The following is a 72089-nucleotide window of genomic DNA, read 5'->3' as shown; positions in this document are numbered from 1 at the left end:
TATGGTACTATGAATGTACAAGCGGGTCACATAAGCTATGTGTATAAAGCAGGTAATGTTAAAATCAAAGTTTACAATGAAAGTTTTAGCAGAATTAATCTGCTAATGATTAGCCAAAATTTGTTCACTGTCAATTTCATTAAATATAAAACAAAGCTATAAATTAAAATAACATTCAAATTGGATAAGGCAGCTATCACAATTCTGCCCAGAGTCTATAGTGAAGCAGCCTGGGAAGTCTCACACAAATATTCCCTTTAACAGTTTTAATCCTTTGATGTTGTAATTGCTTTTGGTAATATTGTAAAACACTCACAATTTTACTTAACTCTCTCATCTCACACAAGTAACAGTATTTTTCCCTTTAACCTAGATTGCAATTTATTTACAATAACAATTGTTAAGAAGGGTGCCCAACTTTTAGAGTTAATCCAAAATACTTAGAAAACATCTATGCTTGCATTCTACATATTCATTGACATCATTGTCTCCTGTCTGACACTTTTTTTAAAAACCAATCTACAGTGCAAGGGAAACATTTTCTTATAGATGGATAGATATACTTTATTAATCCCGAGGGAAATTTGGTTTCGGGCTCCTACTAGAGTAGTTGAAGGTACATTTAAATCAACATTTCACCTATCCCCTCTGTATCCCTCCACCTCCTGTCTCCTGTAGTGCTATTGGAAACTGCAGTCTGTGGCAGAGCACCATCTGACACCAGCCTCACTGAATACTCAAGAAGTGTCACATGGCACGGAACTCGTTGAAACCATGTCTGGGGAAGGCAGAGGTAGAACATCTAGTTCATCCTCAGACTCTGGTGCTAATTGTTTCTGTTCAAACACCGAAGTAGACACTATTATCCTTTGCCTGTTCTTTCCATGTCGTTTCCTTCTTGAACTTTTACTCCATTTTCCTGCTAGTTACAGGATTCATCTAGCAGTTTTTCAATTTTACATCTATATTAAACGATCGCAGACCACCCTACAGTCTGCTGATATTTTCCTTTCTCGAACAATGTGTCCACAGACATTCAATTATTCCATTCCACATATACAACATATTTAACATACCTTCTGGTTGATAATATAGAAACATGCATATTACTGAAGCCTTTTAGAGATCCAGTACAGGACAGACACACACACACACACACACACACACACACAGATTTCAGAATTCCTTTGTTTAAAAACACACTTACGGAATTTTACTGAGCTTAGTGTGGGACCTGATCAGGATCACGGCAGCTTCATATGAGACACGATCTGCACCACGGCAGCTCCATGCAGGACGCAACGTGGACCACAGCATCCTTTTATTTAATGTTGCAACTTTCCTGAGTTGGTGACTGAGGAGTTGGCATTACTTGACTACTGAACACAGGTGGAAATTTGCATTCTAGGAGAGCATATTCAGTTCTTTGCTCAAATATGAGCACCCTAGGATTTAGGACCGGTTGGCTGCTGAATTCTTCTCCCCCTTATAATGAAGCCAAGGGTTAGTTGTCTTCGTGGAACCTTCAAGTAACTGTGGTCGTTGATAGTACAATAAAATAACTAAAATAACTGGGCCCAGAACACACGCACTCTTATTTCTATTTTCTTGTGCACAGGGACAACAGCATGGCCCCTGTCACCCACACTATCCTGAAGTCTGAACAGGAAACTGCTATAAGTCAACAGAATTGACTTATCAGTTATGGATATTGAACATTTGCTAAATTATATATACTTGAATTCCTTACTTGCAAGATAGATGGATAGATAGATAGATACTTTATTGATCCCAAAGGAAATTACAGTCAATTGCCATTCTCAGTAGAGATGTAAAAAGTCAATAGGAACAAGCTGACAATGATGACACTTTGAAGTTAGTAAAACAATATTGTCTCTTAATTGTTGGGTGTATTTCCTATTCTTCCATTATGTATTTCTATCTCATCAGTCTCTGGCACTCCCTACAGTGTAAAGGGAAGCTATGTTTTTCTAGGTTGATTAGGCATTGGCATAGTCATTCTTACTTATCTATCTGTGGTAAGCAAGATTGTCTCCGGTGGTCTCTCTTCAAAGGACTCCCTTATCTGGGTTTGACTACACACAGCTGCAGTCATCCTCACCTGGATGTTGTCTTTAACCCTTGCCTTGTAAGGGTTACTCACCTTCCACAGAACGCCTTGACCAACTGTTTTCATTGTCTGTTTTCCTAACGTAAATGCACTCTTGTGATTCTCTTCATTGGTTTCTAGAAAAAGCTATTTCATTCCGAAGCAGGGGTATTGTCAGTAAATTATGTACATAGAGCCCTAGATTGGATGAATATTAATTGCTGTAAATGTAAAAATTTTCCCCAGAAAATGAAATAGTATAATGAGTGCAAACATGAGGAAATCTGCAGATGCTGGAATTTCAAGCAACACACATAAAAATTACTATCTCTTCTTTCAGTTGTTCCTGACGAAGGGTCTCGGCAAGAAATGTCAACTGTACCTCTTCCGATAGATGCTGCCTGGCCTGCTACGTTCACCAGCAATTTTTATGTGTGTTGCTAGTATAATGACTGAATGTTCCTGTCATGATGAAAGTACTAAATATGAAAGTACTAAATATAAAATAGAATGTAAAATTAAAATAACATACACCTTCTGAATGATTTGTGAAAGGTAAACAACTTTTATTGGAGAACATTTCTTATTATTACTTGTGAACGCAGCAGGCCAAGCAGCATCTATAGGAAGAGGCGCAGTCGACGTTTCAGGCCGAGACCCTTCGTCAGGACTAACTGAAGGAAGAGTGAGTAAGGGATTTGAAAGCTGGAGGGGGAGGGGGAGATGCAAAATGATAGGAGAAGACAGGAGGGGGAGGGATAGAGCCAAGAGCTGGACAGGTGATAGGCAAAAGGGGATACGAGAGGATCATGGGACAGGAGGTCCGGGAAGAAAGACGGGGGGGGGGTGACCCAGAGGATGGGCGAGAGGTATATTCAGAGGGACAGAGGGAGAAAAAGGAGAGTGAGAGAAAGAATGTGTGCATAAAAATGAGTAACAGATGGGGTACGAGGGGGAGGTGGGGCCTAGCGGAAGTTAGAGAAGTCAATGTTCATGCCATTAGGTTGGAGGCTACCCAGACGGAATATAAGGTGTTGTTCCTCCAACCTGAGTGTGGCTTCATCTTTACAGTAGAGGAGGCCGTGGATAGACATGTCAGAATGGGAATGGGATGTGGAATTAAAATGTGTGGCCACTGGGAGATCCTGCTTTCTCTGGCGGACAGAGCGTAGATGTTCAGCAAAGCGGTCTCCCAGTCTGCGTCGGGTCTCACCAATATATAAAAGGCCACATCGGGAGCACCGGACGCAGTATATCACCCCAGTCGACTCACAGGTGAAGTGATGCCTCACCTGGAAGGACTGTTTGGGGCCCTGAATGGTGGTAAGGGAGGAAGTGTAAGGGCATGTGTAGCACTTGTTCCGCTTACACGGATAAGTGCCAGGAGGGAGATCAGTGGGGAGGGATGGGGGGGACGAATGGACAAGGGAGTTGTGTAGGGACCGATCCCTGCGGAATGCAGAGAGAGGGGGGGAGGGAAAGATGTGCTTAGTGGTTGGATCCCGTTGGAGGTGGCGGAAGTTACGGAGAATAATATGTTGGACCCGGAGGCTGGTGGGGTGGTAGGTGAGGACCAGGGGAACCCTATTCCTAGTGGGGTGGTGGGAGGATGGAGTGAGAGCAGACGTACGTGAAATGGGGGAGATGCGTTTAAGAGCAGAGTTGATAGTGGAGGAAGGGAAGCCCCTTTCTTTAAAAAATGAAGACATCTCCCTCGTCCTAGAATGAAAAGCCTCATCCTGAGAGCAGATGCGGCGGAGACGGAGGAATTGCGAGAAGGGGATGGCGTTTTTGCAAGAGACAGGGTGAGAAGAGGAATAGTCCAGATAGCTGTGAGAGTCAGTAGGCTTATAGTAGACATCAGTGGATAAGTTGTCTCCAGAGACAGAGACAGAAAGATCTAGAAAGGGGAGGGAGGTGTCGGAAATGGACCAGGTAAACTTGAGGGCAGGGTGAAAGTTGGAGGCAAAGTTAATAAAGTCAACGAGTTCTGCATGCGTGCAGGAAGCAGCGCCAATGCAGTCGTCGATGTAGCGAAAGAAAAGTGGGGGACAGATACCGGAATAGGCACGGAACATAGATTGTTCCACAAACCCAACAAAAAGGCAGGCATACCTAGGACCCATACGGGTGCCCATAGCTACACCTTTAGTTTGGAGGAAATGGGAGGAGCAAAAGGAGAAATTATTAAGAGTAAGGACTAATTCCGCTAGACGAGCAGAGTGGTGGTAGAGGGGAACTGATTAGGTCTGGAATCCAAAAAGAAGCGTAGAGCTTTGAGACCTTCCTGATGGGGGATGGAAGTATATAAGGACTGGACATCCATGGTGAAAATAAAGCGGTGGGGGCCAGGGAACTTAAAATCATCGAAAAGTTTAAGAGCGTGAGAAGTGTCACGAACATAGGTCGGAAGGGATTGAACAAGGGGTGATAAAACAGTGTCGAGGTATGCAGAAACGAGTTCGGTGGGGCAGGAGCAAGCTGAGACAATAGGTCGGCCAGGACAGGCAGGTTCGTGGATCTTGCCCATCCTCTGGGTCACCCCCCCCACCCGTCTTTCTTCCCGGACCTCCTGTCCCATGATCCTCTCGTATCCCCTTTTGCCTATCACCTGTCCAGCTCTCGGCTCTATCCCTCCCCCTCCTGTCTTCTCCTATCATTTTGCATCTCCCCCTCCCCCTCCAGCTTTCAAATCTCTTACTCACTCTTCCTTCAGTTAGTCCTGACGAAGGGTCTCGGCCTGAAACGTCGACTGCGCCTCTTCCTATAGATGCTGCTTGGCCTGCTGCGTTCACCAGCAACTTTGATGTGTGTTGCTTGAATTTCCAGCATCTGCAGAATTCCTGTTGTTCTTATTATTACTTAACAGACTGAATGGATATCCACTCAAACAAAAGTGTGACGTTACATCTGAGTGATTTTACAAATTTTACTTGTTTTAAGTGATGTTTGTGTTTGAAAACAAGTCTTGAACTTTGTGTTTATTCATCTCCTTTGCAATATATTGCAACTTTCTCTGATTGGCCGATATAAACAATCTTGAGGTTGCTGGTCACATTACAAAAGCCAAAATTATCATAATGAACAGAACACTGTCCATATTTTTGAGTCCATGTGAAAAACAGATTTAAAATCAAATTTTCTCCTGATCATTTGGCTTCATTTTTATCCTATTTGATTGTTTTATCCCTTTGGAAGATGTTTGGCTGTTCCAGAAATACAACCAACTCTAAAGCTCTTTACTAATAATCATAATGTACAGTACAGTAATGTGAAACCCATTGAGAGATAATATGTGAAAATTTTAAGGGTTTTGATTTTTAGTTGATTAATGGCTCCTCCATTTCACAAGAAAAATCTTCTCTCTGCTTAATGTTTCCATGTATAGCAGGTCTCAGAGACAGCCAAATTGAATGAGCAGCTGAACCTGCTTTTTCATACGCCACAGCATTTCTAGTGCACAGAGTTACTTTAAGTTCAAATATTTCTTTCGCATGTTATCTGGCTGAAACTTATTATCTCATTAAAGTGCTAAATCTGATTTAAAGCATTTTAATTGAATTTTATCATATCAATAAAATCTTTTCAGGCCAAGTTCCTACTTAATGAGGATTATTGGAGAGAATATCCCATCTGTTTAGCCAACAAACGTTTATTTAGCATAGGTATCCTGCAATTGCTAGATTTAAATCTGTGAATTTACCATATGGTATCCCTGTTCTCAGGCAGGCTGTTGAAAAAGGTGTCAAATATAGATGAAGCGCTTCCAGAACAAGGAGTCACAGCAGGAAACAAGGCAATATAACTGTTTGTTCTACCTTAATACTTCATAGTCATAGAGCGGTAGAACACTAGCCGTTTCGTCTATCTAGTCTGTGCCGAACTATTAATCTGTCTGGTCCATTGACCTGAACCAAGACCATAGCCCTCCAAGTCTCGCCCATCCATTTATTTAATCAAATTTTCTCTTAAATGATGAAATCAATCCCGAATCCACCACTTCCACTGGCAGCTCATTCCACAATCTCACCACCCACTGAGTGAAGAGGTTCCCTCTCATGTTCCACTTAAACATTTCACCCACGGCCCCTAGTTCTAACCTCACCCAACCTCAGTGGAAAAAGCCTATTTGTAGTTACCTTATCTATACCCGTCATAATTTTGTATACTTCTATCAAATCTCCCCTCATTCTTGTACACTCCAGGGAATAAAGTCCCTACCTCTTCAACATTTCCCTATAACTCAGATCCTCAAAATTCTTGTAAAATTTATTTGCACTCTTTCAATCTTATTGATAACTTTCCTGTAGGTAGGTGACCAAAACTGTATACAATACTCCAAATGTAGGTCTTATACAACTAGTATCTTATACAACTTCAACATGACATCTCAACTCCTGTGCTCAATACTTTGATTTATGAAGGCCAATGTGTTAAAAGCTTTCTTTATGACCCTATTTATCTGTCGCGCTACTTTCAAGGTCTTGTGGATCTGTATTCCTAGATCTCTCTGTTCTACCATACTCCTCAATGCCTTACTGCTCACTGTGATGGTCCTATCCTGGTTTATCCTCCCAATGTGTAACAGCTCACACTTGTCCACATTAAATCCCAACTGCCATTTTTCAGCCCATTTATCCAACTGGTCCAGATCCCATTGTAAACTTTGATAGTCTTCCTCTCTATCCACTGCACCCTCAATCTTGGTGTCATCTGCAAATTTGCTGATCCAATTTACTACATGATCCTCCAGATCATTGATATAGATGACAAACAACAATGGACCCAGCACCAATCCCTGAGGCACACCACTTGTCACAGGCCTCCAGTCAGACAGGCAGCTATCTACTACCATTCTCTAGCTTCTCCCACAAAGCCAATGTCTAATCCAATTTACTACCAAGCAAATATACCTTCCTGACCAACCTCACAAGCTGGACCTTGCTAAAATGCATGCAGACAACATCTACTGCCTTGGCTTCATCAACATTCCTGGTAACCTCTTTGAAATAATTTTGACTTTGAACTGTTCTTGGAACTAGTGTACGTTGGTTTTAAGTGAAAAAGAAGTGATTCTGCACAATTCTTGTCAATGCAAATTACTAACCTTTGTGCTCAGATCTAATTAGTTTTTGACACACTATGCAAGATGACATCAACACTGAGGAAATTCCAAGGCCATGAATGGACTATGATGTACTCAGTCCAGAGGTGAGACTTTGAGACAAGTGCACATATTCAGTCTAAATGTTGGACGCATGAACCATTTTGATGCAATAGAACTGGGCTGAAGTGAATGCAGATATTCATGTTTGCTGATGGAGTGAGAATCTTATTAAACATGCCTGGTTTTCATAGCCGCAGGAAAATGATTGAGAGCTTGTGTCCATTTCATTCTTACAATGCCATGTTTAATGAGGCTTTAAGGAAAAAAATGTTCTTTCTCTAAATCTAAATATTGGTAAAGTAAAAATTAATGACAGAAGTAAAATTTTTCACACGTTATAATGAAGTCAGAGATAAGGTGCACAATGCTGATTTTTATTTCCAATAATTCATGAATCCAAATCTGCAAGAAATTATTAAATTGCATGCACAAAATGCTGGAGGAACTCAGCGGGTCAGAGAGCATCTAAGGAGAGAAATCATCAGTTGATGCTTCAGGCTGAGACCCTTCATCATGACTGGAAAGGAAAGGGGGAAGAAGCCAGAATATGAAGGTGGGGGGAGAGAAAGGAGTACAAGCTGGCCGATGATAGGTGAAGTCAGGTGAGGGGGAAGGTAGGTAGCTGAGGGTGGGGTAGGATGGTGAGAAGCTGAGAGGTGATAGGTGGAAAAGGTCAAGGGCTAAAGTAGAAGGAATCTGATCGGAAAGGAGAGTGCACCATGGAATAAAGGAAAGCAGGAGAAGCACCATACGGGGCTGGGGGGCGGGGTGCGCGGAGATAGGGAGGTGAGGAGAAGGGAACAGGGGAGCCAGAATGGGGAATGGAAAAAGAGAGAAGGGGCAAAATTACTGTCAGAGAAATCATGATGACATGAAATTATTGACTTAATAATTTCATGAAACAGCTAGTAGCCTCTGGTTACCTAGAAATATCCTTTTAGTAACTAATCATAGTATAACTGGTAATAGCTTTGGACTGTGGTATGTGATAACTAGAGCTATTCTGAACAAGTACTATCTTATTCAATTTTCTATCATTCTGGCGAGTGATTAAACCATTGCCCTTTAGCTTTTCAAAATGAGAGCAAGAAATTCTCCCAATGGTCTTGCTAAAACTTAACCCAGATTATATAGAAATCCTCAATCATATAGAAATACCAATGTAGAAAAGGAGACTGATTGGTCAATTGAATCCAATCAAACCCACCTCATTCTGCTGCTCCACATCCTGTGGTTCTGCATATGATGTTCCTACTTCTAAGTTTCTGGAGGTTCAGAGCTTAGAGGAGATCTTTGAGGAGAATCGAATAAGACTGGAAAAGGGTATGAACAGGTTAAACGAATGCCAGATGGAATAGAATGAGATAATGTGAACTTATTTGTTTTGATAGGAAGAACAACAAAACAATTATTGTTTGTGGTTCTATTTCAGGGGAAGAGATTGAAAGGAGAATGCTCAATATAGATGTCTAGATTTCAAAAGCAGATCCAAGTAGAAATAGTTCTCTGGGTTCTAATTATAGTGCATATCTTTCCAATTGTAAGGCATTAAGCATCCACCCTAAATGCTGGTGTCTAGCTGATGCTCTCCGGTGTTCTCTCATTCCTGTCTTCCTCTTCTTCTCCTCTACTTCCAGTTAAGGCTGCTGAGTTTAATCTGCTTTTGTAGTTCACCAGATTATTCATTCCTGGTGGCTGATGACAGCTCAGCTGGTGCTGGGGATTACTTACAAGAGTCATGAACCATGACATCAGGAGGGTGCAGTTCCTGTGCTCCCTTCAAACTTCCCTAGTTCAATGAAAAAATAGACGTAATAGTGTATAACGTGCAAAAATGTGGAATTGATGTGTGCTGCAGTACTGATGAAAAATAACGTATGATATTCCAGAAAATCTGCCAGTCTTTCATCACCAGAGTTCTGTGCAGAGGTCTGTTGGAGAATTATTAATGTTACAGCAGGATATTTAGAAAAAAAATCAAGGTAACCAGGCAAAGCTAACATGAAGAGAGCATGTATGACCAATTTATTTGTGTCCTTTGTAACATAAACTGCAGATAAGGGGAAACCAGTGGACATACTTTATTTAAATTTATAGAGAGCATTTGATAAAGTGTTTATCAAAGGTTATTGCAGAAGCTAAAAGCTCATGGTTTACAACATAACGTAGTGCTGGGATAGAAAAAATAATGTCTACTAAGAGGCAGCACAATTTGATCTTTGTCTGGTTGGCAAGATGAAAATAAATCATGTGTGCTTAGATAAATGACATGGACGAAGGCACCTCAGGTATCTTTGCTAAATATGCTGAGAACAGAAAGACAGGTGGGAAAGTAAATTGTGGGGTACTATGGAGGGAAACAGATAGGTTAAGTGAGTTAGTATGAGGGGTGATTGATAAGTTTGTGGCCTAAGGTAAAAAGAATTGATTTTAGAAAACCCAGCACATTTATTTTTCAACATAGTCCTCTCCTACATGTACACACTTAGTCCAGCAGTCGTGGGGCATATGGATCGCTTCTTTGTAGAAGTGGTCCACAGCAGGGGTGATTGATAAGTTCATGGCCTAAGGTAGACGGAGATGAATTATTAACATCAAACTTTCTGCATTATCACTCAAAGAGTTGAACTGCACATGCATGTAACAAAAGCATCTTGGACCTCCAGGTGGTCCATAGCAGGGGCGATTGATAAGTTCATGGCCTAAGGTAGTAGGAGATGAGTTATATCGCTCTCGTTACATGTACGTGCAGTTCAACTCTTTGAGTGAAAATGCAGAAAGTTTGAAGTTAATAACTCATCTCCTTCTACCTTTGGCCACAAACTTATCAATCATCCCTCGTATACCTGTGGTAAGTGGAGTATAGTATGGGAAATATTGGCATTTCTCATTTTGATAGGGAAATGCAGTAGAAATACAGCAAAACCCCTCCCTTTTTAAAAGCAGAGAATGGAAAATAGTGCAGCTATAGAGTTTCTGCCTCAGATTTCCTGCCTCAGCTGGCTGCTGATGCTGTCTGTGTGAAGTTTACATGTCCTCCTTATAATTCCATGGGTTTTCACTTAAGATAAGGGGGGTGCTGCAGTAATCTGGCATACTGACTTCTACCTTGCTGAGGCCCAGAGACAACTGTTAGACACCTCCTCTTATTTGCCCCTCGAACAGGACTCCACTAAGGAGCACCAGGAGTCAATGCCCATTATCTCCCACACCATCACCGACTTTATTAGTTCTGGGGATCTTCCATCCACTGCCAATAATCTCATAGTTTCTGCACTCCACAACTCCCATTTCTACCTCCTTCCCAAGATCCACAAACTCACCTGTCTAGGTAGACCCATTGTTTCAACTTGTTCCTGCCCCACTGAACTCATACATGCATACCTCGAGTCTGTTTCATTCCCACTAGTTCAGTCCTACCTACATCTGTGACACATCACACACTCTGGATCTTTTCAATGATTTCAAGTTCCCTGGCCCCCATCATCTTATTTTCACAATGGATGTCCAGTCCCTATACACCTCCAACTCCCACCAGGAAGGTCTCAAAGCTCTCCATTTCTTTCTGGACACTGGACTTAACCATTTCCCCTCCACCACCACTCTCTTCCATCTAGCGGAACTTGTTCTCACGATTAATAATTTCTTCTTTGGCTCCTCTCACTTCCTTCAAACAAAAGGAATAGCCATTGGTGCTCCCATGGGTCCCAGCTATGCCTGCCTTTTTGTTGGCTCCATGGAATAGTCTATGTTCCAAGCTTCCACTGGTGCTTGTCCCCCAGTTTTCCTACTCTGCGACTCTGTTGGTGCTGCTTCCTGCCCCCATGCTGGGCTTGTCGACTTCGTTAACCTTCCGTCCAACTTCCACCCTGCACTCAAATTTACCTGGTCCATTTCCAACAACTCCCTCCCCTTTCTCGATCTCTCTGTCGTTACCTCTCCCCACTGATCTCCCGCCTGGCACTTACCCTTGCCAGCGGAACAAGTGCTACACCTGCCCCTACACCTACAATTAAGGGCCCCAAACAGTCCTTCCAGGTGAGGCGCCACTTCACCTGTGAGTCTATTAGTGTCATATACTGTGTCCGGTACCATTGGTGTGGCCTCCTGTATATTGCTGAGACCCGACGTAGATTGGGAGACCACGTCGCCGAGCACACATGCTCCATCCACCAGAGAAAGTGGGTTCTCCCAGTAACCACCTATTTTAATTCCATTTCCCATTCCCATTCTGATGTGTCTATCCATGGCCTCCTCTTTTTGATGAGGCCACACTCAGGTTGGAGGAGCAACATCTTATATTCTATCTGGGTAGCCTCTAACCTGATGACATGAGCATTGATTTCTCGAACTTCTGGTAATGAGCCCTGTCCCTCCACCATTCCCCAGCCTCTTTCCCCTCACTCAACTTATCCTTGCCTGCCCATCGCCTCCCTCTGGTGCTCCTCCCCCTTTTTCTTTCTTCCATGCCTTCTGTCCTCTCTTATTAGAGTCCTCTTCTGCAGCCCAGTATCTCTTTCACCAATTGACTTCCCAGCTCTCTACTTCATACCTCTCCTCTCCGATTTTATCTATCATCTTGTATTTCTACCTCCCCTACCCCCAACATTTAACTCTGACTCCTTCACTTTTTTTCTCCAGTCCTGATAAAAGGTCTCAGCCCGAAACGTCGACTGTACCCTTTCGCATAGGTGCTACCTGGCCTGCTGACTTCCTCCAGCATTTTGTGTGTGTGGCTTGAATTTCCAGCATCTGGAGATTTTCTCTTGTCTGTGATTGGTTTCCCCTTCTCCAGTGTCCTCCCACATCCCTATATAGTGTGGGTTGAGGGGCCACTGTGAATTATCCAAGTGTGAAGCATGTGATAGAATCTGGGGGAGCTGTTTGGAACATGGGGAGAATGAAGTGGGATTAATGTAGGATTAATTAATGTGAATGGTCAGCATAGATTCAGAGGACAGAAGAACCTGCCGCTGTGCTTTATGACTCTATATAAATAGTGAGAGACAATAGAGAACAAAGATGAAAGATGGAGGGATCTGGATCTTAGTATGCTGATTTACTTGCAGGTACACCAAGTAATCAGGGAAGCAGAATGTGCACTGTATTAGTCTTCTTAACTAAAGATGGATGGTGAAACATTGAAAGTAAATCAAAGATTGCTAGGTTGATATCTGGAATGGGCAGGTTGTTTATTAGTAAAGAACGGGCAGACTAGGCTTATAGAACTTCAAAATAAGTGGAGATATGATTGAAATAACTAATATTCTGAGGGTAGATGTGAGAGGTTATTTCCACCAGCAGGAAAATCTTGAATGAGGAATCAACGTTTACAAATGAGTGGTTGCCTATTTTGGATAGAGATAGGGGTGATTATTTCCTCCCAGAGGGTTGTAATTGTTTGGAATTCTTGGGCTTAAAGGACTGGAGAAGCAGAAGCCTCAAAGATGTGGTGATAAGAAGGCTGATATTCTGCTCTGCAGAGGTAGGTACAGATGAAGACCGAGTTTATTGTGGGGGAATGAGAGTCCATGCATTTTGATTGGAAGAAAAAGAAAAGCAGATTTTGTTTTAGGTGAAGAAGTTACAAAGAATGCTGATGTACAAGTGGTGCTCTGTTTGCTCAGTGATGAAACATAGAAAGTTGGTGAGCAATTAGAGAAGAATTGAGTTAAATTGAATGCTGAGCTTTTGAAGTAAGCTGCAGAGAGTTGTAAACTTAATCAGCTCCATCATGAGCACTCCATAGTATCCAGGACATATTCAAGGACCGATGCCTCAGAAAGGCGGTGTCCATCATTAAGGACCCCCACCACCCAGGACATGTCCTCTTTTTATTGCTACCATCAGGAAGGAGGTACAGAAGCCTGAAGGCACACACTCAGTGATTCAGGAACATCTTCTTCCCCTCTGCTATCTGATTTCAGAATGGACTTTGAATAGATGAACACTATCTCACTGCTTTTTGACTTCTATTTTTGAATGACTTATTTAATTTAACTCTTTAATATATATACACTTACTGTAATACATAGTTTTTTTTCTCTATTATATATTCTGTTGTACTGCTGCCACAAGGTTAACAAATTTCATGACATATGCCAGTGATATTAAATCCGATTCTGATTCTGAAAACAAGGCCGACGGGTGGAATATGAGGATGTCATGACAACTATACAGGGTGTACTATGCTTTCAATACTGTGCAGAGTTTTGACCTCCTTATTTAAGAGGGATGTGATGGCATCAGAGGTAAAGCAGAAAAAGTTCATTAGATTAATTCACAGGATGAAGGGGTTGCTTTATATGGGATGGTTGAGCAAGTTGGGTCTAGATTTATTGGAATTTAGAAGAATGAGAAGAGATCTTATTAAAACATATGATTCTGAGGGAGCCAACAAGCTGCATGCTGAAGTTGTTTGAACTTTTGGGGAAGGTGGTATCTAGAACTTGGGGACATTGTTTCAGAACATGAAGTATTATGAAGTAAAGAGGGATTTTTTTTTCTCTCAGAGTAATCACCAATGCCCTTGAGTGAAATAGCATACAAGAGGTAATGGATACAGCCCAGTCCATCATGAGTAAAGCCATCATTGGGTACGTCTCCACAAAAAGTTTTTGCAGGAAAGCAGCATCCATCATCAAAGACTCCCACCCAGACCATGCTCACTTCTCGCTACTGCCATTAGGAGCCTGAGGACTCACATTACCAGGTTCAGGAACAGTTCTTACCCCTCAACCATCAGGCTCTTGAACCAGAGGGGTTAACTTCCGTCAACTCACTTGACCCATCACTGAACTGTTGCTACAAACAATCGACTCACTTTTACTCACTTCTACTCACTTCATCTCATTCTCTCAATATTTATTGCTTCATTGTTTGTTATTATTAATATTTCAGTTTTTTCCTTTTTTTGTATTTGCAGTTTTTTTGCCTTTTGCACACTGGTTGTTTGCCATGTTGGTATGATCTTTCAAGGATTGTACTATGGTTATTGGACTTACTGAGTATACTCACAAAAATGCATCGCAGGGTTGTATCTGGTAACATATATGTACTTTGATAATACATTTACTTTGAACTTTGTAAATATTTGGAATTCATTATCCCAAGGAGATGGAGTCATTTAAAATATTTATGGCAGAGGTAGACACAGTTTTGAACGAGAAGGAGTCTAGGGTTATGGAGGCCAAGGAGAAGGATGGAATTGAAATATCCAATCAGCCATGATAATAAAGCCATACTGTCCCTACTTCCCAGCCAGCCTTCCCCGCTCATATTTACTGTATATTGTTCTTTGCTTTTAGAATTCTAAGTTGGGGTATTATGGCTGATCACGGAGACTGTGAACAATATAGATTTGAAAAATTCAGAAGAAAAATTACCCATTTTACTAGAATCTTTGAAACTTGTGCTTCCCAGCAGCTATCTTGCTAGAATATTGATCTGAGTTTAGATAAAATTCAATCAGGAATGAATGTTGAGCTACAGAAAAGTTTCTAAGACAGCATATTCAATGTCAGAACCCAAAGTGCAGAGGACAAATCACCCATTGTAACTAGCGTTGAAAATCTCATCCAAATAATCCACAGTACTAATAGAAGAAAATGCCAAATGAATAGAGTTAAGAAAATAGATTGCTTGCATTCCAGAAATTTCCTGCCTGCATATACCAGAGCAGAGAACAGTACTACTACTACTACTACGACGTTGACTCAGGCCTAGGGGACCGGCGTTGGGCATGATGACGGACTCTCCACTTCTCTCCACAGTAACAACACCCAAAATGTTACAGCTTCTGTTAACGTCCACCCTTAATTCATTTACAACTTTGAAATATCTAATGTTTATTCAGTCTCTTTATTCCTGAAGGACAATTTACTGCAGACTCTATGCTAGTTGTAAACCCCAGAAATCATGCATAATATTAGTTTTATATTGAGGCATCTGGATGAACTAATCGATTGAAAACCATGTGTGGAGATAATCTGACTTTTCCTTGGCCTCAGGGAGGTTGGAATGTAACTGACTTCTCTAAGGCAGTTTTTTAATGTGTTAAAAATCTGAAATAAAAACTACAAATGCTGAAAATGTGTGGCAGGTTTTCATGAGATGGAAACAGAGCTCACATTTCAGGTCGAGGATCTTCAATTAGAATGTTGACTTTCCAGAGGCTGTCTGACTTGCCGAGTGTTTCAGTCCATTTATGTTTTCCTTAACTCACAGTTCCCTCACACTACTGCAATGTATCATTTACCCTTTAACTGTTGACAGGTCCTGGCAAAGTACAACATAACTATTTCAGTACATTAATGATCATTTCAAATGTGGTACAGATTGCATACCCGGTATCTATGACCATGGATGTGTGTTTTGAATGTGTTCTTCCTAATAACACACAGTAACAATGTGGTGTTTGTTTTTGGGAAAAAAGTGTAAATGTCAGATAATAATTTTCAAATTTCTTCATGTTTAGATCTTGCAGCCTGTTACCAGTTCTATGACACTTCTTAATTTCTCCAGGTCCTGCATTACTGTAATGCTCTGTGCCAACTGTTCATTGTGGCCTCCAATTCAAATTTATTACTTAGTGCCTACCCAATATCTAAATAAATGAGATTCAAAGATTTACCACAAACAACATTCTGCTCAATTTTTTGGCAATTGACTTATTGTAGTGCCATCCAACAATCAGCTATAAAATATAATTGCTTAATTACGCTGTGGTCAGATTGATGGCCCTTCTGTCCCTGTGTCAGAATGTTTTGTATTTTTCCCTCACCTCAGAAACATGAAGAATTAATCCAGGCTGCACAGTGTGCTGTTTAGAGGGACTGCTGAACTTTCAGAGTGTAGTATGTTAATCCAAGACCAGATCTACCCAGCCACTGCAGATATTAAACATCTTATGACACCATTATGTCCAACCAAGCAGAGTTCACTGCCAAGAAGGCCCGCCAGCATCTTTACTTCCTGAGAAAACTAAAGAAATTTGGCCTGTCCCCTAAAACCCTCACTAATTTTTATAGATGCACCGTAGAAAGCATTCTTCCAGGGTGCATCACAACCTGGTATGGAAGTTGTCCTGTCCAAGACCGAAAGAAGCTGCAGAAGATCGTGAACACGGCGCAGCACATCACACAAACCAATCTTCCGTCCGTGGACTCACTTTACACCGCATGCTGTCGGAGCAGTGCTGCCAGGATAATCAAGGACTCAACCCACCCAGCCAACAGACTTTTCATCCCTCTTCCCTCCGGGAGAAGGCTCAGGAGCTTGAAGACTCGTACGGCCAGATTTGGGAACAGCTTCTTTCCAACTGTGATAAGACTGCTGAACGGATCTTGACCTGGATCTGGGCCGTACCCTCCAAATATCCGGACCTGCCTCTCGGTTTTTTTTTTTGCACTACCTTACTTCCCATTTTTCTATTTTCTATTTATGATTTATAATTTAAATTTTTAATATTTACTAATTTTAACTATTTTTAATATTTGTAATATTTAATATTTGTAATCCAGGGAGTGTGAAGCGCAGAATCAAATGTCGCTGTGATGATTGTATGTTCTAGTACCAATTGTTTGGCGACAATAAAGTATAAAGTATAAAGTATTAAATGAAAAATAGGTTCTATCATGTGTCCTGATCAAAATTTATCCTTTCATCAAGCACTTAAATGAGCACTTTTTTACTGATCTAATTACTGTTTCTGGAAGCTTACTGTGTGCAATATTTCATTCATTACAACAGTAACTACATTCTAACATCAAAGTCAAGTTTATTGTCATACACAGGGGCTGTGTACAAGAAAAGCCAGAGTCACCTCTACTTCCAGAGGAGACTGAGGTCCTTTGGAGTATGCAGACCTCTCCTTCACATGTTCTACCAGTCTGTTGTCACCAGTACAATCTTCTGAGCTGTGGTGTGCTGGGCAATGGCATCAACACAGGTGATGCCAACAGGCTCAATAAACTGATTAGAAAGACTGGCTGTTATAGGAGTCAAACTGGACACACTGGAGGCTGTGGTAGAACAAAGAAGCCTCAGGAAAATCCTGGAAATCTGGACAATGTTTCTCACCCTATACATGCCACCTTGGCTGAACAGAAGAGCACTTTCAGTAGTAGTTAAAGACAACTGTGCTGCTCCAAAGAGCCCTATATGAGGTCATTCTTACCCTCAGCCATTAGGCTCTATAATGAGTCAACCTAGAGCCAGGGGAGTGTTGGCTTCCTCCTTTAGACTGTTATTACCCTCTGATTTTTAGCTCTGTTTAACTCTGTTTACCATACCCTGCTATGGTCGACACCCTGTTCAATATTACCATCACTTCTTATCTGGATGGTGTGAATGTGCACCCATTACTATATAGTATTATGGCAAATCTTGCACTACCATCTTATCAGTGTGAAGTTGAAAATCTTGTAAATCTTGTAATATTTGACTTGTAAATTTCATACATCTTATTTTTAAGATAACCTTTTTTTATTCTTTCTTACTTCTCTTCTAATATTTATGTACCTGTGCACTTGTAATGCTGCTGTAACACTGTTATTTCCCTTTGGATTAATAAAGTATCTATCTATCTATCTACACCAAGCACTTGCACACACGGGGTAATAAAATCTTACCTGCGGCAGCATCACAGCCCAAAAGTATCATATGCACAATATTCATAAGGAAAACATAAATAAAACTTAATTTATACAAAATATATATGACAAAGAATACAATTAGAGCACAAATTAACAAAGTCCATTGTAGTGCAAAATAGTCACAATGTTGCTACACTGAGGTAATGATTAAGTTGTGTGTGTTGATTCAAGAGTTGACAGTCTGAAGGGAAGTAGTAGCTGCTCTCGAATGCATTTTAGATTTCTGTAGCCCCTGCTCTATGGTAGCTGTGAGAAGCTGGCACACTCAGATGTGAAGATCATTGATGATAATTGTTGCCTTCTTGAGGCAGCACCTCATGTGGACATTACTGATGGTAGGGCGGGATGTGCCCTTCAGTACTGTGCCAACTCCTCTACTCTCTGCAGCTTCTTATGTTCCAGTGCATTCAAATTGTCCACATCAGACAATGATGCAACTTGTCAGGATGCTTTCAACAGTACTTCTATAGAACCTTGTTAGTGTTCAGCCTCACACTGAAACTCCCTAACTTTCTAATAAAGTAAAGACACACCATCCTTGTGATTGCATCTGTGTGCTGGGCCCAGGATAGGTCATTCAAAAGTGTTTCATTGACTACAATATGCAGTTACATGTTCTGACTGTATGGAATTAATTGCAGAAATATCATTTTTTGTAACTGTCTCTGTATTGTTAAATCTTGAACGTTATTAGATTAGGATTGCACTCCTTAAGTTGATAAAGTGATCTGTATTCCTTGCTTCCCAGTAATTCTTTAACGTTCTTATGTGACTTGATCGATACAATGATGTTTCGTTTTGATGCAAGTATAAATCATTCTTTTCAGACTAGTACTCCAAGTGTTATCAAGAAAACAAATAACAGCAGCATCAAGATTAGGTAAATCAATCATCACATCTTTCATGGTAATGCATTTGTTACAATATTGGCAAAGAAATTTAACAAGTGACTGATTGACTAATAAAACTCATGCTGTAAGTGATTTAATTCTATTGACGTTGTGCGTGGTTTCTGTATGGATTTGCATCTTAACCTATAGTTCTCAAGCCAAGGTAAATACCTAGCTCTGTGTAGATTTTTATTTAGCATAGCCTTTGGGCATGCAGAAGTGTCATTAGATTTTAAAGGGAGACCACATTTAGAGGTTTGTGGAAAAACATCTCACTGTAGCCTATTGATTCCAAGAATTGCAATATTAGGTGACCAGTCACCTTTGAAGAGCAGGAAATTAGTTCTGTTATGAAATTAAATTGGGTCCTGAAGTGACAGCAGTCCAGACTTGTTTTTTGGAGGCTGTGCATATTTGTGAGAACTCCACAGCCAAATATGTAATGGCCACGTATATTTACTCTCATTATAAAATAATAGCTATCGCAGTATTGCACTACCCTTACATTTTGAAAATAATCATTACAACTTTATACAGAAGAGTAATAAGTAATGGACATAGTTATAATTGCCCAGATTTCCTAATCGTCATTTAAGGGGAAAAAACATTTAATTAGCTCGACAGTGTGCATAAAGAGATCTAATTAATACTTCTGCAGTGGTCAGTGAGGTCACATGAGTAGTGTTTTTAATAGACAGTGTACCCAGTGCTCTTTGGTCTTTCTCTATGAAAACAGCTAACAATGTAATCTGAAAAATAGTTGTCTGCTTAACTTTAATGCAATTGTACTATTTTACTTTAAATAATGGTAACTTTTTTCTTGGTAACAAATCCTGGTAGAGTTATTATTAAGGAAGAATTGATCCCCCAGATCCCTGCCTACCACAACATTTTGTGGAATGGCTCTATTCTAATGAGTTGTTTTTTTTCAATTTTCCTTTCAAAATGGTCCTCACATTTTCCTGCGTGATAACTCCATTTACCAACTTCTTGTCCACCCAGTTAACATATCTATATTCCTCTGCAGTCCTCCTCACAACTTGCAACACTATCTATCCTGGTTGGTAGGTTAATTGGCCATTGCAAATTGCCCCTAGGTTAGAGTGGAATCTGATTCAATTTGATAGGAATTTACTGAGTAAAGGTTATAGAGAAGATGAAGAATAGTGAGATTACTCTGTTACATAAGAATGACCTCCTTCTATGTGGTAAGAAAATATGGAAATTTGTGTTGTAAGCAAATTTAACTCCAGTATTCTTCAGCCACATCACAAATATAGATTATATTCACATAATACTTGAGTTGTCTGTGGGAAGTCCAGTTCCATATTATGAAATGCTAGAGAGAAATACTTAGAGTTATTATAAAGTCAAGGTAAATACTTATATAGCAGAGCTTTTATTGAAATCACTAGTCACAGCAACATTATGAGAATGATGAGCACTGCATGGGACATAATATAATGTGCATTCCACGTTCTGAATGTAATATATAATATTACAGAGATCTATTAATATTGCAGTTCCAATTGACCTTTAAGCTTACTATTGCAGTTAACCAGACCACAATATCTCATGATATCAGCTATTTAGTTTTCCTTTGGACAACTGATAAAAGGAGAAACTTTGATCATTCCACTGAAGTTTTCTTGTAAGACCCAACTGAAGTGTATAAATTTGGCACAGATTGCTTTCAACTGCAAAATCTTGTATTCCACAGAGATCTGTGCTACAGAGGTAAAATGAAAAAGACTTCAAGAGTCTACTTCAGCATTTTGTAATCCTGACATCATGCAATGTAGTGTCTGTGCATGATGATCAAATAGACAATGTGATATCTGGAGAATCTACTAATAAAACTTGATTTAGTGTGTAAGCTGAATGCCATGAGATAGCAATCCCTCTGGAGAGTGTATAGGGGCACTGAACACTAACTTTTCTTGGTAGTTTTTAATATTTCATTCCTTAAAGACATTACTTTTAACTTATCTATATGTTCATCTGCCTTAATATCTTCTTTCATTTAATGCCACCCTTCAGTTGATCATGTCTCTGTGAATTGCCAAAGGGCATTTTACCATAATGAGGGTGCTTTTATGAGATCTGTGGTCAAAAAGCTGGGGATGGGTGGGAGGTGTCATAAAAAAAGTCAGAGAGGATCACAGGTAAAGATGGTAGTGGATTGGGTACAGAGGGGAGGTGGCAAATAGCCATGGGTTCCCTGGGACTCCGGCTTCAGCAAGGAGCTGGCTAGCTGAACCCTGTGATAATGATAGTTGCAAGGTCCTATAATCAGGGGCAAACATTGGGTCAGGGATTGTGCGACGTGATCCAGAGATCAGAGCTCACAGGAAGCTCAACATGACCTGACAGTTGCTGGAAATCAGGGGTTTTATAGAAATTTAAAGTGGCTTTTTATTCAGCACATAAAATAGGAAATCCAGGTGTTGGAGACCACAAGTCATCTAGGTTTTTCGACTTTCAGTTGATGTGTTTCCTGTTGAACAATCTGTTCATTCCACCGACCATAATTTGTGATATTTGATCCAATTTATGCTAATAAGTAACTGAGTCATACTACAAATTTTAATGAAGACATGAGAGACTGCAGATGCTAGACACCACAGTAAAGTAGCGGTTAGCAAGATGCTATTACAGCTTGGGTGTTCTGTAGTTTGGAGTTCAGTTCTGGTACCATTTTGTAACAAGTCTCTGTGGGTTGCATGAGTTTTCCTGACTGCCCTGGTTTTCTTCTTTCAGTCCAAAGACATACCGGTGTAGGTTAACCGGACATTGTAAATTGCCTGTGATTAGGTAGGGTTAATTGAGGCTGTAGTGTTGCTGGGCTGTCGTGGTTCGAAGGCCTGGAATGGCTTATTCCACGCTGTAACATTAAATAATGCTGGAAATCTGGAGGAACTCAGTAGGCCAGGCAGTATCTATGGAGGAAAATGTTTGGAAATGGACTAGGAAGTCCTATTCCACTGGAAGTTCTCAACCCAAAATGTTGACTGTCTGTTTACCTCCATAAATGTCACCCGACCTGCTGAGTTTCACTGGCTCTTTATGCGTTACAACACAGATTTGTAGTGGTGTGCTACACACAGCGCTAGAATAATGACACGGTTGGTGAGTTGGAGTTGCAATAACAGAGATTTATTCAATCTTCGCGGCCTCCTTTAAAGCCTTCCCATTCCCGCCCTCCGGGGCGGGATTGCTGTGCGGAATGCATATTCGCAGACCCTTTCCGTGTGCAGGATACTCCCCCTGCTGATGAAGATGGCCTGGCACCCTTTTTTGGGGCCGGCTTCTCTGCCGGCGCGCGCCACTTCGTGAGCCGGTTCGAGTGCGCTAGAAAGTGGGTCGCCACATAACCCGCCCCACCCCCCCAGACCCGGCGGTACATCCCCCAATGTCCACAGTCTGGATCGGCCTCTGTTTGGGTGTTCTGCCTCTGCGCCGCGGTGCCTGAGCCCGGACCGACTGTGCCAAGTCCACATGGGCCGGTTTGAGTCGGTCCACTGTGAAAACCTCCTCTCTCCCCCCAATGTCCAGCACGAACGTGGACCCGTTGTTCCTGATCACTTTAGCAGCCCCTCATAGGGCCGCTGTAGTGGTGCCCGGTGTCCGCCCCTTTGTACAAAAAGAAACTTACAGTTCTGCAGGTCTTTTGGTACGCAGGTTGGGCTCTGTCCGTGCTGTGAAGTGGGTATTGGGGCCAGGTTACCGAGCCTCTCACGTAGTCTGTCCAGGACTGCTGTGGGTTCCTCCTCTTGCCCCCGTGGGGCTGGTATGAACTCTCCTGGGACTACCAGGGGTGCGCCGTACACCAACTCGGCCGACGAGGTGTGCAGATCCTCCTTGGGTGCCGCGCGGATTCCGAGCAAGACCCAGGGAAGTTCGTCCACCTAGTTAGGCCCTTCCAGGCTGACCATGAGAGCCGACTTCAGGTGACGGTGGAAACGCCCCACTAGTCCGTTCGACTGTGGGTGGTAGGCAGTTGTGTGGTGTAGCTGTGTTCCTAAAAGGCTGGCCATAGCTGACCACAGGCTGGAGGTGAACTGGGCACCCCTGTCAGAGGTAATGTGGGCCAGTACCCCGAAGCGTGCTACCCAGGTTGTGATCAGTGCTCGGGCACAGGATTCGGAGGTGGTGTCGGTGAGTGGGACTGCCTCTGGCCACCTGGTGAACCGGTCTGTCATAGTTAGGAGGTACCACACTCCTCGTGACACTGGCAGGGGTCCCATGATATCCACATGAATGTGGACGAACCTCCGGCGGGTGGGTTCGAACCGCTGCGTCGGAGCCTTGGTGTGCCACTGCACCTTGGCCGTTTGGCACTGCATGCACGTTTTGGCATGCACTGCATGCACTTGTTTACGAGGTCCATGCCACACGAACCTGTTGGAGACCAGCCGGATGGTTGCCCTGATGGAGGGGTGCGCTAAGTTGTGAATGGAGTTGAAAACTCGCCGCCACCAGGCTGTTGGGATGATGGGGCGGGGTTGGCCAGTAGCTACGTCACACAGTAGGGTCCTTTCAGCTGGGCCTACGGGGAAGTCTTGGAGCTGCAAACCGGAGACTGCAGTCCTGTAACTGGGGATCTCCGCGTCTGCCTGCTGTGCCTCTGCCAGTGCTGCATAATCTACCCCCTGGGACAGGGCCTGTATGGTAGGTCTGGATAGTGCGTCCGCCACGACGTTGTCCTTTCCAGAGACATGCCGGATGTCCGTCGTGTATTCAGAGATGTAGGACAGATGTCGCTGCTGGCAGGACGACCAGGGGTCGGACACCTTAGTGAATGCAAAGGTAGGCGGTTTGTGGTCTGTGAACGTGGTGAAGGGCCTACCTTCTAAGAAGTACCTGAAATGCCGGATTGCCAGGTATAGTGCCAATAGCTCCCGGTCGAAAACACTGTATTTGAGTTCGGGTGGTCATAGGTGTTTGCTGAAGAACGCCAGGGGTTGCCAGCGACCCTCGATGAGTTGTTCCAGCACTCCACCGACCGCTGTGTTGGATGCGTCCACTGTGAGGGCAGTAGGAATGTCCGTTCTGGGGTGCACTAGCATCGCGGCGTTTGCCAAGGCTTCTTTGGTTTTAACGAAAGCGGCTGCAGCCTCTTCATCCCAGGTAATGTCCTTGCCCGTACCCGACATCAGGGTGAACAGGGGGCACATGATTCGGGCTGCTGAGGGGAGGAAACGGTGGTAGAAATTCACCATACCCACGAATTCCTGCAGGCCTTTGATTGTGTTGGGTCGGGGGAAGTGGGGGACCGCGTCTACCTTGGCGGGCAGAGGGGTTGCCCCATCTTTAGTAATCCTGTGGCCCAGGAAGTCGATGGTGTCGAGTCCGAACTGACATTTGGCCGGATTGATTGTAAGGCCGAATTCGCTCAGTCGGGAGTAGAGTTGACGGAGGTGGGACAGACGCTCCTGACGACTACTGCTGGCTATGAGGATGTTGTCCAAATAGATGAATGTAAAGTCCAGGTCACGTCCCACCGCGTCCATTAGCCACTGTACGGCATTCTTTAGGCTGAACGGCATTCGGAGGAATTTGAAAAGTCCGAACAGGGTGATGAGTGCTGTTTTGGGGATGTTGTCCAGGTGTACCGGGATTTGATGGAATCCCCGGACGAGGTCTACCTTGGAAAAGATCCTTGCGCCGTGTAGGTTTGCTGCGAAGTCTTGAATGTGCGGCACAGGGTAGCGGTCTGGCATTGTAGCCTCATTCAGTCTGTGGTAGTCGCTGCATGGTCTCCAGCCCCCCGTTGCCTTGGGCACCATGTGCAGGGGGGAGGCCCATGGGCTGTTGGACCGTCATATGATCCCCAGTTCCTCCATCTTCTTGAACTTCTCCTTTGCCAGTTGGAGCTTGTCTGGGGGAAGCCTTCGAGCACTGACGTGGAGGGATGGTCCCTGGGTCGGGATGTGGTGCTGTACTCCGTGTCTGGGCATGGCTGCCATGAACTGCGGTGTCAGAACTGATGGGAAATCCGCCAGGACCCTGGTGAATTCGTCGTCGGACAGCGTGATGGAGTCCAGGTGTGGGACTGGTAACTTGGCTTCACCCGGGGAGAACGTTTGAAAAGTCTTGGCGTGGACTAGTCGCTTCCCTTGCAGGTCGACCAGCCGGCTGTGGGCTCGCAGAAAATCCTCCCCCAGGAGTGGTTGGGCCACGGTGGCCAGTGTGAAGTCCCACGTGAACCGGCTGGAGCAGAACTGTAGCCGCACCGTGCGGGTGCCATAGGTCCGTATTGTGCTGCCATTTGCGGCCCTCAGGGTGGGTCCCGGTTCTCTGTTGCGCGTGTCGTAACTCGTTAGAGATAAAACGCTGATCTCCGCTCCGGTGTCGACTAAAAAGCGGCGTCCCGACTGCTTGTCCCAGACATACAGGAGGCTGTCCTGATGGCCAGCCACCGTAGCCATCAGCAGCGGCTGGGCCTTGGCGTTTCCCGGGAATTTGCAGGGTGGTCTACAGCGGCGGGCCTCTGTGCCCCACCGCTGGTGGTGGAAGCACCATTGTTCGTTGGGCTGTGCTGCCAGGCCTGGTCTGGTCTGCTGTTGGGCACGCGGCTTGGTGATCTGTGCGATGGGCGCCCCTCTCTCCTTCTTGGCATTCCACAGCACATCTGCCCGGGCCGCCACCTTCCGGGGGTCGCTGAAATCTGCGTCGGATAGCAGCAGGCATATGCCCCGGGCAGTTGCTCTAGGAACGCCTGCTCAAACATGAGGCAGGGTTTGTGTCCTTCAGCCAGGGCCAGCATTTCGTTCATTAATGCTGACGGCGGCCTGTCTCCCAAGCCATCCAGGTGCAGTAAGCGGGCAGCTTGCTCGCACCGTGAGAGTCCGAAAGTCCTTATGAGCAGAGCTTTGAATGCTGTGTATTTGCCGTCCTCCGGGGGTGACTGTATAAACTCCCCAACTTGTGCAACTGTCTCCTGATCGAGGGAGCTCAGCACGTAGTAGTAACAAGTGGAATCCGAGGTAACCCGCTGAATGTGGAATTGTGCTTCTGCTTGTTCGAACCATAGGCGGAGTCGCAGCGTCCAGAAGCTTGGCAGTTTTAACGAAACTGCGTGAACAGATGCAGCATCGGTCACCTCTGGTCCAAATATCGTTTGGGCCGTCAGGGTCACCAATTGTAGCAGTGTGCTACACACAGCGCTAGAATAACTACACATAGTCGGTGAGTTGGAGTTGCGATAAAAGAGATTTATTCAAACTTCGCGGCCTCCTTTAAAGCCTTCCCATTCCTGCCCTCCCTGGGCGGCACTGCTGTGGGGAATGCACATTTGCAGACCCTTTCCACGTGCGGGATTTTCCCCCTGCTGGTGAAGATGGCCTGGCGCCCTTTTTGGGGCCAGCCTCTCTGCCAGCGCGCGCCGTTTCCTGAGCCGGTTCGAGTGTGCTAGAAAGTGTGTCGCCACAGATTAATGATGTCTGCATGTGTAGAAAATATGATGGGAGAAAATAACAGTAGAGTGCACTGTTGCAGTTAATATCCAGGCCAATCTCCCCGTCGGTGTGACTTCTCAGTAAAATGTAAATGCTGAAAATCAAGACCAAAATCATGTGATTTGTATTATGCATGCATTAAATGGAAATGCATTTTCATTAATTCAAGTTCTCAGTCTCAAACTATAGGTTTGCTTTTGTTTCTGTCCTCATTTTTGTGAGTCAGCTGCAGGTAAGACTAAGCTGCACTAATAACACTGTCCATCAAAGTTAGTTGTGTTGTGACAGGTGGAGAAGGTCCTGGGTGTGCCACACCCACTGAGCCTTTTCTGGTGGGGTATATGGTGTGGTAGAGGCTGAGTTCATCAATGAACAGTGAGGACTGATTTCTCTATCAGTGAATGCAGAGTACAACTAGTTGATGGACCATGTTCATATGACTCTATTGAGACAGGTGCTCCAAATAAACAACAGGAACCCCAATTATTTTCTTGATTAGTTTTTGTTCCTTAAGAATTGTCCCAAATAAACAGTTGCTCTGATTAACCGATGGCCCAGTTAAACATCAGAGTGCACTGTGTTATGTTTTTTTTTGTAAATCAGCATGGCTTTGTGAGGGACAGGTCATGGTTCATGGGCCTGACTGAGTTTTTCAAATAGGTGACAAAGCAAATTGATGAAGGTAGAGTGGTCAACGTGGTGAATGTGGATTTTAGTAACATGTTTGACAAGGTTCTCCATTGGAGGGTCATCCATAAAGTCATGAGGCATGAGATCCATGGAAACTTAGCTACATGGAATTAGCTTAGCTACATGATAGCATATTCTGCTAGGAGGTCAGTGACTAGAGGTATTCGGCAGGATCTGTTCTGGGACCCCTACTCTGATTCTTACAAATAGCTTGGAAGAGGAAGTGCAAGGATGGGCTGGTAAATTTGCAGATGATATGAAGGCTGGAGATGTTGTGGATGGTGTGGAAGGTTGTCGTAGGTTACAAAGAGATATTGATGTAATGCCGTGCTGGGAGATGAAATGGTAGGTGGGGATCAGTCTGGAAAATTGTGAGGTAATACACTTGGATGATTAAACTTAAAGGTGGAATACAAGGTTAGTGACAGGATTCTTAACAGTGTGGAGGAACAGAGGGATCTTCGGATCCAAGTCCATAGATAGCTAAAGTTGCCATGCAAATTGATAGGGTGGTTAAATTGATAGGGGCTTCTTTAGTCAAGGGATTGAGTTCAAGAGCCGCAAGATAATGTTGCAGCTCTATAAAGCTCTGGTCAGACCCTACTTGGAGTACTGTGTTCAGTTCTAATCACCCCATTATAGGAATGATGTGGAAGTTTTGGAGAGAGTACAGAAGAGAATTATAAGAATGCTGCCTGAATTTGGGAACATAAAGGCTGAGCAAGTTAAAGCTTTTCTCTTTGAAGCAAAGGAAGAATAAAGGATTATGTAAGGCATAGATAGAAAAGACAGCCAGCACTTTTTTTTCCCAATACCAGACGATCTCCATTTAAGATGAGTGTAGGAAAATTTAGAGGAGATGTCAGAGGTATGTTTTTATACACAGAGGTGCAAAGTAGGAATGTACTGCTGGGGTTTGTGGCAGAGGCTGATACATTTAAGAGACTCTTGGCTGTGCACGTGGATGTATGAAAAATACAAGGTTAAGGGCTGTGTTGGAGGGAAAAGACTGATCGTGGAATAGGTTTATATAGATCAGCACAACATCATGGCTCAAAGGGCCCATACTGTGCTGGACTGTTCAATATGTTCAAAATATAACTCATTTAAAAGAAGCAGATGCATTTGAATAAAAGTAACACATTGAATATTCTGCCATTGCTTCACTGTCCTTTGCGAACACTTTGTTAAGGAATAAATATTGAATTGTTCTTTTATTTGAAGTGCAAGACTATTTAGGAGTTATTGTTCAGTTGTTAACAACATCCACATCTGAAGGCACAAAACTACAGTCAAGGAAAGCTTTCTTTTCAAATCTTATTATTATTATTATTACCCAAAATTAACACGAGTACATCGAAGTAAGCAACACTTACAATGTCTCAAGAAAGAGAACATTATTTTAAAGATTGAAAAAATGTTGGTGATAATAAAAAAAACCTACTAAGCAGAAAAAGTGGGGAAAAAACCCATTAGGTGTTCAACCCCAGAGCCATGCGTCATACAAAAAGGTTCTAAAGATAAACATCAAACCCCCAGCAAGAAAAAAAATGTACCAAAAAATTTACAATTAGATCATGGAGGAAACCTATCAATTAACTCAAATGATAATAATGAGCAAGTGAATCCCATCTTTTCTCAAAATCAAATATAGATTCAAAGGTTCGACTTCTAATTTTCTCCAAACTAAGTCATAGCATCACTTGAGAGAACCATTGTGACAAAATGGGAGCTGATGTATCCTTCCACTTCAACAAAATGGCCCTCCTAGCTATCAATGTAACAAATGCAATAACATGTTGGTCAGACACAGAAATACCACAGATATTTTGAGGAATTATTCCAAAAAACACAGTTAATTTGTTAGGTTGTAAATTAATTTTACACAGTCAAGGAAAGCTGTGCTCTTAATGTGAAGATGCTAATGTTGCTTAGTACTGGTGATAAAAGTGCAAAACCTGGTTACAGTTCTTTCAGCATAAGGAGGACAAAACTTACATTATTTCTACGTGACAAAAATTCACAAAAAGTAGCCGTCCATTATTGGGATTGCAATACTGCTTTAAGACAAAAAAAGAACAATACTGGCTTCTGAAAATTTATTTGAATATAAGTCAATTTTGTGGATTCTCAATGTGGCAGTGATGAAGATGGGAAAGGGATGATGCAGGTTAAAGTGATTTTTGTGCTGAAAAATGTGCAAGTGATTCATTTTTCTCCATTTAACCCGATCTAACAGACACAAAATTCGTGCTCTCCCTTTATTATTGTGAATTCAATGCAGGCAGCTAATGATGCTGTTTATTGTCTTGTTGCATTGCTGGAGAATCCAATTACATGAGTGGCTGGCAGCAGTTTAAACCTACAGTTCCTGATTTACGCTAAGCCTACATTCCTTAAATGTGTTGTGCTCATTGCCTGTAACAGTTGTTCAAGTCTTCTGCAAGCATTCCAAGGCCAAAGAAAGCCATTGCTAAGCACAATAGTGGGCAATGTGCTTATCAGACATCAGCATGGACATGTCACTGAGTGAGTTGTATAAAAAAAACAATATTGGCTATCAATAAAGGCCCGAGAATTAACAACACAGATGCAGGAATAGATAGGATAGAGGGAATATCTGTGATAGGGCGAGGCCTCATCAAATGGGTTATTGGGAAAGCTAGAGTGTTTTTGAATTCCTTGTCTGTGACAATTGTTTCTAATAGGAGAACTGTGAGACATGCCCAAAAGGCCAGTGTTTGAAGATTCATAATGATTACCAGTTTTGAGGTGAGATGGTCAAGTTAATGTGGATGCAGTCAACCAATTATCAATTCTCACTAATGTCACAAATAGGTAAACAAATCCAGTATTATTATTGCACAGCTTAAGGCAATATCCAGACCATGATGATCATGTACTTCCGGCATGGGCTGTGCACGTGTGGTGTCAGAAGCCCACCAAAGTTTGGTGTGCTAATATAAAAAAAGCAGACTTGGGAAAATCCGGTTGTTTTTTGTTGGCTCAGGCACAGGGAGTGTGAGTGCCGGTGTCAGAGCCCTATGGAATTCGGGAAGAGAGGATGAAAGGAGCAGATTCGGGAAAGGCCAGTCTTTTTGAGTTGCACAAGCGCAGTAAGTGTCATCGTCAGTGGCTTAGACTCGGCTGCAAATAAAAGGAAAGTAGACTGAAGTGGAGCAGCCATTGTCAGACTGTGCCAGTGATAGAGTGGGAAGGCTTTGGCTTAACAGGCTTCTGCATACACTGTTAAGAAAATGAAAGTCTTTTTTTCAAATACAATGTAGTCTCCCGTCCAATGTGAGAATTCAGGATACAAGATGATTTCGTGATAACTACATCTGTGGGAAGTGCACCCTGTTAGAGTGAGTTTTTTGGGTAGATGATTTGTTTACACTTAAATAACCTTGGCCACCAGACTTCTACTTGACAAAGTACTGTGGATTGAGTCCACCACGATGCGCTTCCTAAAAAGGTGTGAATACCAGATGCTTCTGGCGCAGTAGTGTGACCTGATGCTGTAGTTTCGAAGACAGTATTATGTATACATTATAAATATCAATTGTCTTCTATGTTAGCACGTAAAATGCCAAATAAATATATTGTGGATTTAACTTGCATTCCAGACATGTTGGCGTTGAAAGGAAAAGGATGAATTCAGAAGGTGTGATATTTGTATGTAGCTTCAAAAGGAAGCATTGTCTATAACTTTTTAAGTAGCGATTGCCTTTGTGTTTAGCATATAAATATTCAGCCCACATTGGGCTAGCAGACCTTTCTACTGAAATCGTCTTCGTCCTTATGATGCCTTGCTTGTTGTGTCGAATAAAGAAGCTGCTTTGTATCTACCAGTGACTCTGTCTCTCCAGTGATTTCATCCACGCCACAACACACCCAACTTCAGTGCCTGACTGACTGTGTCAAGGAGTTAAAGCTGGAGTTGGATTTACTCAGGATCTTTCAGGAGGCTCAAGATATTATAGATGAGACTTCTGAAGAGGTGGTCACACCTAGAGTACAGCCTTTGGACAGTAGATCTGTGACCAGCAGGAGAGGGGAGGGGACAAAGCAGCCAGTGCAGGGTTCCCCCGTGGCCATTCCCCTCAGCAACAAGTATACCTCTTTAGATACTGCTGCGGTGGGATCACGACAGATCACGACAGCAACAGCTAGGCTGGTGACACTGTGGCCAGCTCTGAGGCTCGATATGGAAGGGTAAAGCCAACGAGTGTGGTATTTATAGAGGATTCGATTGTTAGGGGCATGGACAGGAGATTCTGTGGCCTCGATGGTGTGTTGCCTCTTGGGTGCTAGGATCCATGATGTTTCAGAGTGGCTGCAGGATATTCTCAAAGGGGAAGGGGAACAGGCAGAGGTCATGGTGCATATTGACACCAATGACATATGCAAAAAAGGGGAAGAAGTCCTACACAATGAATACATAGAGTTATAGAAGAGGCTGAAAGGAAGGTAGGAATGGAGCTGATAGCATGGATGACTGAATGGCTGCAGAGCTGGTACAGGGGACAGGGTTTCAAGTTCTTGGATCATTGGGACCTTTTCTGGGGATGGGGTGACCTGTATAGGAGGGACGGGTTGCACCTGAACTGGAGAGAAAACAATATCCTAGCCAGGAGGTTTGCTGATGCTACTAGGGAGAGTTTAAACTAGTTTTGCAGGGAGCTGGGAACTGGAGCCCCAGGTCAGTAAGGGAAGGGTTGGACCAGAAGGTAGGTGTCAGGGAAAGTTTTGAAAGACAAAATTGATTTAACAGGTACTTTGGATCAGATAGATTGAAGCGTGTATATTTTAATGTTAGGAGTATTATGGGCAAGGGTGACGAACTTAGAGCATGGATCAATACATGGGATAACGATGTTGCAGCCATTACTGAAACTTGGTTGAGAGAGGGGCAGGAAAGGGTGATACATGTTCCAGGTTTTTGAAGTTTTAGAAAAGATAGAGGAGGAGGTAAAAGATTGGGGGGAGGGTGGGCGGGGAGGAAGTTGCATTACTAAACAGGGAAAATATCACAGCTGCACTCAGGGGAGACATAATGGAAGGGTTGGACACTAGGTCCATTTGGGAAGAACTCAGGAATAGGAAGGGTGGAATCACACTGATGGGATTGTACAACAGAGGAACGGATATGTGATTTTATAAAGGAAATGTGTAAAAATAATAAGGTTGTTGTCATGGGGCATTTCAACTTTCCCCAATATAAACTGGGCCTTCTTAGCACAAGGGGCTTAGATGAGGAAGAACTTGTTAAGTGTACCCAGGAAGGTTTCTTCAATCAATATAAGGATGGTCCAATGAGAGGAGGGGTCGTACTGCTGTTGGGTAATGAGCCTGGCCAGGTGACTGACCTTTCAGTGGGTGAACAGTTAGGGAACAGTGACCACAACTCCTTAACTTTCAGGATAGTTTTAGATAAGGATAGGTATGGTCGTTGTGAGAGAGTTTTAAATTGGAGTGGGGCAATTTATGAGCGCATTAGGCAGGAACTAAGAAGCATTGATTGGGAACACCTTTTCTCTGGCAAGTCCACATCAGAAATATGGAGGGTACTTAAAGATCAATTGCACCGAGTACAGGAAAAGTACATTCCTGTTAGAAGGGAGGACAGGGATGGAAAGAGAAGAGGACTTTGGATGTCCAGAGAGGTGATGAAGTTAGTCAAGAAGAAAAAGGAAAAGTATGTAAAGCTTTGGAAGTTAGGATTAAATGAAGCACATGAGCAGTATAAAGAAGTGAGAAAAAGCGAAAGAAGGAAATTAGGAAAGCCATGACAAGTCCTTGGCAAATAGGATTAAGGTGAATCCTAAGTGTTCTAACAAAACATCAAGAGCAAGAGGATAAGTAGGGAGAGGGTGGGACCACTCCAGGATAAAGTGGGGAGCATTTGCTTGGATGTAGAGAATGAGAATGAGGTACTTAATGAGTACCTTGTGGAAGTATTTACCAAGGAAAAAGATATGGAGGACTTGGAGATCAGTGCTGAGTGTATAAGTACATGAGGATGTTTAGAGGTCAACGAGGAGGAAGTGTTGGGCCTCCTGAAGAGTATTAAGGAGGGTAAGTCCCCAGGGCCTGATGGGATTTACCCCAGGTTATTGAAGGAGATAAGAGACAATATTGCTGGGCCCTTGACCATTATCTTTGTGTCCTCTCTAGCTACAGGCAAGGTCCCAGAGTACTGGTGAGTGGCTAATGTTGTACCTCTATTTAAGAAGGGAACAAGGGAAAATCCTGGGAACTATAGATCGATGAGTCTCATGCCAGTTGTATGGAAATTTCTGGAGAAAAATTCTTAGGGATAGAATATATGGGCATTTGGAAACTGATGGCCTAATTAGGGAGAGCCAACGTGGCAGGTCGTGCCTTACCAACTTGATTGAGTTTATTTTTGACAAGGTAACGAGAGAGATTGATGAGGGTAGGGCAGTGGATGTTGTCCATATGTATTTTAGTAAGGTGGTTAACAAAGTCCCTCATGGGAGGTTGATCCAGAAGATTAAAATGCATGGGGTCTGCAGCAAGTTGGCTGTTTGGATTCAGAACTGGCTTCTGCATAGAATACAGAGGGTAGGGGTAGGGACTTATTAGAGCTGGAGGTCTGTAATTAGTGGCTTCTGCAAGGATCTGTTCAGGGACCTTTGCTGTTTGTGATGTCTGTAAATGACCAGGATGAAAATGTAAATGGGTGGGTTAGTAAGTTTGCAGATGATACCAAGATTGGTGGAGTTGTGGATGGTGTCGAAGAATAGCAAAGAATACAGCATAATATAGATCAGTTGCAGATGTGGGCAGAGAAATGGCATAGGGAGTTTAACCCAGATAAATATGAGGTGTTGCACCTTGGAAGCACAAATGCAAGGAGACAGTACACTAGTAAGGGCAAGTATTGCATACAGTTCTGGTCTCCTCACTCTAAGAAGGATGTAAACAACAGGAATTCTGCAGATGCTGGAAATTCAAGCAACACACATCAAAGTTGCTGGTGAACGCAGCAGACCAGGCAGCATCTCTAGGAAGAGGTACAGTCGATGTTTCAGGCCAAGACCCTTTGTCAGGACTAACTGAAGGAAGAGTTAGTAACAGATTTGAAAGTGGGAAGGGGAGGGGGAGATCCATAATGATAGGAGAAGACAGGAGGGGGAGGGATGGAGCCAAGAGCTGGACAGGTGATTGGCAAAGGGGATATGAGAGGATCAGATCTGGGGAGAAAGACAAGGGGGGGGGGAACCAGAGGACGGGCAAGGGGTATAGTCAGAGGGACAGAGGGAGAAAAAGGAGAGAGAGAGAAAGAATGTGTGTATATAAATAAATAATGGATGGGGTACGAGGGGGAGGTGGGGCATTAGCGGAAGTTAGAAAAGTCGATGTTCATGCCATCAGGTTGGAGGCTACCCAGATGGAATATAAGGTGTTGTTCCTCCAATCTGAGTGTGGCTTCATCTTTACAGTAGAGGAGGCCGTGGATAGACATGTCAGAATGGGAATGGGATGTGGAATTAAAATGTGTGGCCACTGGGAGATCCTGCTTTCTCTGACGGAGAGAGTCCAACATATTATTCTCCGTACTTCGGGTCCAACATGTTATTCTCTGTAACTTCCGCCACCTCCAACGGGATCCCACCACTAAGCACATCTTTCCCTCCCCACCTCTCTCTGCTTTCCGCAGGAATCTCTCCCTACGCGACTCCCTTGTCCATTCGTCCCCCCCATCCCTCCCCACTGATCTCCCTCCTGGCACTTATCCTTGTAAGGGGAACAAGTGCTGCACATGCCCTTACACTTCCTCCCTCACCACCATTCAGGGCCCCAAACAGTTCTTCCAGGTGAGGCAACACTTCACCTGTGAGTCGACTGGGGTGATATACTGCATCCGGTGCTCCCGATGTGGCCTTCTATATGTTGGCGAGACCCGACGCAGACTGGGATACCGCTTTGCTGAACACCTACGCTCTGTACACCAGAGAAAGCAGGATCTCCCAGTGGCCACACATTTTAATTCCACATCCCATTCCCATTCTGACATGTCTATCCACGGCCTCCTCTACTGTAAAGATGAAGCCACACTCAGATTGGAGGAACAACACCTTATATTCCATCTGGGTAGCCTCCAACCTGATGGCATGAACATCGACTTTTCTAACTTCCGCTAATGCCCCACCTCCCCCTCGTACCCCATCCGTTATTTATTTATACACACACATTCTTTCTCTCTCTCTCTCTCTCCTTTTTCTCCCTCTGTCCCTCTGACTATACCCCTTGCCCATCCTCTGGTTCCCCCCCCCACCCTTGTCTTTCTCCCCGGACCTGATCCTCTCATATCCCCTTTGCCAATCACCTGTCCAGCTCTTGGCTCTATCCCTCCCCCTCCTGTCTTCTATCATTTTGGATCTCCCCCTCCCCCCCCACTTTCAAATCTCTTACTAACTCTTCCCTCAGTTCGTCCTGACGAAGGGTCTCGGCCTGAAACGTCGACTGTACCTCTTCCTAGAGATGCTGCCTGGCCTGCTGCGTTCACCAGCAACTTTGATGTGTGTTGCTAAGAAGGATGTTGAAGCTTTGGTGAGGATGCAGAAGAGGTTTACCAGGATGCTGTCTGGTTTAGAGGAATGTGCTATCAGGAGAGGTTGGATAAACTTGGGCTGTTTTCTCTGGAGCACCAGAGACTGAGGGGAGATCTGACAGAGGTTTACAAGATTATGAGAGGCATAGATAGACTGGACAGAGAGTATCTGTTTCCCAGGGTTGAAATATCTAATACCAGAAGACATGTGATGAAGGTGAGAGGGGATAGGTTCAAAGGGCATGTGAGTGGTAGGTATTTTACTTAGAGAGTGGTGGATGCCTGGAATGCGCTGCCTGGTGTGGTGGAAGAGGCAAATACATCGGAGGTTTTTAGAGATGTTTGGATAGGCACATGGATGTAAGGAAGATGGAGGGATATGGGCATTATGTAGGTTGGATGGATTAGTGTTTGGGTGTTTTTGATTTGCATTTTAGCTGGTTTGGCACAACATTGTGGCTAGAATAGCCTGTTCCTGTGCTGTATTGTTCTATGTTAACATCACAAAGTATCATCAAATATAAATTGTGATTTGATAACAAGAGGCTGCAAGAAAACTGAAAGCTGTGGGGGTCATAGATTTATAGAGTCGTTGAACACTACAACAGAGAAACAGGCCCTTCGGCCTATTCAGTACATGCTGAACTATTATCCTGCCTAGTACAATCGACCTCCACATGGACCATAGCCCTCCACACCGCTCCAATCCATGTACTTATCCCAACTCCTCTTAAATGTTGAAATCAAACCCACATCCATCATTTTCGCTGGCAGCTCATTCCACACTCCTATCACCTTCCGAGTGAAGAAGTTCCCCTTGTGTTCTCCTTAAACATTTCACTTTTCATCCTTAACCTATGACCTCTAGTCCTAATCTCACCTAACCTCAGTGGAAAAAAGCCCTTATCGTTGTGCATACCTCTGTCAAAGCTCCCCTCATTCTCCGAGGCTCTAGGGAATAAAAGCCTCTTCAACCTTTCCTTATAACTCCATTTCTCAAGTCCTGACAAAATGGTTGTAAATTCTTTTTCTACTGTTTTAATCTTATTGCTATATTTCCTGTAGGTAGATGACCAGAACTGCACACAATACTCCAAATTGGGCTTTACCAGCATGTTATACAACTTCAACATAAAATCCCAATGCCTGTACTCAGTACTTTGATTTATGAAAGTCTATGTGCCAAAAGCTTTCTTTACAAGCTTATGTGCTTGTGACACCACTTCAAGGAATTATGGATCTGTATTCCCAGTTCCTTCTGTTTTGCTGCATTCCTCAGTGCCCGACTGTTCATGCTACCATGGGTTGTCCTCCCAAAGTGCAACACCACACACTCGTCTGTATTAAATTTCATCTGCCATTTTTCAGCCCATTTTCCCATTTGGTCCAATTCCCATGGCAAGTTTTGATAGACTTCCTCACTGTCCACCACACCCCTAATCTTGGTGTCATCCACAAATTTGCTAATCCAGTTTGCCATATTATCATCTAGATCACAAACAACAACAGACCCAGCTCCAACCCTTGTGGCACACCTTTAGTCACAGGTCTCCAGTCAGAGAGGCAACCTACTGTATCCTCTGGTTTCTCCCGTGAAGCCAATCTCAAATTCAATTTACTATTTCATCCTCAATGCAAAACAACTGGACCTTCTTGACCAACCTCCTGTGCAGATCTTGATAAAGGCATTGCTAAAGTCCATGTAGATAACTCCCACTACTTTTCCTTCATCTTTTCCTGGTAATCTTCTTGTAAAACTATAAGCTTGGTTAGACACAACCTACCACACACAAACTCATTTTAACTATCCCTCATCTGTCCCTGTGCTGTCTATCCAAATACCTATATAACCAGTCACTTAGAAGCTTCCAAATAATTTACTCTCTACTGATGTCAGGCTCACCAGCCTATAACTTTCCATCTTATTCTTAGAGCCTTTCTTAAACAATCATAAAACTAACTATTCTTCAATCCTCTGGTACCTCATTTGTGGCTAATGGCATATTAAGTACCTCTGCTAGGGCTCCTGCAGTCTAAATTAGGTTAAAATTAAATGGACCCCAAAATGGGAACAGGACTTTGATATATGAATACCCCGCGCCTATTCAATCTAACACAGGCAGCATGGTGTTACAATGGCACTGCTCATTAAAATGATATCTGACTGTTTCCAAACCAAATTACTTATTAGCTGTACAGATCTGTAAGAGTCTAGAAAAAATAGTGAATCAAAATACATAAAGCAAGCTTCCTCTTTTTAAAGACTCCTTTCAAAGGTTCTGATACTGGAGAACAGTTTTTTTTTGTTGCTGAAATTGAGTCTGCAAAGATTAAAGGAAAGACTGTATATTCAGAATGGGCACTCAGGTGTACCAATAGTGCACTACATCTTGATGGAGAAGTTGAAAAGAAGTGAGGTATCCTGTGTGCACAGGAGTCCAGGTAACTTTCCACACACATAGGGAAAAGAAGATGAAGGTGAGTAGCCGTGCAGGTGATGATAGGTGTGCTGTCTCAAGGCTATGTGCGCACTGTGGTGAGAAGTTCAATGATATCACAGAAGTGAATGTATCTTCAAATGCCATTTCCCAGCAGCCACACTACCAGCTTCAGATAATATCAGTGCTCTACAGCTGCACTCACCTGTCAACAATCACCATCAACGGTTGTGAGCTTCATTCACCCTCATACATATATCACTGGAGCCCAACATTGCATCTACATTAAACAGCCTGCAGGTGATGAGATACTGGACTTGCACACTGCAGTCTGGGTAGAGCACAAAGAAAGCACAGATATAACCTTACCTGAGATGAGGTGGCATGTAATGTCTGTTGTAGCATAATCAGTTGGGGAAGTGTACAAAAGAATGTTTTATACATTCTGGAAAGTGGGTATTTTGAAGAGACTGTACAATGACTCTTTGTTCTTTTCTCCAGGAACTCGTACTCCACAGGATAGTTGTGGCCAGCTCAATCAATACGGAGTACTGTGCGCAGTCCTGTTCTCCTTACTTGAGAAAAGATTAGCTTTGGAGATAGTGCAGAGGAGTTTTGCCTACTTTATTTTGGAGATCAGGGTGTTAGTCTAAGAGGAGAGATTGTGTTGCTTAGGACAACACTCACTTGAATTCAGACGAATGAGAAGGGATCTTATAGAAACATATAAAATTATTGAAGGATAGGTAAAATAGAGGCAGGAAAATTGTTTCCACTGGCAGGTGAGACTAGGACTAAGGGCGTAGCCTCAAGATTTGGAGGAGAGGGGACTGCGGTAGATTTAGGCTGGAGATGAGGAGAAACTGCTTTTCCCAGAGAATAGTAAATCTGTGGAATTATCTGCCCTGGGAAACACATAGGGACTTCCTCATCAAATATATGTAAGACACAGTAGATGCAGTATATTTTTACAAAGTACTTGAATTAAGGATCAAGGGAGAAAAACAAATAAGTGGAGGTGAATCAGCTGTTATCTTAATGAAAGGCAGAGCAGGCTCGATGACATAATGCCCTACTCCTACTCCATTGCTAATCTCAATCACTGCTGCGTTACCAACAAGAATACCTAATGTTCCATCCCTTGTCCACATTTTGGAGAATCTGACCATCTGTATATTGGCAGAAACTAAAGAGCAAGGCACCAGAGGTAAGGACAACAAACAGATGACCACAGGAGGCAGAGGAGCAGCTATGGTATTGCTTTCAGTCAATGGATAGGGCCGTGTTCAAGGACTCATCTGTGCAACTGAATGAATATCCCACAGTTGTTATGGACTTTGTAAAGACCCATGTGGACAAATGCATCCCCACAAAATCATTCAGAAACTTCCCAACCAGAAGCACTGGATGAACTAAGTAACTCATAATCTGCTGAGGGCTAGATAGGTGGTGCTTAGGACAGGCAACCTGGAAAGGTCCAGAAGGCCCTCTCACCTGCAAAGTGTCAATTCCAGACTAAAACTGAATCACACAGGGATGCTCAACGATTGTGGCAGAGCTTGAATGCCAATATAGGCTACAAAGAAAAACCAGACATTATAAATGGCAACAAGGTGTCGCTCTCAGATGAGCTCAACGCCTTTTATGCTTACTTTGCCCGACAGAACAAGGAGGTAACTTCATGAACCCTCACAGCTGTCGACAACTCCATGATCTCAGTCTGAGGCCTGTGTGAGGGCACCCTGCGGGATATGGAAAACTTCTGTCCCATATAGTGTATCTGGCCAAGTGCTGAAGACCCGTGCTAATCAACTGGCTGGAGTGTTTAGACATTGTCAACCTCTTGCTTCTGCAGTCTGAGGAACCCACTTGCTTCACATGGGAATCAATTACCGTATACCAGTGTCAAAAAAGAACAGGGTAATCTGCCTCAATGGCTACCATCCAGTAATACGTAAAACCAGCATGATGAATGCTTTGAGCGGATGGCCATGAGGCATATCAACTCCAGCTTGAGGATACTGACGCAACAGGCCAACAGCAGATCCCATTTCATTGTCTCTGGAATACCTAGACGATGAAAATGCTTACATCAGGATGCTCTTCATGACCATGAGAGGCAAATAGTTGAACTACTAGAGTATGTTAGTGGTGACAATCACTGGTCTCCCAGGGAAATAGCAGTGACTGAATGGAATTTCAGCCTGCATTCCTCTGTAAGAAAGAGAGTATTTATCCTGCCATCCCAATGCCCATGCTGTTGTTGCCTGTTTGCAAACCAGACCGACAGCTATCACCTGTGCTGAGATGGTAGCATATGAACAGCAGCAGATCACATTGTTGTACCAAACTGTTCTACTATTTAAAGAGATCGCAGCTGGTCTTTCATCTTACATTGGCTTCCTCCTCATATCCTTTGGCTAATGAAAATCTGAGTGTTCAAATATAAAACTAACAAATGACCAAGCATTAATTTCTGCACAGAAAAGTGTTCCAACTCTCTGCCTTCCTCTGTTTGTAGAAATGCTCATCAGTTTCATTCTAGAAAGTACAAATTTTAATTTTAGATTTTGCCTTTGGTCTGAGTATTTTTTTATTCATCTTTTTATTGATTTAAAAAGAGCATATATACAAACAAGAGGAGAATTATCTCAAATATATACATCAATAACAATACAAACAGAAAGTGAAATAGACATTATCAAAATCATACATAGTATTAAGCTAATATGTAGTATATAATAAAAAAAGAAGACAGCTAATTCTCCTCTTATCAATTCATGGAAAGAAAAAAAACTTTAAATTTTTAAGTGAAAAAGAAGACCCACTACACTATATGAGAAAAGGAAACAAAAAGGAACTGGGCAGTCCATTCTGAGGATACGACGAAAAAAAAGGAAGACTTTCTGATCAAATCTAAAACTTCAAAAAAAAACAATTGGAAGAGTAATAAATGCACAATCAGCAACAGAGGGCACCAATTGTGTGTCCAGCAAAAAATAATCAATTCTTGAGTGGTTATGGTATACATGTGAAAAAAAAATCCCTATCTTTAGGATACATAAATCTTCAGATATCAACAAGACAGCATTTTAATTAAAAATAATTAAGACAAGTCACAGCTTTATTAGGAAGCGACGGATTGGTGGATGATCTATCAACTGACGGATTGAGACAGCAGTTAAAGTCACTGCCCATAATCAACTTATATTCATTTAAATTCAGCAGCACAGAAAATAGCTTCTTAAAAAAATTCAGGACTATCTATATTAGGTGCATAAACACACACCAAAGACACCTTTTGACCACATAACAAACCAGTAACAATTGAATATCTTCCAGTTAAATCAGTAACAACATTAAAATGTACAAACCCCATTTCCAGAAAAGTTGGGATATTTTCCAAAAATGCAATAAAAACAAAAATCTGTGATAAGTTAATTCATGTGAACCTTTATTTAACTGACAAAAGTACAAAGAAAAGATTTTCAATAGTTTTACTGACCAACTTAATTGTATTTTGTAAATATACACAAATTTAGAATTTGATGGCTGCAACACACTCAGCAAAAGTCGGGACATTAAAATAAGATTGAAAAGTGCACAGAATATTCAAGTAACACCGGTTTGGAAGACTTCACATTAAGCAGGCTAATTGGTAGCAGGTGAGGTATCATGACTGGGTATAAAAGTAGCGTCCATCAAAGGCTCAGTCTTTGCAAGCAAGGATGGGTCGTGGCTCACCCCTTTGTGTCAAAATTCATGAGAGAATTGTTAGTTAGTTCAAAAGGAACATTTCTGAACGCAAGATTGCAGAGAATTTAGGTCTTTCAACATCTACAGTACATAATATTGTGAAAAGATTCAGAGAATTCAGAGAGATCTCGGTGCGTAAAGGGCAAGGTCGGAAACCACTGTTGACTGCGCGTGATCTTCGAGCCCTCAGGCAGCACTGCCTAAGAAACCATCATGCTACTGTGACAATTGTAGCCACCTGGGCTCGGGAGTACTTCAGAAAACCATTGTCACTCAACACAGTCCGTCGCTGCATCCAGAAATGCAATTTGAAACTGTATTACGCAAGGAGGAAGCCATACATCAACTCTATGCAGAAACGCCGGCGAGTTCTCTGGGCCCGAGCTCATCTCAGATGCACCGAAAGACTGTGGAACCGTGTGCTGTGGTCAGACGAGTCCACATTTCAGCTAGTTTTCGGAAAAAAACGGGTGTCGAGTTCTCCATGCCAAAGATGAAAACAACCATCCAGATTGTTATCAGCGAAAGGTGCAAAAGCCAACATCTGTGATGGTATGGGGGTGCATCAGTGCCCACGGCATGGGTGAGTTGCATGTATGTGAGGGTACCATTGACTCTGAGGCGTATATTAAGATTTTAGAGAGACATATGTTGCCATCAAGGCGACGTCTCTTCCCGGGACGTCCATGCTTATTTCAGCAGGACAATGCCAGACCACATTCTGCACGGGCTACAACAGCGTGGCTTTGTAGACACAGAGTGCGTGTGCTTGACTGGCCTGCTGCCAGTCCAGATCTATCTCCTATTGAAAATGTATGGCGCATCATGAAGCGGAAAATCAGACAATGGAGACCGCGGACTGTTAAACAGCTGAAGTCTTATATCAAGCAAGAAAGGACAAAATTTCCAAATTGCAAATCTACTACAATCAGTATCCTCAGTTCCAAAACGCTTAGAAAGTGTTATTAAAAGGAAAGGTAATGTAACACAATGGTAAACATGCCTCTGTCCCAACTTTTGTTGAGAGTGTTACAGCCATCAAATTCTAAATTTGTTTATGTTTACAAAGTACAATTAAGTTTGTCAGTAAAACTATTGAAAATCTTTTCTTTGTACTTTTGTCAGTTAAATAAAGGTTCATGTGAATTAATATATCACAGATTTTTGTTTTTATTGCATTTTGGAAAATATCCCAACTTTTCTGGAAATGGGTTTGTACAAAAGGGATTTTAGAATTAATAAAAATAGATATCCCTCTTATTTTGTTTACTGATAGGGAATGAAATAAGGGTCCCTTCCAAAATTTAAAAGAACTATTTCATCCTGCCTACAGATATGAGTCTTTTGTGCAAAAATAATATCCGCATGACTTGTTTTTAATTTCTTAAAAATCTTTCTGCGCTTAATAGGTTGGTTCATACCGTTCACATTTCAAGATATTATATTAATTTTATTAAGATCTGTATTTAAGGTTTAATTTAAAATTTTATAAGGTAAGCTAATGCGCAGGCCCAAACTAAATCCGAAGAAAAGACAAAGCATGTCTCGATCAGAAAGAAAAGCAAAATAATTGACAACAAAAAAATTCTCAGGACTGCCCAGTCGAAAAAAATAATCCAATAGATCCACCCTCCTCCCCCAAAGACCCAGAAACCGTCCAATAGGCGGACAGCATGCTACTCTAATGACCCTTGACCCCTGTCTCCAGTTAGCAGCCCCTGCTTGCAAAGTAATACATTACCACCACCAAAAAGACATAACAAAGGATACATAAAGAAATAAACAAATTTCAAATATTTTCATATTATGTCTAACAATAATTACCACTTAACTAACGATGGCCATCTTAGATTCATTTAAAATACGTAACCATGTATTCAAAAAAAGATAAATCCAACCAACTAATATACTACAACTAATGTTAAAGACTTGCAAATCAAAGAAAAAATAAGTAAATATACTGTATTTATATTAAATTCAAAACTATGTTATCTATTAAAGCAAACAACAACAGATCTAAGTAAATCAACCAAGTCCATGTCTGGGTACTCTTAAAACGTGGAGTGGCCTTTCATCAAAGCCGCTACAAACAGCTCCCAGCTAACGATTAACTATTCAACTTGCTTGTGAAATGGGTTTAAACTCCTTTATAAATTTCCAACTGTCTTCTGGGGAGTCAATCCGTTTTGGGCGAGCATTAGGTGGAGTAATTCTCAGACAAGCCGGATAGCGCAGAGAGGGAAGACAGTTAATCTTATAAAGTTCAGCCATGACTTCCCGATATTTAATTCTTTCAGCATAAATCTCTGGGGTAAAATCTTCAACTAGACAAATCTTTGCTCCGTTATAAATTAGCTTATCCCTTTTCCTTGCATCCCGAAGAATAGCTTCTTTAGTTGTAAAATATTGCAAACATAATATCACAGGACGAGGTTTCATTTCAGCTGAAGGCTTAGGATGTCGAATTCAGTGGGCTTTGTCCAGTATCGGACAGGCTTCGAGAATCTTACTAAAAAGTGAATATAACATGATCGAAAAGAACTTTAATGGCTCATTAGTTTCCATATTTTCAGGCAAACCCAGTATGCATAAACTCATCCTGCGACTTCTGCTTTCCAGATTGATCATTTTCTTCTTAATTCTTGATAACTCCGAAGTAACCTCATTAATTTTCTTTTCCATAAAAGACATCTTTAATTCTTGTTCTTTAATAGTTTGACTCATTAACTCCTATTCTCTTTCAATTCTATGAATGTTCTGTTTAAGCGTCTGATATTGAACTTCCAGATTCTTTAAAGATTCCTGAACAGCGAAGATTTTTTTTCAAGCTTTTCATTAGCATTTGTCAGTTTATCAATCTTGATGTCCACCGTACCAATCTTAGCATTAATATCTTCTATTAAAGAGAGCATCCTTTCTGAAGTAGAGACTTCCTCTGATTTCTTTGTTTGTTCAACTTCAGGAAGAGTTTTGCCACCTCTTAATTCAATTCCAGATCGAGTATCAACCATTGTAATTGAGTCGTAAATCCTTCTCAGCAAAAGTAATAAATCTTCAAACTTTAAACACATCTAACAGTGGAAAGTAAGTTGTGTCACATACCTCGTGACAGGTTAAAGAACCAGTAGAAATGGAAGACACCTTAGAGTCTGGTATTGCTGTTAACTAATACTCGTTTATTAGTAACTACGCAATACAGTAATAAAATTCAGATATATCAAACAGGTTAGCAGTGATTATATATATATAAGCGTGGAAATATATATTCTTCAAGCCTAGGGGTAAACGGATACAGTCTTACGATGATGAGCAAAGTTCAGTTCAGTTCGTGGTATTGAGTGGAGTATTGATAGAGAGGGGTGTTGTGGTTGTTCGAGTAAGCTGATGCCGTCGATTCTTCCTGTTGTTTTCCAAAATCTTTTAGAAGTCACCAAATGCGACCACAACAAAGGGGACCATTTTCTGTGGTGGAGCTATCAACCCAGGCGAGGGTTGGAACACTAATAACCTCCCACCGGTCACACCTTTTCCACACTGCAAGAGCCACTGATCGATTTTCCTGATCAATCCTCTAAAAACACACCTTTCTGTGGGCACAACAAAGCTCATCCAGTATCCAAAATTATGTGTCTGTCTGTCTACCAGCTGACCTTGTATTTCTCTCACCATGCTGAACACCAGCTGACAATCAAGTAGTTCCTCCCTTCTCTCTCTGTAGGAACTCAGAAGCTGGCAGTGTCCTAGCAGAAATTCCAAACAAACTGTGAGCAGTCTTTGCCTCTCTCTCTCTTAATAACAAGGTGTTTGTGCTGTACAGCTCTGTCTCTCTTTTTAAAAGTACAGCTCATAAGGGATAATTCAGAATCCCGTCACAGTTGTGAAAGATGGAGCCACGACGGCATCTTACTCCATGAGCTGCCAAGAGAGAATCCAGTCTGAGTATTTCAATCAGTGAAATTAGCTTCCCTCTGTTGTATCTGTTTAAAATACTCCTTCATGACTTGACAATCATGGCAGCTCAATGCTGAGGGAGAGGAAGCTTCTTCCAGTTCCATTATGAAAGGACTTGTCACACGGTGTCTACAAAGCAACACGTAACTGGAGAGTGGCAACTTGGATCAAACAGCAGCTTGCAAACCCTTCACATTCTCATGTCTGCTCATCTCTGTAACATGATGAAACGGAATTTAACTTTTTCGGCGAAAATAGTCATGGTGAAATTTGTACTGCCATAGTAAATAGCAACTTGTGACACTTGGCCAGACTACTAGATGCAGTGTGGAGAAAGCCAAACTGCAGAAGGTTGGAGCCACAGTTACCTTTGCAAAGCACAGATTTGATCATCTGGAAGATGTGGGCCTCAACTGTGAGGCCTTCTCCCCTTCATCCCCTTACTCCTTCTTGTAACTGGCCCCGGTTGTTCTCCCAATTATTCTCAAAGGCAGAGTGACTAGTGCACCCTAAACTGCAACCTTCTGTTTTACATAGAAGTACAGAAAGCAACAAAATATATTCTGCTCCTGTCATACGACTCCCTGGAGAGATTCAAAAGAGGAAACGTCTACAGATAAAACAAATACCTAAGGAATTATAGCATCAGCCAGAAGAGATCAGATGGCAACTAATCTTAAAGTAATTGATGGTTCTTTTAAATAATGCTGCTGTAGAGCAGTATGCCTTTCAGCTTTGCAAGGTTAAGAGAGGACATCAGCTGGAAAGTCATAATGCTAGCATTAAATCAGCATATTGGCAATATACTAGCCTGCTCTGTAAACTTCTGGGGAATGCAGACCTTCCCTGTTTATGTTGAGTATGTATGAAATACCTGCCTAAAGATTCCCTCACTCATAATATTTAAAGATGCTGGATGAGAAACAGTCATAGATTTGGTTAGAAGAACATAAAAAAATTGGTTTAGCTTGAGCGCTGAAGGAACATTTCCATCCAAACTGGCTATTTGACAGATTCAGTCAATATTAAGGCACAGAACAAAAGGAGTTGTCAGATTTATCCTTCAGCACCAACTCAAGTTGTGACAGATAGGCACATTTCTCTTGGACTGCATTCCAGTGTTATGTAAAGGAAGTGTCTGCTAAACTGGTGATGCACAAAAATCAAGAGTATATAAATAGTACTGTAGCATGAGAGGTTGTCATTTCTGTATGCTCCACCTGGGACATCCACTATTGAGAATTCTGCATTTCTTTGTGCAATGCTTTCAAAACATACAACAAATTATGAGTAGTTAAACTTGGTTCTTAGTGAGTCAGGTAAATGCTTACATTTCAGCAAGTGACCCTTTCTGTAAGACCGATATTTATGGGGTCTGAGATCTTCTCCAAGGCATATCATAGTTTTGTCACCTCTGCTCCACAAAAGAAGTTATCACTCAGCTGTAGCTTCCCTAGGAGGTGTCATCCAGGTAACTGTTTTTTAAAGGCGAAATGTTCGTCATTTTCCCTGGAAACAGACATACAGACATAGATCAGAACATGTATTCGAAATTCCCATAGTAAAACTGGCTGGCTTACAGGTTTCTATTCCTTCTTCAAACTTATTGCTAATCACTCTTAAGCACTATCTGCTTAGGAAGACTGAAGGTATCCTCTTCTCACCCTCTCATTCTCTGCCCTCCCAACCTCTACTGTCTTCTCGAAAAGCTCAGTATCTTATTCGGCCCCTAACCGAGTCATTGTTGGATGAAACTTGATTGTTCACAACCCTGACATCTTATCTGATCCTGACCATTGCAACAAATTCAATATCTTCTCAATCACAAAAAATCTACTTCTGCTCTGGAACATATAATGTCTTCAACTCCACTTCAGCACATCTGTTGAAATTCAGTTATATACAGTATATATATCTCCAAACTTTTGTAAAGTGATGTTTATCTCCCACACTATTAGTAAACACTGCACCATCTTACACAGAATCAGCACATTCTTCCTGTCTGTCATTATGCAGGTGGAGAAGATGGCAGCGCGACGCAGCGCGCGCAGCTCTTCGGTGAAATGATATTGTATCTGTTAAATAGGGGCTGTGGACAATTCTGATTTGGTGGAGACGGACATGAGAAGCAGAGGAACATCTGGAGAAATTCTGAAATGGTTTCGCTGCCGTTGTTACTGTGCGATCGAGAATCTCCGGAGGGAAGGCCCCAAAATCCCCAGCTTTGCCTGCTGCTGGTGACCGAGGCTGAGGTCGAAGTGTTCGGATAGAGATGGTGCTTGGTACTCGGTGTCGGAGGACTGATCAGAGCTCAAAGTTTTCGGACGACTCAGAGTCGGACTGTGGTCGGGCATGGCAGGGAGAGTTTTCTTCCTTCTCCTGTCTGCATGAGATGTGGGACTTTCAAGAGACTTTGAACTTTTTTACTGTGCCATGGCCTGTTCCTCATCAAGTTATGGTATTGTTGCACTGTTGTAACTATATGTTATAATTATGTGGTCTTGTTAGTTTTTCAGTTTTGGTCTGTCCTGTGTTTCTGTGATATCACAACGGAGGAATATTGTATCATTTCTTACTGCATGCATTACTAAATGACAATAAAAAAGGACTGCGTGTTCTCATAATCTAATTAGTTTTTTAACCCCAAAATCTCATCTTTATATTTCAATGTTTTCACTGCTTTGATCTCCTTCACTCCATAACCTTTTCTATTTCCAAACTGTGTGAAAACTCGTCCCCTAAAGGCTTATTAAAACACCTCTTTGATCATCTAACTTAATAATTGAATTTTTAGTCAAATGTCATGATGTGCATTGAAATTCTGTTTTAGATAAAAATGAGCTACAGAGGGAAGGTTGTTGTTGCTTCCGAGTGTAATTTTGTGTCTGGGTTCGCTTTGATCATAAAATTTACACAAATATACATAGTTTGATACTTTAAAGAATTAGCTGACTATCTCTCAAACACCACCAAATTTAATAATCTCTTCACAACATATTGTGGATAGAACAACAAGTGTGAGTCATTTGAAAGTGAGATCTGATGTTTTGTGCAATGATAAAGACAAATAGTCAAGGAACTGAGAATCAAGTCAGGTAAAATGCTACATCGATTATGGCTCTGGTTCTTTGCTTGGTGAATTTGTACATTCCCAAGTAACATTGCTGCCTTATTATTTTTCTGCCACAGGATTACATATATTTGATTTGATACAAACCTTCCACTTTTACACACACACACACATACACACACACACACACACGCACGCACGCACACACATACACACACACACACACACACACACACACACACACACACACACACACACAGTCCAATGAAAATGAGGTTAAAAGTTTTGGAAAAATACCTCAGTGGAATGGTAAGCAAAGAAAGAAACCAACTAAGCTGGATTTTAGAAAAGGCCATCTACTTAAAAAAAATCGGAATCCTAAAGCACTGTACTACAGGTCTAATGATAGAATATTATTTGGAACGTTTGGAAATCCTACAAGAAGCATGGTGTGGGCCTTACACCCATTTGAGAAAGACCCAGCAGTGCACTATTCTATTGTACCCTAATTCAAAGGCATTTTGCCCAGTTGAATGCCCCGGTGTTGCACAGGCATCCACAAAAGGACTTCAGTGATCTCACGCTGCCATAGAGATTAGAGATCCCAGAGGAAATCTGTTGATCGCCAGAGAGATGGGAAGAATATTCATTGGAAAAGAACATGGATGGTAGACAGTGGATTGTTACAACGCATGTTGGTAGGGAGAGGTGGTGATCAGAATGAAAATATGGACATTCTATAGACATCAATCGATCTGGGGTTGAGAGGGTGAACAGCTTTAAGTTCCTCAGCATAAACATCACTGAGGATCTCATGTGGTCTGTACATAATGGTTACGTGGTGAAAAAGGCACAACAGCGTCTCTTTCATTTCAGGCAGTTGAAGAAGTTTGGTATGGCTCCCCAAAACCTAAGAACTTTCTACAGGGGCACGACTGAGCACATCCTGACTGGCTGCATCACTGCCTGGTATGGGAACTGTACTTCCTTCAATTGCAGGACTCTGCAGAGAGTGATGCGGACAGCCCAGCGCATCTGTAGATGTGAACTTCCCACTATTCATGACATTTACAAAGACAGATGTGTAAAAAGAGCCCGAAGGATCACTGGAGACCCGAGTCACCCCAACCATAAACTGTTCCAGCTGCTACCATCTGGGAAACGGTACTGCAGCATAAAAGCCAGGACCAACAGGCTCCAGGACAGCTTCTTCCACCAGGCCATCAGACTGCTAAACTCATGCTGACGCAACTGTATTCCTATGTTATATTGACTATTCTGTTGTACATAATATTTATTATAATTACCATAATTGCACATTGCACATTTGAATGAAGACGTAACGTAAAGATTTTTACTCCTCATGTATTTGAAGGATATAAGTAATAAAGTCAATTAAATGTCTGTGGGTTGGATGAGCATAAGAACATAAGAAATAGGAGCAGCAGAAGGCCATCTGGCCCATCGAGCCTGCTCCTCCATCAAGTAAGATCATGGCTGATCATGGCTCATCTCCGCCCACCTGCCTTTTCCCTGTACTCTTAATTTCCCTACTATGCAAAAATCTATCCAACCTTGTCTTAGATATAATGACTGAGATAGCCTCCACTGCTTCATTGGGCAGGGAATTCCACAGGTTCACCACTCTCTAGGAAAAGAAGTTCCTCCTCATCTCCATCCTAAATCTACTCCCCTGAATCTTGAGGCTATGTCCCCTAGTTCTCTTCTCACCTACCAGTGGAAATAACCTTCCTGCCTCTAATCTACCCCTTTCATAATTTTTATATGTTTCTATAAGATCTCCTCTCATTATTCTGAATTCCAACGAGTACAGTCCCATGCAACTCAATCTCTCCTCATTGTCTAACCCCGTCATCTCTGGAATCATCTGGTGAACATCTTCTGCACTGCCTCGAAAGCCAGTACATCCTTCCTCAAGTAAGGAGACCAGAACTGCATGCAGTACTCCAGATGTGGCCTCACCAGTACCCTGTACAGTTGCAGCATAACCTTCCTGCTCTTAAATTCAATCCCTTTAGCAATGAAGGCCAACATCCCATTTGCTTTCTTGATAGCCTGCTGCACCTCCAAACCAACCTTTTGTGATTCATGCACAAGCACTCCCAAATCCCTCTGCACAGCAGTATGCTGCAGTTTGTTTTACCATTTAAATAATAATTTGCTCTTTCAGTTTTCCTTCCAAAGAGGATGACCTTGCATTTACCAACCTTGTACTCCATCTGCCAGACTCTTGCCCTCTCACTTAACCTATCTATATTTCTTCGCAGACTCTCTGTGTCTTCTGCACAATTTGCTTTTCCACTCAAGTTGGTGTCATCAGCAAACTTAGATACACTACACCCGGTCCCCTCTTGCAGATCATTAATGTGTATCGTGAACGGTTGTGGGCCCCGCACTGATCCCTGCAGCATACCGCTCACACTGATTGACAACCAGAGTAACACCCATATATCCCAACTCTGTGCTTTCGATTAGTTAACCAATCCTCTATCCATGCTAGTACATCACCTCCAACTCTATGCATCCTTATCTTATGGATAAGTCTTTTATGAGGCACCTTATCGAATGCCTTCTGGAAATCCAAGTAAATAACGTCCATCTATTCCTCTCTATCCGCTGGCTCATTATATCCTCAAGCAACTCCAGTAATTTTTTCAGACAGGATCTACCTTTGCTGAAACTATGCTGCATCTGCCTGATGGATCTATTTCTTTCCAGATGCCTCGCTATTTGTTCTTCAATGACAGATTCAAGCTTTTTCCCAACTACAGATGTTAAACCAACTGGCCTATAGTTACCTGCCTTTTGCCTACATCCTTTTTTGTCAATGGCGTGATATTCGCCATCTTCCAATCCGCAGGGACTTGCCCAGAGTCCAGGGAATTTTAGTAAATTATCACCAAAGCCTCGACTGTAACATCTGCCATTTCTTTCAGTACTCTGGGATGCATTCCATCAGGACCAGGGGACTTATCTATCTTCAGGCCCACGAGTTTGCTCAGCACTATCTCTTTGGTGATAGCTATCGTATTGAGATCCTCATCTCCCATCGCATCCATAATATCTCTCTTTGGCATGTTAGATGTGTCCTCCACCATGAAGCCAGGCACAAAATAGTTATTCAAAGCCTCAGCCATTTCCTCATTACCCAATGTCAATTCCCCCTTCAAGAGACCTATATTCACTTTAGCCACCCTTTTCCACTTTATATAATTATAAAAACTTTTACTGTCCCTTTTTATATTTAGTGCTAGTTTATTTTCATAACCTAGCTTCCCTTTCCTTATTGCTCACTTAGTGGTACTTTATTGCTTTGTTCAAGAAAGCCATCACGGATGCATTCTATGAATGCCTCCTCAAGACTGCCTCGACCAACTTGATTCACTCAATCTATGTGCAAATTAAAGTCCCCTACGATAACTGCTGTTCCATTCTTACATGCCTCAAATATTTCTCTGTTTATTGCCTGTGCCACTGTAATGTTATTATTTGGTGGCCAATAGACAACTCCCTCAAGTGATTTTTTTTTCTCTTTACTGTTCCTAATCTCTACCCAAAGGGATTCAACGTTCTGCTCCTTAGATCTTATATCATCTCTCACTATCGCCCTGATCTCATCTTTAATTAGGAGCGCTACCCTACCTCCCTTACCTCCCTGTCTATCCTTCCAAGTTACCTGATATCCTTGGATATTTAATTCCCAATCCTCTTCACCCTGTAATCACATTTCTGTAATGGCCACTAAATCATACCCCTTTGTATTGATTTGTGCCACAAGTTCACTGACCTTGTTTTGAATACTACCAGCATTCATATAAATTGCCCTTACAGTCACTGTGCTTTTAAAATCTTGTAATCTTTTACTCTTTTGCACTTGACTTTTCTTCACTCTGCTCTTACTTATCTCTATTTTGTCTTTTGCTTTTTCTTTATCTTTATCCACACTTTTCTTTTTTACTTTATCCATACTTCTCCAACTTGTTGAACCCACCCCCCCCCCCCACTATTTAGTTTAAAGCCCTATCCACAGCCCTAGTTATGTGATTTACCAGGATTCAGGTCCCATCGCAGTTCAGGTGGAGCCCGTCCCATTGGTACAGCTCCCTCCTTCCCCAATACTTGTGCCAATTTCCCATGAATTCAAACCCACTTCTCCCACTCCAATACTTGAGTTGTGCACTTAACTCTCTAATCTCCTTGACCCTATGCCAATTTATATGTGGCTCAGGTAGTAATCCAGAGATTCTTTTTAATTTAGTCCCTAGCTGCTCAAATTCCTTCAGAGAACCTCTTACCTTGTTCTACTTATGTAGTTAGTACCCACGTGGACCACGACAAATGGATGAAGGAAATTTTGTTGAGGATTTGGGATGGTAGAGATGAACATTAGAGAGAATGGGCGAGGAGGTATTTAGGGAAGGGACTAGAGAGACAACAAATTACAGAGGAGGAGGTGTTTGCTGTATTGAAACAAATTAAGGTGGATAAATCCTCAAGACCTGCCAAGGTGTTCCCTTGGACCCTGCAGGAGGCAAGTGCAGAAATTTCTGGGGTCTTAGCAAAGATATTTAGATCATCCTTAGTGACAGGTGAAGTATCAGAGAAATAGCTAATGTTGTTCCGCTGTTTATGACAGGCTCTAAAAATAAGCCAGGAAGTTGTAGGCCAGTGAGCCTGACATCAGTAGTGGGAAAATTATTGGAAGGTACTATAAAGGACCAGATATATGAGTATTTGGATATATAGGCACTGATTAGTGATAGTCAGCATGGCTTTGTGTATGGTAGGGCATATCTAACCTATCTTATTGAGTTTTTTTGAGGAAGGTACCAGGAAAGTTGATGAAGGCAAGGCAGTGGATGTTGTCTACATGGACTTTAGCTAGGCATATTTGACAAGGTCCCACGTGGAAAGTTGATCAGGAAGGTTTAGTGCTTGGCATTCATGATGAGGTAATAAATTGGATCAGACATAGTTTTTGTGAGAGAAACCAGAGAGTGCTAGTAGATGGTTGTCTCTGACTAGAGGTCTGTGACTAGTGGAGTTTTTTTTATTAGGTGCAATCGTGAACAATAGCCAGATCAGAAATGCTGATCAAGTCAACTAGTTCCCAAAGAGATCTCTGATAGGCCAATCAGATGGTTCACTGCTGTTCAGCAATAGAACACAAAAAATCATATGTATAATTAAGGAACATTAAAAAATAGTAGAAATACTGGAGTCACGATGATCATGATGAAGTCTGCTGGAGAGAGACATTTATACACATGCTGTCTTCCATAATTCAAAGAGATTGAAGGATAAGTTTGCAGGGTGACAAAACGTGGCAGGAGTACTTGGAACTAAAAACTAATCCCTACTGGGAGAAAACAGCACCTGTTATTTCCACACTGTTCACCAGCAGTTTAAGGACTAAGTCCAGCCAGATCATAACTCACAAGTGCTCTTGAAAGTCAGGTATTAACCCTACCTACCAACAACCAAGCATTGCCATCCTGGTCTCTTTCATGATAGCTTATGAAGAAGCATGTGACTTTCCTCCCAGAGACGATAGGTGTTTGTGCACTCGACTCTTGAAGGCTTGGACTCCATCGTCACAGATGTTTCCAACCTCAGCATCTGGAAGGCTGTTTCAAATTCTGATAGCACATCGAAGGAAGCTTCTTTTCAGTGTGTAGGTTCTCGCATCAGGCATATGAACAGCATGAGCAGGCATAGATAAACTTGATCGTGTGGTGCGCCGTCTCTCATAAGATGAAGGCAGCATGGCGCGAAGGTCTGCAGGGCTGTGGCTGGTGTGCATTTTGTATAGCACAGTCGCTGCAGCAACCTGTCGTCTGTGGTGTAAGCTACTGATGGCTGGTTTCTCACGAGCTGTGACTTCATCTACACCTATAATCCTGAGGGCCTTTCTTTGAATGGAATCAAGCTGGCTGAGGACACTCTGTGAGGCATTCATCCATGATAAGCAGGCATACTCCATGATACTTCGTACCTGGGCTTTGTAAACTGTGGCTCTGCCCTCTTTGTCTAGCTTGATGCTACTTTCCGCAGAGCTCCAAGCCTTTGTCCGGCCTTGTTTGAAATAGTGGAAAGGTGTTTATCCCACACCAACTTGCTGTCAATGTTAACACCAAGGATTACGAGCTCCTTCTTTAAATCCAGCTTGCAGTTCCCAAAATACAGGTCGGCGTTAGATGGACTTCTCTTCCTGGACATCACCGTCACCTTGCACTTAGTAGGCTCAAAGGTGATATTCAGGTCGTCTGCCCAGGCTTTCATCCTGTCAAGATCCCTCTTCAGGCCTGCTGCCACTATATTACTCTCTCCTGCTCTAATTGATGCAAATAGTGTGGAGTCATCAGTGTACAGGTATAGCTCGTTACTGCATGCATCAACCAAGTCGTCAATAAAGATGGAAAACAGAAGTGGCCCAAGTATTAAACCCTGTGGTACAGATGCATTAATGGTTGAAGAATCAGAAGCCTGACCAGAGATAACAACTTTGATGGTCCGTCCATGAAGGTAGCTCTGCAGCCATCTAAGAGATATTCCAGATATTCCTTTGGATCTCAGCTTAACACAGAGTCCATTATGCCAGACCTTGTCAAATGCTCCTTTGATATCCACAGGAGTGCCACAGGGATCATTGCTGGATCAGTTGTTTGTCATCTACATCAACGATCTGGATGATAATGTGGTTATCTGAATCAGCAAATTTATGGAGGACACGAGGACTGGAGTGCAGTGGCCAGCGAGGAAGATTATCATGGCTTGCAGAGGGATCTGCTTCAGCTGGGAAAATTGGCAGAAAAATGGCAGATGGAATTTGGCACAGACAAGTGGGAGGTGTTGCACTTCAATAGGACCAACCAGGGTAGGTCTTACACAGTGAGCGGTAGGGCACTGAGCAGTGTAGTAGAACAAAGGGATTTGGGAATTAAGTCCATAATTCATTGAAATTGGCAGCACAGATAGATAAGGAAGTAAAGAAAGCTTTTGGCACTTCAGCCTTCATAAATCAATGTATTGAGTACAGGAGATGAGACGTTATGTTGAAATTGTATAAGATGTTGCTGAGGCCTAATTTAGAATATTGTATACGGTTTTGGTCACCTACCTACAGAAAGGATATAAATAAGGTGGAAAGAGTACAGAGAAAATTTAAAAGTATGTTGCTGGGGTGTAGGATTTGAATTGTAAGGAAAGATTGAACAGGTTAGGACTTTATTCCTGGAGGAGATTGAGAGGAGATTTGATAGAGGTATACAGAATTTGAGGGGTATAGATAGGGTAAATGTAAGCAGGCTTTTTTGCTGAGGTTGGGTGCAACCACAACCAGAGGCCATGGATTAAGGGTGAAAGGTGAGATGTTTAAGAGGAACATGAGGGGAAACTTCTTCACTCAGAGGGTTCTGAGAGTGTGGAATGAGCTGCCTGCACAAGTGGTGCATCTGAGCTCAATTTCAAAATTTAAGAGAAGTTTGGGTAAGTACATGGAGGGGAGGGGTATGGAGGGCTGTGGTTTGGGTGCAGTTCAATGGGATTAGGTAGTTTAAATGGTTCAGCATGGACTAGATGGGCTGAATGGCTTGTTTCTCTGCTGTACCTTTCTATGACCCTATGACTCTAAGTTGCTGGAAGGATGCGAGGAGTAAACCTAGGAAGTAGATCTGGATGTAAGTCAAGGAGATGATCATAAAAGGTTAGGGAAATTTTCAGTAATAAATTTGCAGTCCATGAAATGGGAAATTGACAAGGGATTACTGGTGATGTTAGAAAGGAGGAAGAGGTTTTTAGCAGAGTGACCAGAAAAGATGTTAAGTTAAAGAAGGAACCTACCTGAAAAAAATGGAAGCTTTGTGGAGCTGGAGCTGAGCTCCGTAACTAATGCTGATGCAGATTTCAAATCAAGACCTGTTTCAGAGTATGATCAATAAGTTTTGCTTTGATTTTTTTTATAGTACATGAAGTTTTGACACTATGCAATTGAGTATCTGGGTCATGTCCCAGCCACATCACACTATGCGCTTTAACTCCTTTGGATAAGTTCCTAAAATAAATTTCTGACAAAGAAAAACAAAGAAAAATTCTCGCAACACACATCAAAGTTGCTGGTGAACGCAGCAGGCCAGGCAGCATCTGTAGGAAGAGGTGCAGTCGACGTTTCAGGCCGAGACCCTTCGTCAGGACTAACTGAAGGAAGAGTGAGTAAGGGATTTGAAAGTTGGAGGGGGAGGGGGAGATCCAAAATGATAGGAGAAGACAGGAGGGGGAGGGACAGAGCCAAGAGCTGGACAGGTGATAGGCAAAAGGGGATACGAGAGGATCATGGGACAGGAGGTCCGGGAAGAAAGACAAGGGGGGGGTGACCCAGAGGATGGGCAAGAGGTATATTCAGAGGGACAGAGGGAGAAAAAGGAGAGTGAGAGAAAGAATGTGTGCATAAAAATAAGTAACAGATGGGGTACGAGGGAAGGTGGGGCCTTAGCGGAAGTTAGAGAAGTCGATGTTCATGCCATCAGGTTGGAGGCTACCCAGACGGAATATAAGGTGTTGTTCCTCCAACCTGAGTGTGGCTTCATCTTTACAGTAGAGGAGGCCGTGGATAGCCATGTCAGAATGGGAATGGGATGTGGAATTAAAATGTGTGGCCACTGGGAGATCCTGCTTTCTCTGGCGGACAGAGCGTAGATGTTCAGCAAAGCGGTCTCCCAGCCTGCGTCGGGTCTCGCCAATATATAAAAGGCCACATCGGGAGCACCGGACGCAGTATATCACCCCAGTCGACTCACAGGTGAAGTGTTGCCTCACCTGGAAGGACTGTTTGGGGCCCTGAATGGTGGTAAGGGAGGAGGTGTAAGGGCATGTGTAGCACTTGTTCCGCTGACAAGGATAAGTGCCAGGAGGGAGATCAGTGGGGAGGGATGGGGGGGGACGAATGGACAAGGGAGTTGCGTAGGGAGCAATCCTTGCGGAATGCAGGGGGGGGGTGGGAAAGATGTGCTTAGTGGTGGGATCCCGTTGAAGGTGGCGGAAGTTACGGAGAATAATATGTTGGACCCGGAGGCTGGTGGGGTAGTAGGTGAGTACCAGGGGAACCCTATTCCTAGTGGGGTGGTGGGAGGATGGAGTGAGAGCAGATGTACATGAAATGGGGGAGATGCGTTTAAGAGCAGAGTTGATAGTGGAGGAAGGGAAGCTCCTTTCTTTAAAAAAGGAAGACATCTCCCTCGTCCAAGAATGAAAAGCCTCATCCTGAGAGCAGATGTGGCGGAGACGGAGGAATTGCGAGAAGGGGATGGCGTTTTTGCAAGAGACAGGGTGAGAAGAGGAATAGTCCAGATAGCTGTGAGAGTCAGTAGGCTTATAGTAGACATCAGTGGATAAGCTGTCTCCAGAGACAGAGACAGAAAGATCTAAAAAGGGGAGGGAGGTGTCGGAAATGGACCAGGTAAACTTGAGGGCAGGGTGAAAGTTGGAGGCAAAGTTAATAAAGTCAACGAGTTCTGCATGCGTGCAGGAAGCAGCGCCAATGCAGTCGTCGATGTAGCGAAGGAAAAGTGGGGGACAGATACCAGAATAGGCACGGAACATAGATTGTTCCACAAACCCAACAAAAAGGCAGGCATAGCTAGGACCCATACAGGTGCCCATAGCTACACCTTTAGTTTGGAGGAAGTGGGAGGAGCCAAAGGAGAAATTATTAAGAGTAAGGACTAATTCCGCTTGACGGAGCAGAGTGGTGGTAGAGGGGAACTGATTAGGTCTGGAATCCAAAAAGAAGCGTAGAGCTTTGAGGGCTCTTATTTACCCCTCGATCGTGACCCCACTAAGGAGCACCAGGCCATTGTCTCCCACACCATCACCGACTTTATCCACTCAGGGGATCTCCCATCCACTGCTACTGACCTTATAGTTCCCACACCCCGCACTTCCCGTTTCTACCTCCTACCCAAGATCCACAAACCTGCCTGTCCTGGCCGACCTATTGTCTCAGCTTGCTCCTGCCCCACCGAACTCGTTTCTGCATACCTCGACACGGTTTTATCACCCCTTGTTCAATCCCTTCCAACCTATTGTCGTGACACTTCTCACGCTCTTAAACATTTCGATGATTTTAAGTTCCCTGGCCCACATCGCTTTATTTTCACCATGGATGTCCAGTCCCTATATACTTCCATCCCCCATCAGGAAGGTCTCAAAGCTCTACGCTTTTTTTTGGATTCCAGACCTAATCAGTTCCCCTCTACCACCACTCTGCTCCGTCTAGCGGAATTAGTCCTTACTCTTAATAATTTCTCCTTTGGCTCCTCCCACTTCCTCCAAACTAAAGGTGTAGCTATGGGCACCCGTATGGGTCCTAGCTATGCCTGCCTTTTTGTTGGGTTTGTGGAACAATCTATGTTCCGTGCCTATTCTGGTATCTGTCCCCCACTTTTCCTTCGCTACATCGACGACTGCATTGGCGCTGCTTCCTGCACGCATGCAGAACTCGTTGACTTTATTAACTTTGCCTCCAACTTTCACCCTGCCCTCAAGTTTACCTGGTCCATTTCCGACACCTCCCTCCCCTTTCTAGATCTTTCTGTCTCTGTCTCTGGAGACAGCTTATCCACTGATGTCTACTATAAGCCTACTGACTCTCACAGCTATCTGGACTATTCCTCTTCTCACCCTGTCTCTTGCAAAAACGCCATCCCCTTCTCGCAATTCCTCCGTCTCCGCCGCATCTGCTCTCAGGATGAGGGTTTTCATTCTAGGACGAGGAAGATGTCTTCCTTTTTTAAAGAAAGGGGCTTCCCTTCCTCCACTATCAACTCTGCTCTTAAATGCATCTCCCCCATTTCATGTACATCTGCTCTCACTCCATCCTCCCACCACCCCACTAGGAATAGGGTTCCCCTGGTCCTCACCTACCACCCCACCAGCCTCTGGGTCCAACATATTATTCTCCGTAACTTCCGCCACCTCCAATGGGATCCCACCACTAAGCACATCTTTCCCTCCCCCCCCCTCTGCATTCCGCAGGGATCGCTCCCTACGCAACTCCCTTGTCCATTCGTCCCCCCATCCCTCCCCACTGATCTCCCTCCTGGCAATTATCCGTGTAAGCGGAACAAGAGCTACACATGCCCTTACACCTCCTCTCTTACCACCATTCAGGGCTCCAAACAGTCCTTCCAGGTGAGGCAACACTTCACCTGTGAGTCGACTGGGGTGATATACTGCGTCCGGTGCTCCCGATGTGGCCTTTTATATATTGGTGAGACCCGACGCAGACTGGGAGACCGCTTTGCTGAACATCTACGCTCTGTCCGCCAGAGAAAGCAGGATCTCCCAGTGGCCACACATTTTAATTCCACATCCCATTCCCATTCTGACATGTCTATCCACGGCCTCCTCTACTGTAAAGATGAAGCCACACTCAGGTTGGAGGAACAACACCTTATATTCCGTCTGGGTAGCCACCAACATGATGGCATGAACATCGACTTCTCTAACTTCCGCTAAGGCCCCACCTCCCCCTCATACCCCATCTGTTACTTATTTTTATGCACACATTCTTTCTCTCACTCTCCTTTTTCTCCCTCTGTCCCTCTGAATATACCTCTTGCCCATCCTCTGGGTCGCCCCCCCACTCCTTGTCTTTCTTCCCGGACCTCCTGTCCCATGATCCTCTCGTATCCCCTTTTGCCTATCATCTGTCCAGCTCTTGGCTCTATCTCTCCCCCTCCTGTCTTCTCCTATGATTTTGGATCTCCCCCTCCCCCTCCAACTTCCAAATCCCTTACTCACTCTTCCTTCAGTTAGTCCTGACGAAGGGTCTCGGCCTGAAATGTCGACTGCACCTCTTCCTACAGATGCTGCCTGGCCTGCTGCGTTCACCAGCAACTTTGATGTGTGTTGCTTGAATTTCCAGCATCTGCAGAATTCCTGTTGTTTGCGTAAAGAAAAATTCTTTTTAACTTGACAGAATATCTTGTTCTAAGTTCTGCATCTATTATTTCATTTGCATGCTTATGGGAAATAACCTTTGGATTTGGGCTGTTTTTACATGAAAGACATCAGGCTGACAATTCTCACTTGCAAAGGCAACCTTACATCTGTGGAGATCAAGAAGTATAATAGCTTAGGTTTTCTTTTTGAAAACTCTACTGATTTAGATCAAAAATAGGAGCGTCTTCAGGCTTTTATTATTTGCTAGTTCAGCCTGTCAAGGTCACCTTTAAAGCTGTAACATTTAATTAAGTGCAGGCAGATTGAAATTGCTAGGTAGTGATATGATTTTGGAAATGAAAGGGTTAATATCTGAGGAGCATTGAAGGCCTAGATGCAGTGGATGTGTAGAGGATGTTTCCCTTAGTGGAGGAGTCTAGGACCAGAGGGCACAGCCTCATAATGGAGGGACATCAATTGAGAACAGACATGAGAAGTTTCTTCAGCCAGAGAGTAGTGAACCTGTGGGATTCATTGCCACCGACGCTATGGGGCCAAGTCAATGAGTATATTTAAAGTGGAGGTTGATAGGCTGTTGATTAGTCAGGGTGTCAAAGGTTACAGAGAGAAGGTGGAAGAATGGTAGAGCTGAGATAATGGGCCGAGTGGCATAATTCTTCTCCTAGTCTTATGGTCTTACTTCTAAGTGACAGAACTTGTTTCTCTTCAGATGAAAACATTTAAGTGATTAACAGTTAAACTTTGGGTATAGGAGTGGAGATTATGATCCTCAATTATTCCATACTGGCTCACTGCAATGCGGGCAAAGCATTAAATTCAGCAACCTGCTGTCTTATGTGATCGCTGGGTTCAGTAAGCATTTCATAAGGTGCTCATTAGTAAATTGGTTTATTATTGCCTCGTGTACTGAGATACAATGAAAACTTACCTTGCATACCATTCATACAAATCAATTTATTACAAAGTGTACATCAGTGCATTGAGGTTCTACAAGATAAAATGATAAAAAACGCAAAATTACACAGGAAGTTCAGTGCAGGTGTAAGGTCATAACTGTGAGGTCAAGAATCCATCTTATTGTACTGGTAATAATTCAATAGTCTTTACAACAACAGGACAGAAGTTATTCTTGAGCTTAGTAGTATGTTTTCAGGTAATTGTGTCTTCTGCCCAATGGCGGGGGGTGGGGGTGGGGTTGGGAGAAGAGGGAATGCCCAGGGTGGGAGGGGTCTTGTTGCCTGCTTTACTGAAGCAGCAGGAAATATAGACAGATTCTGTGGAGGAGAGGGTAGTTTCTGTGATGTGCTGAGCTGTGCCCGCAGCTCTCTGCAGTTCCCTGTGGTTGTGCACAGAGCAGTTGCCATACCAACCTGTGCTGCATCTTGATAGGATGCTTTCCATGGTGCATCAATAAAAATTGAAGAAGGTCAATGGGGAGATACCACTATTCTTTAGCCTCCTGAAGGAGTTCATGTCAGCATCGAATTTCATGGGAAGAGTGTCCAGGATTACCTAAAGAAAGGCTACACTTCTTAATAGAGAAACACATTATGGTCATGTAAGTGTGGCAGTCATAGTAAAACTGAATCTGTGCTCTCTTCATTTTGGTTGAACACAGTAACAAATTGGATCCAAAGTTTTGAACACTGAAGTCCATGGTGTAAGTGTTGGGAAAAAGGAAGACAGTTTTATATCCTCTGCTTAATGTGCACTGAAACAAGAAGAAAATAAACAAAAGCAACTTCTTATGTCTTTGAATCAAATTCTTCCTCTTTCCTCACTCAGAAACTCTCACTATCTCCAAGCACTAAGTTTGTGACAGTAAGCCTGGTTCTAGGCCCCAAAGGTTGCTGAAAGAGGCACTCGATTACGTGGCCAGAAACATCAATTATGTTCCTTATCTTTCCAACTGAAAATTTCATGAAGCTCATGGAGCGATTGACAATGAGCTCCTATTTTTGAACAATGTTGATCAAATGAAAACATATCATACCAATTTGTGGTGACTAGCAATTGATGGTGGATCTCACAACACACCCACATCTGACTCACAATTAATTTATCAGTAGATTCTTGATCACTTTTACTTGAACCTCTCTGGAACTTGGAACAGAATCAGAGAAAAATTTGAACAATTACTCCAGATCAACATTTAAACACTTTTTTTGGTATACAAAGAGTTAATTTACAAGGAAAAACAGCTGCCCCGGCATTTGAGGAGCTCCAGTGCTGTAATGATATTTGCTTCAACATCACAGTAAGTAAGCTGAATATTGTTTGCTATCTTCAACATGACACAATAGGTTGAAATCCTTCCTGGAAAGATTAATTTACCACTAAAGCTTTTCCTATTGCTGTTATGCTTGAAACTGGAAAATTCAAGACAAAAGAGCCGGCATATACTGGAATCTAAAAGCAAAAACTGGAAGAACCCTACAGATTTAGCAGCATTTGTGGAGGCTTTGCATTAGAAGTGGTGGGGGGAGGGAGATAAAGGCTGGAAGATGATAGATAGAACCGGATGGTGAAGAGATGATGGTAGGTGGAACCAAGTGGGTGAGGCAGCATGGGGCACAGAGGCTGGGAGATGTGACAGCTGTGGACGGTTGGGCAGGAGATGACAGATAAATGGAACCAGATAGCGAGACCAGGTGGGAGACATGAACAAAAGGAGAAGAAAACTAGGTGGACAAGTGAGTGAGTGTGTGTGGGAGGGTGGGATTGGAAAATTCAATGTTCATACCACTGATTTGTAAGCTACTAAAGCAAAGTAATAGAAGTTGTTCTTCGAATTTACATTTGGCTGCTCCATAACAATGGAAGGGCTGAGGGTGGACAGGTCTGCGTGGGGGTTAAAATGAAATGGAACAGGAAAGGTAGATGGCCACTGAAGCTAAAAAACAGGTACTCAACAAAAGAAGCACCTGGTCCGTCCACAATTTTACGAGTGTAGATGAGGCCACATGGCAAGCTTTACTTGCAGTAAATCAAGTGCAAATGCACGTCTGCCTCACCTGGAAAGGCTGCTTAGAGCAGACTTGTGGGAAGTGTAAGAAACACATATGAGGACTCTATTAGAGAGCAGAGGGAAAGACCCACTTCAGAAAGAAGGAGGACATTTCAGAAGCTCTAGAGCACAAGGCCTTGTCTTAAGAGAAGATGTGGCAGCAACAGAGGAATTAGGTGGCACGATGGGAAAAGGTATAGTCAAGTGAACCGTGGGAGTCAGTGAGTTTATTAAAGATGTCAGTGCAAGTTTGTCTCCTGAGATTGGCAGCAAGGATCCAGAAATGGCAGAAGAGCAAGATAATCCTGTGAATTTGAGGACAGGTGGAAGATGGTGGTGAAGGTGATGGAATTAACAAGCTTTATCAAATGTAGAAAGTTGTACCAATGCAGCTGTGATATAGTGGAGAAGGAGCTGAGCTGAAGATGGTGTGGGGGTGGGGGAGGTGGTGATGGCTGAGAACAAGAACAGACTTGTAAGAACTATTCTGCATGGTCATTAAAATTACAGGCAGAGCCAGGGCTCAATGACTTCAGTCTTTAAATTGTGGAAAGTGAAGTGAAGGGTTTTCAATACATTCTATCAAATCAATATTTGATTTATTAGGTTACCCAAATTCCACTCCATGGCTATATAACACAATGTTGAACTTTGTGGAAAGCTTGGAACTTTCTAAACGTTGTTTACATGTTGACAGAGGTAAGCCAGGGCTGTTGTAGTACACAGATTCCAAGCTCAGATATGGCTTTGCCCTTTAAGTGTTTCAGTCAGCATGCACACTTGGTTGCTGTCCTTGTAAGTAAACTGTTGAAAACAATTTCATCAACCAGAAGAGGGGTTGGGGGGTGCAGGTAGAGGGTCTCACTTTAGCCATGATGCCATCTGCAAGTCTGAAAACTATTGGATTGACAAAAGATATTGGTAATTGGATGATAAATTACTTTGAACCTTTCCCACTGCATTCTGATTTAATAGTTTCAAAATGTAATATAATGCATCATTCATACTAGGGTTTTATGCATAATATTTAGCACAACTTTTAGTCAGTCATTGGTCCTAAGAGCTGAACTTAGCATAGAAATTGCTTGTATCCTGCCGCATACTCACAAATGGACACCCTGGGATTGGTTTCATTTCCCAATCAGCCTATTTATAAACCAGCCACTAATTTTCACTTACTTGTTCGGTGTTTTGACATTTAGCAAGAAGCTCTGGTACTTTTAAGTGCATCATTAAGACTTTTCTTTATTGTTGTTAGATAGGCTGATCTAATTACTTAAGTGGTTATATAAGTAATTAGATATGTGTGCCGGCTGGAAGGGAACTTTGTAAACTGCAGAACTAGCTCATAAAACAGCAAAAATGTTGGATACACACAGATATGATGAGTAGAAAGATGCCCTTCATCAAAAATAGCCCTTCACCGGGTCTCGGCCCAAAACATAGACTGTTTGCTCTTTTCTATAGAGGCTGACTGGCCTGCTGAGTTCATCCAGCATTTTGTGTGTGTTGCCTTGGATTTCCAGCATCTACAAATTTTCTTGTGTTTATTATTTTGCTTGTACATCTCGTTCTTAAGAACAGTTTGAAATTACTTTCTGATATATGTACAGCTCCAAAGCAGTTAAGGAGGGAATAATTTCCTACCGCTAAGCTAATTATTAAACCGTGCAAGTAAGTCATTACCAAAAATTTTTATTTAAGTAAACAGAAATGCTTTGTGTTCAGTGAACCAACACTAGATTCAAAGTTGTTAGGACGACGATGACTGTCCCAAACCTTATGTCCTTCAATGTAAGTACTGAGACATCATCCAACCTGGGAAATACTGCTTCACAAGTTTGAAGGAATTATGACAGGATCTGGCAATAAAGATAAGCTTCTATTATACTATGCTGCTGAAGAACTGATGGATATTTGTAAAATATTATCAGCCGCAACTACGTAAGTGAAAACTACAAACATTACACCACCTTATTATGTGGCTTGAGACAATTGCTTTCTGTTGACAAGCCAAGAAGCAAAAATAAAAATCAATATTACTCATGCCTGAGTACATTGGGAGCAAAGTATGAATTTTATGATGCTCAGCTTGAGATGAAAACACAGATTATTAAAGGATTTATATCAAAGCAACTTTGACAGAAAGCCTCTAAAAATGATATCAAATTGTCCAAGCCACTTAAATTAGAAAGATTATTGTTGCTTTCAGAGAATAAAACAGATAATTTAGAATGATTGCCAGGTACTGCAATGAATAGAACCACAGAAGAACATACAAACCAGAGCAGAAATTTTCACTTAAATCCATTAACAGAAAATAATCCCCATTGTCAATGAGGTAAGCAGATCGCAACACACTGTTCACAGTATATTGTGATGATAACCAACCTCACAAAAGCTGAGCTGAGGCAAAATAGCAAGTCACGCAAAGAATTCAAATATTTTTCAAACGTTTGCTGTTCAACTAACTGACTCATCAAAATTCTGTCAATGTGATAGTTAAACCTATCTGTCAACCACCTGTCAATGTGATGGTTGAACAGATCTATCACAATATTCACTGTCATCTGACTCCAACTCAGTGAAGGAATGCCAGAATATTTCCTCACATTTGTATGAGATTTCTGACAATTCTGGAAATGTTTTCATTGCAAAAGATACCCAAATCCAGCAGCAATAACAGAGCATTCTTTGCAAACTCAAGTTACTGTTATTATTCTGAGTTTCTATACATGATCAGTAGCATTGTATAGATCACACATGCACTGCTTAAATCCAATGACATCCACATATAGCAACCCTCCTACTTATGAAAGGGTCACAGAACAACATATTAATAGTGTAACCATAGATGTTGTACCTAAACAATGATGCAGCTAATTCAAAGCTGTAAATCTAAAATGAAGCAAAATGCTGCGCTATCCCTGTGGCAGTAATTCATTTGCAGAAGTAGGTATATAATATACTTTCTGATGTGCTTTATGAAAGTGATGCACATTGCAAGATTCTACAAATGCAACAGATGAACCCAATTGTACCTAGTGCAGATTTTGTTCTATAAGATAACAGCATTCCATTTCATTGTCATTACAGACATTGCTCACGAACTCCATCAAGGTATCATGAAAGCTGAACCATTAATATGGGAGGAAATACAATTCTTAGGAAATAATCTCTTGGTTAAACACAAAATTATCATTTTTTATTAAGTCAAACAATCAAGATGTCAAGAATGAATGCAAACAGCCAATGCCCTTATTTCTTGAGATCATCATTATCCATTGTAATAACAGATGAGTTAGTTTATAATGGCATGGATGAACCTGCAAAGATCTCATTTATAAGATACGAGGTATTAGAAAAACTCAAAAAACTAAGGGCAGACAAGTCACCAGAATTTGTTTGCCTGCACTCAAGTTTTTAAGGAAGAGGCTACAGATGTAGTCAATATATTGTCTGAAGTTTTTTCCAAAACCTGTTGAATTTAGTACTAGTAAATGTGTAAACAGCAAATGTGATTCCCTCAACCAAGAATGGAGGAAAGCAAAAGGCAGGAAACTATAGGTCAGCTAATTTAACATCCATAGTTAGTAAGATGTTGGAGTCAATAATCAAAGAAACAATTGCTGTTCATTTAAGAAAGTTGGATATAATCAAATTAAGTTAATATGATTTCATGAAAGGCAAATCATGCTTGATAAACTTGCTTGAGTTTGTGAGAATGTAGCAAGAAGAGTTGATAGAGGAGAACCTGTAGTTGTGACTTCCAAAGGGCATTTTATCAGGTGCCTTAAGAAACTGGTTCATGGGTTAAGAGCTTATGAAAATTGCCATTGCATATTTTAGATCATGGTATATAGATATGCATTTCCTCTTTAATTGTGTAGGTCTGAACATTTCTTGTACATACATGTGATAATAAAGAAAACAGGCATCTTTCCATATCATGCTCAGAGTCTGTATAATTAAGCACAGATGCAAGAGCCATTCTGTTGGTTTTCTAATGCACTGTTAGCTCATCAGTTTAACAGCTATAGTTTTCTGCATATGATGAGTATCACCAGTCTGCATTGTCAGTGTTCATAGAAATTAATTGCAGAATATAGTCAAGGAAGGCCAGACAGTCTCACAGTTTAATACATTTTTTTTCTATCCCCTACTCTTCGCTTGTGTTGCAATAAAATTTTTCCCAGCAACTGGCTACCCAATTCCCTATTGAATCTTCAGTTGACTACTTTTCCATTACCTTTACAGGCAAGGGGTCCTCATAATAAATTCCCCATGGAAAAAAAAATCTTCACATTCCTCTTAGGCCTCAGATGCTCCAAAAATGGACATGTAAGCATTCAGAAAATTAAAAATGATGCAGGTTTATCCCCTTCATTAAGCAAAACGTTTTTGTTAAGCAACACAAAGATGACAAATTAATGTTATCTTTTAATGTTCTGTATATCAGTGTCAAACATGTTTCTGGATAACTAACATTTTCTTTCACAAGTAATATAAAGAAGATGGATAGTTTTATATAGACTCATTAAATCAAGCTAATGCTAATGATCTGCTCCATTAGGGAGATTTTATTTGTAGATGGTCTAAAGGATGTCATTCTGATGAAGGTGGAATCTAGACTAAATACTCAAAAGATGGTTTGATGTCTTCATTGTCATTGAGCTGTGAGTGCTATTCACTGTCCCTATCATTCTGGGCCTTAATGCTCTACTATGGTGGCAGAAAGCCAAGAATGCACCGTATGGACCACACTGAAGACCTTCAGAGGGATATGATGGCGGCTGGCTGCACCCATCCAAGGTATTGTCAAGACAAAACTAGACAAGATTGTGTAATGTCATTTCCAGAAGGAGAATAAAATTATTATTACACTGGATACAATGCAGTGCAAAAAATCACAGTAATATAAAGAAGACAATAATAAAAAAAACAATAAATATAAACACATAAAACATTTTTTATACATTGACTGATTGTATGTCCATAAAGTGATGCTAGGCACCGGAGTATCTCTACATAAGGTGACTGACAGAAAATGAGAAAGTAGTGGTGGTGAAGAGTGTGGAGCTCTTGATCAGCCATACTACTTAGGAAAAGTAACTGTTTTGGAGCCTTGTAGTCCTGACATGGACACTATGTAGCCTCCTCCCTGATGGGAGTGGGACAAACAGTCCATGAGCAGGGTGGCTGGGATCCTGCATGATATTACTGGCCTTTTTTTCAGCACCTTTGTATTTGCCCTTGATGGTGGGTAGGCTGATGCTGGAGATGCGTTGGGCAGTTTGACTATCTATTGTAGAGCCTTCCTCTCTGCTGCAGTGCATTTTCCGTACCATGTGGTGATGCAGCATGATCAGCATGATATGATGCTTTCTACTGTACATCTGTGGAAGGTCGTTGAGTATTGATGTGCACAGTCCAGCTATCTTCAGCCTCTTCAGAAAGCAGAGGCATTGCCGAGCTTTCCTGATGGTGTAGAATATGTTCTGGGATCATGAAAGGCTGTGTGAGATGTACACTCCCAGGAGTTTGAAATAGGCTTAACAAAGATTCCCAGTACAGTTTAGGAGAGCAAGGATTTCTCCAAAACTCAAGAGCAGTTTTGAGATGTAAGAGCCCTCTGTATTTGAGTAGCTGCATTTTTAAACAAGTTTGCTCTTAGGATGCGGGTGACATTGACTAAAGTGTATTTATTGTGATGAAAATTTGATGACAGAACTTTGAATTGAACTTCTCGGTTTTGATGTAGCAAGAAATTTGCACCCAAACTCTCAGTTATGCTCAAAGAGGATTTCAACAAGACCACAATACGAACCCAGTGAATTAAATAAAAATGCTTCTGAGACAGAGGTATTTTCTACTTTTTCCACCTGACACCACTTCATTTCATACATAATGTCATTGTTGAAAACAGCCTAAATATTAGCACATGGACTGTGTTATCAGAAACTACCTTCCATATGGAAGAGTTTCTCTCAGATACATTGCTGCTGAGTCTTCAAGTTATAGGCTGAGAAAACATAAAATAGCAAAATTATAGAAAGACCTGTCAATCATAATATAGCAATGACTGTCACATAGTAAACAATACAACAAAGAAGACTTGAATGAATAATTTCACAGTGCTTTAAAGTTACAACGTTCACACAAACTTTATATTTTTTGATAATAATTACATTAGAAATCTTGTACCCAAAATAACATCTTTGCACCTTCAGGCTAGTTTCTCTATCCTTATGTTACACTCAATTTGGGATCTGGCAGGGAGGGAAATAAGAGGATGCACAATAACTTCAATGGACTAATGAATTTATTAAGTAATTGAAGAAACCTAAGCAATGCAATATTTATCTAAAGAAATGCCACAGGCTCTGAGTCTACTGCCAAGCACCTTTGTTCCCTCGTCCACCCCTGATATTGTTTGCAGTATAGTCCACCAGTGAAGTCTTTCTGTAAGCAGTGTAAGTTGTGTTTGCTCCCAATTATACTTCTCCTCAGAGGAAGTGATACCTCAACCCTTGTACAAACGAGTGCACCTTCCCTACAGGTTGCTACGGCAACCATGCCCTGGCAGAGTTCAGTGAGTTCACGATAGAGTAAATTTAGCGTAACTTGTCTAACCGTGTTACGCAATTTGTGTTTCAAAATGTTTCAACAAGCTCAGCTACCCCTCAGTCAAGACATGTAGCAGCTGTTCAGTACGTAGCCGTATTCTGCAATTCATGTTTTGGAAGGAGCTTAGCTACCCCTCACTCAACTTAGCATGGCTTATGCTCGCAAACAACAGGAATACTGCAGATGCTGGAAATTCAAGCAACATACATCAAAGTTGCTGGTGAACGCAGCAGGGTCTCGGCCTGAAACGTCGACCGTACCTCTTCCTAGAGATGCTGCCTGGCCTGTTGCGTTCACCAGCAACTTTGATGTATGCTGCATGGCTTATACTCAGAATGTTTGTTCATCATTTCCCTTTACATTCTATCCTGCCATTCTATTGTTCGTCCATCGTCGTTGTCAATGAAAACCTCGACACCATTGATGGTGTCGTGACTAGCGCATGATTTGGATTTAAGTGAGGGAGAGTTGCGCAGCATCAGCCTCACTCTCTCTTCCCAATTCCCATCTGGATCCAGTGGCAAGACAGAGTATCCTACCATACACCCAATCTAAATATCTTAGCTATATGTTAAATCACCTTTAAAAAATTATGAAAGAGCAACACTGACGAAATGGAACTAACTGCTGTATACAGCGACAGAACTCTTCTAGGTTGATAAAGTGTAGAATATCAATGCAAATTAGCTCAAGCATTAGCAAGTTGCAAGCAAATCATTTTCTTTTAAGTTCAGCATTAGAAATGTTGAATGAACCATCTGTAGTGTTAAGCTAATAGTGTAGAACCACAACAGTAATGTTCATATCAAAAGTCCTTTCCACCATATATTCATCAGTGTACATTATATTAGATTTGTTTTTCTTGTATGAAATACACAAACTGCTGAAAGACACAGACCTTTTCCCCATTCTGTCATAACAGCATAATTTAGAGATGAATAAGAGTTTACTACAGATAATGCATCTAAGTCTGCAGATGACAGAAAGCTGGAAGTAGGGCATTCAAGAGATTACAGATGCTAGGATATGGAGCAGAAAGCAAATAGCTGAAAGAACTCAGTGAATCCTGGTGCAGGATCTCAACCAAAAATGATGGCCATCCCTTTGACTCCCTATTCTCCTCATTACATTCCTCCTGGATGCAGGGGATGGTGGATTGAGGGTGTTAGAGAGGTTAATTTACATAAAGTGAGCTATGAGGTCAATGCAAAGTTACTCTGACATAATTTAGAAAAGTTGGATGAGTGGGTGAATATGTGGCCGTCATTGCAAGAAGATTTGAGTACAGGAGCAAGAATGTCCCACTGCAGCTGTACAGGGCCTTGATCTTCTAGAGTCTTGTGTGCAATTTTGCTCTCAATATCTGATGAAGGAGTTTTTTGATCTGGACAGAGTACTGCAAAAATTTATTAGATTGATTCTTGGGATGGTAGGTTATTTGGTTGGTTAGGAATATATTCACTGCAATCTATAAAAATAAATGAGGATCCCATAGAAGTCCATAATATTCTAACAGGATGAGATAAACTAGACACAGCAAGAAGCTCAGATGGCTGGAGGAATTCAGCAGATCACGCAGCATTTGTGGAAGACTAAACTAGCAGTCACTGGTTATACTACTTAGGAGAAATTTTGTCATCCATAGGATGGTGAGCCTGTTGAATTCTGTACCACAGAAAAGAGTCAAAGTCAAGCTAGTTAATTA

This window comes from Mobula hypostoma, chromosome 7 (genome assembly GCF_963921235.1).
Source record: "Mobula hypostoma chromosome 7, sMobHyp1.1, whole genome shotgun sequence".
Taxonomy (NCBI): domain Eukaryota; kingdom Metazoa; phylum Chordata; class Chondrichthyes; order Myliobatiformes; family Myliobatidae; genus Mobula; species Mobula hypostoma.
The sequence above is the reverse complement of the archived record's forward strand: the minus strand, read 5'-3'. Positions refer to the sequence as shown.